Consider the following 72,089-nt stretch of genomic DNA (forward strand, 5'->3'; position numbering starts at 1 on the left):
AATTTTAGTTGTTTATTTTGCCATTTTACATATGTGTTAACAAATAACGTTTTTGAATGATTGTTTTAGTAAAACTTACATCATCAAAACGAAAAACCAGATTAACCGGTTGTTCTATTCGAACGTAACCTCTATTTATCGTCTGCCTTTTTAAATTTTTTTATACGCAAAGTTCTTAACTCTTTTCAGCATATGGAAATTATTTCTTCAGTTATGTTCATTTATTGTAGTGAAAGTTTACCATTACCAGACTAATATTTTGGTAAATTTATGATGTGCGACTAATTACGTTCATTTTGTTACTTTTTCAGAATGCGTGAGTTTTCGAATTATAATATCTTTTTCCCTCCTTTTTTTCGAAAAACTAATACGTTTTGTACAGTTAAAAGTACACATTTTTTTTTTTTTTAATTTGTTTAAAATTCTTTAAATGAAAATCTACAGAACGAAGAAAGTTTGCTTTTAAATATTTTAGCTTGAAACTTAACTGAAAATAGATGAATTTTTACTAAAGGAAGGCAATTATTAGTATTTAATAAGTCTTGATAATTTCGTTTTACGTAATCAACTAAGTAATATGTGCCATTATATGTAAAGAGCTGACTGTTATTGTGCAAAAATATTTTGCATATAGTCTATCAGATGTAATTCGGTTTAACGTGAGCACAGATTATAGTAGGTAATGCATATATTTTTATCTTTTGTGCTAATAGAAAATACTCATAATTTTTATCATTGACAACTATAATTAACGATAATGAAATTTTTGCCAAAAATATGTTTTACTGGTGTTTTGCAAATCCTGCATTACACGCATTTATTTAATCCTTAACGCGTTGGAAACTGATGGCAGAGTATTACAAAAACATCAACTGGAGCTTTCTTTCATTTTTTAAGTAGCCCGATGCAATTAGTATCATAATAAAACTTGTTTTCCCTAGAAAATTTACACAGTTTAACTGATTTATAGCACCTTAAATTTCGACGTACCTGCACCAGTCACCACAAAATTAGCGACTTGAAACAAATGCACACATTATGACCTTAAATATTTCCTTCTTCTGTGTCTCGACAGTCCACGGTGGGTCTCTGTCTTCTCAGGAAGCCTTTTCCAGGTCAGCCTCCTTCCTGCTAATGTTCTCCAATTTTTAGTTCTCTAAACTAGGAGGTCTTTTTCTAGGCCATTAATCCATCGTATATTTGGCCTATGTTTTCTCCGTGGGCAACTGGTAAGGCTTTTAAGGACTAATATTTCAGTGAAGACTAAAATTTAGAAACAAAATGACAATGTTTGATCATTCTGACGACGATGTAAAGAGTTTTATGTGCGAATGTCGAATGCTATCAGGCGTATATATATTATTGACTTTCTTTCATGTAGCATCGAGCTACATGAACTTCTCACCTTACATACTTTTCTCCTTCAATTTTTTTTTCTTTTGCCACTTTAACAAGTGAAACGTCTTTATATAAACAGTAAACTCTCATTGAAGTGATAATTTACCGGCATTCAAAAGATATTGCTTATTATTTAACAATATTTCCCAATGTTTCCAAAGAAAAAAAAAGCGAATAATGTGTCGAACATAAATAAATAACCACCTCAACGCTTAGATCTCCTAAATTAAAGTAGGGCCTGTAACATTTACATCGCTTGAATGCCTTATTAGTTTCCGGAGTCTTCTCCTCAAAAGTCCCAACACAGCAAACACTCTACTTTCTCCCCCCATAGAATAAATACATACCATTTTAAACATTTCGTAATTGGAATGTACATATCTACCCTCATTTTTCAAGATGTGAAAGTGGCTAGGGCTCTTCTTAATTCACCACATTTAAATTTTTCTCATATTTTTCGCTACTTGGCATTGTTTTTCTCCATCTGGATCATCATCTGCATTTAATCCAGCGATTTGCCGTTACATAACGGGCACACGAGCAAACTCGGTTGTCCATTCTTTAATTTTATCATTATTTTTTCCTTCTCTTTCCGTTCGTTTTATGGACTCTCTCCCCAGACAATGGTCTCTCAATTAAGGAAATCACTGAAGCGAGCAATGAGCTGGACATGCCTTTTCTTTCGTTGCTTGTCCCATCGGAGGGAGTATTTCACAAATTTTGAGTCTTTCTTGTTGAGTTCCTTTTTATTGCGGAAAGTGAAACTGCTGTAGGAAAAATGCATGTAGTAGCTTCTTATCCAAAAAAAATTATGCACACATACTTACTCTATTAATGGAGAACAGAGAGCTTCTAGTCTTGTATTTTGAAACACTTCATTGTGTGAGTGTGTTCCATGCTTTAAAAATTCCGAAAAAGTGAATCGGCTAAGTTTTTCAAGCTGTATAAAACTATCTTTAACGTTTATGGATATATTTAGTCATTGGGCATTTATCTTCACAAAGATATAAAGTCATTCCTTTTTAAATAAAATAGCGACAAAACAACATTTTACAACATTTGCAGTTATGAGTCAGATGATTAAAACTTTAGCTCATGATTTCTTTTTGACAATTTTCACCGGGATTTTTTTTGGCTTAAAAAACTTTTATGTGTTTAAAATATAATCATTTATCATTTTCTCCTTTATAAACGTTCGCACCTCTTTAGCACGGAGACAAAAATCTATAGCAATTTATGTGCATTCTTGGCACTCGCAGATAACAAAGTGAAAAATCATAATTAAACAATCCTAACGAAATGACTTATTTCGAGTTTACGACATGAACTGCCCTTGACAACTTTGGATTCATCTTTATTGTTGTGTAAACGACTTTATTGTTTCTGTGGAAGTATTATGGCAGTCGTAATTAAACATTAGTTTTAACACGTTCACTGCCCTTGGCCAAACAGAAACAACCACCGATAGCCACGAAGGGGCCGAAAATTTAACAAAATAAGTTCAAAGTACATATATTAGTAATTTCAATCTGAGGGGAAAAAAGTGGCAAGATTTCAATGTTTGAATATTTTGAAGGAAAGCTATCCCAGCTTGCCACAGATATTAGAGCAAAGTAATTGCTGAAGTTTCCAAGGTTTTTATTTTAACTAATATATGGAAATACACCTGGTACTCATGGGTGATGCTTAAGATCCAGAATGAAAACTTTTTAAAAAACCTGTTGGTGACGTTCATGGCAGTGAACGTGATATAAAAAAAACAAAAACTGTAGTAAAAGCTTTAAAATTAAATAACATTTCATATTTTTAAAAATATTATCAATATTCAATCCCAAAAGAAATGTCCCCTTGATTGAAGCCTCTATTGTAGTGAGTAAACTTGGATTGAGTGCTTAGACTAAGTAAATCAGGTGCGATGTGAAAAGATAAACGAAATGCAATGTTCAAATATTATCAAGTTCAGTACACTACTATCATTGAGTTTTCATGACACAATAAATAACTTCGAGTATTTATTGCATCATTCTGTTCGCATGCCAGGTGCGGCGGCTTGACCTGAATAAACCGGTGGCGCATCGCAGAGTATGATTAAAGATTCAATAATTGAAAATATCAATTTATTTATTTTTTTATTTCTGTCGCAATATATTTGTCGTATATTTATCATTAAAAATCACATCCCGATTTATTTTTTACATTCATCATGGAAAGTTTTACACAGCTACATTAAAAAAAAAGTGCGGCTTAATTCCCGTATTTACCCTATACTATTTGTAAATAATTTTAAATTCAATCAGATTGAACATCATGATTTTAAAAATAAAATCAAACAAATTCGCTTAATGATTGTAATACAAACATTAATTCACCTTTTCAAGATGACAAACATGTTATAAGAGAAACCAAGCTATGTATCATAAAGCTCATTTCTCAAACTTAAAAACAGTTCCCAAGAAAACCCTCTTAAAAATAAATAAAAAAAAGCTATGAAATCGCTAAACAGCAAGCTTTCCTCTAACTATTTATCTTTTCTCTGATCTTTATAAAAGAGGTATTCTTTCAAAGCGCGACACATCGTTAAGTGGGCTCTAATGTAAAGATTGACTCGAACAATTAAGCGAAGGAAAGTGCTACAGTTGCATAATTTGCCGTTCATTTGTCTGCCTCACAATCAATAGTGGAAAAAGTTTTCTTACGCCTATCATATTTAAGTGAAATTTGGGCCAAGGAAAGAAAAGGAAACGTGCCGAGTATAACCATGCAGGCTTTTTAAAAGATATTGGTCGATAGGGTGGTTTATGTCGGCCAATCCATTTTTCAGCTTTTATGAGTTGCTTAGCGTTACCCAGAACTGAGTTCTTCAAGCAAACATTTTATTTTTTATAGGTTTGTGCTCCTTTCCGTAAGAGAGGAACTAAATGTTAAGGGATAAGTCATGTTTTGGAAAGATAAAAATGCTCACACCTGCTGTCTCGTCTATTAAAGTATCGATCTAATAAAGTACTTTGTTTTCAGGTTTTGCTGGGTTCAAGATAATTTTTACTGTAAGAAACGAAACTATCAAATCAACTTTTAAAAGCTTTTGAAAATCTATTTAAGGCTATATTTCTATATATTGAGCCTTAGAATGCTGTGGTCGAAAAAACATTTAGCACCGTCAAAAAAGGGTAAAGCCTTGATTGATAGATTTAATGAGTTGGACTCAAATTCCAAAAAAAAAGAGGTTAAATCGAAACATGAGGTGAATAGTAAAACTTTCTTACCACACTAGTGGGCAATTTTGGAAACTAAACTATTATTGAGTGAAGACTAGGTAACATATATAAACGATTCTAAGAGTTCTGTGCATTTCCTAACAATTATGAAGGTGTTATCATTGCTTGAAAAATACACCGAACAAAAAGTTGCTTTTTAAAGTTGAGTGCGAAGCTACAAGTACGAAGTAACTGGTTTCAACTAGTTTTATTTGTCATGTTGAAGGTTACTAAAAACATCTACTTATGAATCTCCCTCTGCCAGGTTTTTTACGTTTTTCCATCGTCATTAGTATTGTGCTGTGGGGTAAATGGAAGCAACTATATTTCATCCTTCCTATTTTTGGAAGTAAAAATTTTGGCTGAAAGCAGTACTTTTCTATGTATTTTACATGAACTGAGCATATAATTTAGTTCTTTGCATAATTTTTCCTTCTGAATTTTAAATGATTTTTGTTTACTTTTGGAGGATTTAGTTGGTCGCATTACCCCTACGGGCGACATATTGAGAACTGTTGAAGAACTTCTTAAGATCTACACTGATTCTGTATAATGCGATTATCTACATGCATCAACCTCTTGGGGGGGGGGAGGGGATTAATGAGACGATGACGCCATCTACCCCTAGTCTCTGAGGTAAAAGGAAACATGTTTTAATTCTCTAACAAACAGTCATAAATTCAGATGTTTTATACTTAGTCTCAGAGAGTGTTTTCTCAGACACGATGCACAAAATTTTATCCCTGCTCATCCAAAATAAAGGGAACTGAAAATGAAGCATTGAAAGTTATATTTCAATAAACCCCAACCGACCCTACTTCAAAACCGATTAAAAATAAGAGATTCCCGGTTGCTAAAATTAAGTATTGTCGAAACAAATTTTCTTGTGAAACATATTAGCGAAAAATTCAATAGTGAGGAGACAATAATTGTTGGGACGCATACTTTGACTATCGCTAAGTTTTTGATGGTAGTGTTCCTGGTTTTCTTTTATTTCATACGAAGACGCTATTGAGCCAATTCGAATGAATTAGGGTGAAAAGATCTGAGTGCATACTACATCAGGTCTTACTGCAAAAGAGTGGAATAATCAGTAAATCTGAAGGTTTCCCTCTACTCAGAGGGCCGAGGTTTAAATCCAGGCTTAACCATAGATATACTGATAGGTATTATACTTCCTCCAATCATTTCTTTGTGATTTGAATCCGACTTAAAGCTGTAGATCTTCCATCAGTCAATGGGGATACCTGGTTATCATCTTCTTTGACCAAACATAAGTACACAAAAAGATCGATCATTTCAGCTACAAGCGGCGAACTAAGTGTAAAGTCAAGATTTTTTTTTTTTTTTTAAATTAATATTGTTTGTTGAATTTTGAAAATTTGAAACAGCATTAAACCCTACTGAGAAAATTTTATTTAATTGTTTATTTATTTTTCATCTCGCTTAAACGAGAAAACTGCCTAGGACAAACGCTACCACACAAAACTTCCGACAAATTTTTTAGCAGAAAAATGTTTTGATTGACCTGATTCCGTTAAGTTCAATTTTGAATCGTATTTTTTTTTCTTCGAATTGCGATTAAGAACGGTATTTAAACTTTTTTACTTTTAACCTAGTAGGAGAATGTGGGGCAAAGTGAAATGGTTAAGATCACTTACATTTTTCAAAATGAACAAGTTGGAAATGTGTTTTGAAAATTACGGTACATAAAGAAAGAGATCTATATTTTATAATAAAACTTGCACTGTAACATTATTTTTTATTTTTGACACTAAATTTGTACCTTTAAAAAAAGGTGGAAAATTTTCCCTTTTTTTTCATGGGGCAAAGTGAAAAATAAAATATTTTTATAATGACATATTTTCTATTCTATTGGTAAAGATATTTTTGATAGAATAAATGAGTAAATAAAAAAATGAAAGAAGAAATGAAAATAAATTGAAACAATAAAAGAATAAATAAATATATAAATAAGTTATTACTTAAGAAAATTAAATGAATGAGTAAAATAGCGAATGAAGAAGAAAATAAGTGAATGAATGACTAAATAGGGACTTTTTAAATGAAAGAATGTGAAAGAAACAACTTATCAATTAATACGTAAATGATTTTATAAAAGATTGAATAAGTAAATGAAATCGACTGTATTTCCCTTTGCCCCGCATGCAGTTGATTAACTGTACAAAGCATTAGGAATACAAATAAGCTTAATATTAAGCAGTTAAATACTGAACCGTGTATTATTAGGTCTATTTTAATATTTAAAGTTTTAATAACAATAACTATATCACTTAGTAATAACAAAAATAATTTTTGACTTACAACAAAATATTACAATATGAGTATCAATTTTTGAAAATTGCTTGTATTATCATATTCTTTGAATTTCAGAGGTAATGTTTTCTTGATTGGAACAGACTACTTGTGTTACTACTAGAGATGTAAAATTTCCAGAAATTTTGATGTGGTGGGAAAAAAACTGGTTTTTTACAGTTTTGTTTTCTGGAAAAATTGGAAAAAATTATTTTATTTATGAATAAAAATACGATTTCTTAATAGCTCTGTTTTTCTTGGAACATATAAACAGGTAAGCATTGAAAAACATAAGCAATCCAGACATCTTAATTTTTTTCCGCTTGACAGAAATACACATAAAGGTTAGTTAAATTGTAAAAAAAAACATTCTTTTTGTTTTGTAATTGAGAGCTTTCTTGGTCAAACACCAGAAATAAATCAAATCGTTATCCAACTAATAATATTGGGTAAGGTGTGTCTGATCATATCTATTAAATTTTCTATTTTAGATTGCCTTTGAAACTTGAAATAATAATAGTAATTATCGACTTGACTTTCAAACATAGATGGACATTGTTTTAAAGAAAATTAAGCATGATTTCCCTTCCTTGCAATGTAACTTTAATCTCCAAAAATGAAAATTAACGGGTTTTGATTTTTTTTCCAACCAATCGAAGTCTAAATACTGGTAAGTAAATTTATACGTAATTAAAAAAAAAAAGAAAAAAAATCTGTGTTTTTTCAAAACTTTTTATTTCAGTTAAAGTTTTGTTCAGTGTTATGTAAAAGTTAGTTAAGTTTCGTTCAATGCTATGTAAATGTTAATAATAAAGTACATTCAAAGTAATAAGAACTAGTATTGTGTTTAAAGTATGTTTGAGATAAAATTACCAAATACATTTTTTTGTTGTCTAAACAAACTTGGATTTCTGCATGTATGGGGGGGAAAACTCTTTAAGTGGCTACAATTGTTCCACTAAATCAAACAAACGTTCCCTGAGGCTATACTAAATCCTTGAGAATAAAGGTAAGTTTAAGTCAAATTTTTGATGAATTGAAATGACTTATGTATTGATTACTAAGGAATTCTAAACTTCAAACAAGTTTTATATAATTTTAGCAACGGCAACCCGTGCCAACTTGCGCATGAAAGTGTGAACTGACACTGTACTGGATCGAATTAAAAATAAATCTTTCTGGAAGTTTTAAACTTCGTGTTGATAAAACGTTGCCTCCATATGTACCATAAAAATATTTATTCAAATAAAAAAATATTTAGATGTTCAGTAGGAGGCCTAAAATTTGTAATTTTCTTCAAAAGATTGTTTTTTTTCCTTTACGTAAATTTTTTTAATGTAAGGTAAATTTTAAGAAGCTATCAAGCTTAAAAATATAAATAGTAGAATCGATAATTAGCGTTAAATAGCAATTTTTGTTCTCTTGCTATATTTAAGTCTCCCACATAGTGCTCAAATATGGATTTTTTTTTCAATTTTTAAGTTAGATTTTACATTTTATATAATTTATATTTTTTATTATTGATTTGCAAATGTTGATTTGAAAATGTGTTCGCTAATAACTTTTAAACTTGATATTTTTTTTAAATATATTTCTAATTATTTGACAAATAAATCGAAAAAAATCACTTTTTTTTTGAAGAAAATTATAAATTTTAAGCCTTTTTTTGAACGCCTAAATATTTTTTTAATTTGGATAAATATTTTTGTGGGGCTATAGGGGCAACGTTTTATCAACATGAAATTTCACTTTTAAATATTTTTTTTATTTTTATTCGACCTAATACACAGGGCTAGTTTACACTTTCAAGCGCAAAGTCGGCACGGGTTGCTGTTGTTTAAATTACATGAAACTTTTTTGAGCAATCACGATTGCTTATTGCTTTCATTTGACTGTCCTTGACGTTACGGTTCCTTTTTCAGCTTGGACCAGGGCTGCAGCACCACCGTCCAACGGCGGCGGTGCGGCTGGTCCTGAGCACTGTCCACCGGAATCCACTTTTGCTGGGCTGTGGCGTCCATGTCCTACACACACATGCTCATATACACTCCCCTACGTGCGCACGCCTTTACACACATACACACGCCTACGTGCACACACGTAAGCCTACACGCACAACTATACACACGTAACCACCCAGGAGGAGGGACATGCTTGGGGGGGGAGCCGTTTCTAGAAACAATAACTCTAATCAGTAGTGTCTTGTAGCAACTCGTGATTGCGAAAAACATAATTTGAATTCAAAGTTTCGGAATTCAAATTAGAATTAATTGGGGGAAGTAGGTCACAGATTTTTTTTACAATTGTTTTGACCTAAAAGGGAAAATATAAGAGATGGGTTTGCGAGTTGATGAACTGACTTTCGTTTAAGTATTATATGTTTTCTGATCTATATGCAAATTATACTAGAATGCAACAACTTGCAAACTAATTCAAAGATAGACCGTATTTTAACATATAAGGAGGTAGTGAGGGCTGAAGAAAACAGCATCATAATTTAAGTTTGAGAAATTTCTCATTTTTTGCTGAAATTTTCAATTAAAACTTTCTGAAAAATTGAAAAAATTCAAATTTTCAATTTTTTTAAATCGGAAATAAACTTCTTCGAAAACAAACGTTTTTGTCCGTTTTTTTTTCGGAAATCTTCAGTTTTTTTTCGGACTGTTTTCATCTCTAGTTACTACATAGTTAAAATATTACTAGGCGGGTGGTGCTAAAAGCAGAGTAAATATTTAAACATTTAACTTTGCCCCCCTATTTCACTTTGCCTGATATTCCTCTAGTACTAAATTCCAAAGAATCATGAAGTACATACATACTTAAAACACATCATTCTGAGTATATTTTGCATTCATGTTCCATGGCTGGGATAATGAACGATCGAATTTTAAGTTTACTTTATCGAACATTATTGGATTTGATAGCAATTTTATGTGAGGATGCTTTTTCTTTATCTCGGTATGTATACTCGTTAAAAAATATTTTTAACGAGCTACTACTTACGACTTTCAATGTACCTCATTTAAAGGAATTCAGGTTGAGAGTCTAGCTGTTCAACTGCTTTCTAGGTCACTGTATCGTAAAGTTCATATTTTGAAAGCAAACAATTTCCAAATTTACTGATTCAATTAAATATTTGACACGGAGTGCAATGTAAAGAGAAATTCCTTTCACTTGTTCGAACGTTTCTTTTCATTTTTTTTTAACTCGAGAGTAGCGTTTAAATTAGCAGTTAGCACGCAAAAGCGCGTAAGCAAGTTGATGCTTTAAAAAATCGGGAGAAAGAAATCTTTCTTTCCTTTTTTTAGTATACCAAGTGACATTAATTAAAAACAATACATAATATTTAAGTTACAAAATTAGAAAACCATATTTAGTGTCCTAAATCCCATCTTTGAAAAATATATATGCACTTAGAAAACTGCATGGAGCGTATGGTGGCAACAGCGGATTAGGTTGGAATTGGAATATCCTTCTCTAGACGTAGCATCTAAGAGCAACTACGTGATGGTACAAAAGTTTGGAAGATAAGAATTAAACCGTTTATTTCAAAACCCAATCATGCAACAAACTCTAAAATTTAGGAAAAGCATTTTTACCTTCGCATTAAAAATTTTCGATGAGGATTACAATGTTTTAAACTAAAAGGGACACATAATTAGATAGATTTCTTTCAATAAACGATGTTTTAATCATCATTAAATGATTAAATATTAATTAATTAGCAATTTTGTCGTTTGACTGGTTTTGGAAATAAACGATTCAACTCCGTGCGTGACAGAATTACATTTCTGACGAAAAATAAAAGTTCAAGTGATTACAATCACATTGTTTTCATTGAATTTCTCTCCTCCCCCCTTTATTTGAATTTCATATTTAACAATTAAAATATCAAAAACAAAACGGAAAAAAAATATTGTTTTATTTCAGTTTTTGCTTTGTGACGGAATGGTATTTTTATCAACTAAGCTTTTCGACGTCTTGGTACAAAACGAAATTTGTATGAATTTTGTATACATTCAGTCTTATAAGTAATGAGTGCTTTCAAAATGCAGAAGTAACAATAAGAAAATTAATTTGAATATTTTCTCCCGCATTTGATTAAAATTATTAAATTTGACTAAATTTATAAATTTTTAATAAAATTAACTACTATTATCTGAATTCCTTTTCCGGGTTTTGGGAGGGGCGAAGATCTCATTTGTCTCTTCCTTATTTACGCACTTGCAGGATATCAAAAACAGTTATTAAGCAACAATTACTTGTAAATTTGAATTTCGACTGTTTAATAGTCATTTGTTGTATGATCTAAATACGCATTGCACAAGTAACCATTCGTAATCGGTGCGGAAATTTTAGTAGTTTCCATTACTCAAAAAATCCCATTGGCATGCCTAGTTATGAACCTCTAGCTCATTTTTTTAAATCGTTGTGCACTTTTTTTTTGAAAACAAAGTAATTTTACATTCAACTTCGTTTAGTTTTTTAAAATATAATTACAGCTATAATGGCGATACTTAGTTCTAAGCTAAGGATGTCAGTATAAACTTGTGTAAAGAACTATGATCAAACCCCTCGGCGGGGGAGGGGGAGAATTTCGGCACATATTTACCACAGGGAAAATTTGGTTGCACAAGCGAATACCAATGACTTTTTTTATATATATATATCAATCATGCTTATATAATATTTGCTAAGGTTTACTTATTTATATGTCTCTTTTTTTCTTTTATACGTATGTTTCGATGCTATTTTGTGCATAATCGGTATGTTTCTGGCTGATTATTATTATTATTCTTACTTTTTCACTGAATCATATATTATAATAAAATTTGCTTTTAGGTTTTAACAAGCAATTACTTTTTTTTCTTTTCCTTTTAAATTCTAAACTTTGGTAACTTTTTATAGCATATTGGTTTCAAAATATTTTCCCTTCTTGTACTTTACTTTTTGCCGTTGGAAATTAAAAAAAAAAAATTCTACATAATCTATAAAATAAAAACTGAAAGATAATGTTAATAATATCTCTGAAAACATATACATATTTTCCAAGAAATACAGAGTTTTTATTTCTCGCTGACTATTCTTGGTAAGAAGTTCCATACCGAAAACGCTGGCTACTTTGGCCCTAGGATACTTCTTTGGCCAAAACGTAGAAAAAGATACAACGTCCTCTGTCAGCCTTTAGGGATCAATTTTTTAAACATATTTTGACATATTCTACTAGAGAGCATCCCCAAGCACTTAATTATGTATACCAAGCAGCTCTATAGCTCTGCTCAAGAAGCAACACTAGTGTGGGTCTAAGTTCCTTGTGCTAACATGTGCCTTTATAACCTCTCAAACTTCCCAATGTAAAAGTAGTTCTCCATCAGCTGAGAGCTTTAAGTATCTATTTACGAACACTACTTAATACTCTATGCCGTAGTATAGTTGTATGCTTCTCATTTCTGTTTCTTTTTTTTATTATTATTATTTTTTTTAATATTGACAATGACAACATATATCTTAACCTAAACATTACGACCTACTTTGGTCCAGCAACTTGCAAAAATCCGCCAGAAAGATTTGGAAAAGTAAAGATAGCTAAAATTAGGAATCTAAACATTAAAAACACAAGAAAAAACCTGGAGTTCTCAGCAACGGATAAAGAGAGCGATTACAGACTCAATTCATCAGATCTCAGTTACATGGCTTTCATTATGGAAGATCAAGAGGAATTAAAAGTTGCAAGAGGTTTAGAAAAAGGTTTCCCAGTTGCATTTACTTCTTACAAATATTGTTAAATTTTTTGGAAAGTTTGCGGAATTTTATTATTGCAGAATGGAATGAGCTCAGGTATCAAAGATAGCTGTTCATGCGAGAGAAGAAGGAGTGAATGTTAAGAGCATGTAACGCACCAAAAAGTTTTGGAAGTGACTGAAAATGTAGGATCCTTTGTTTTACGAATGGTGTTACCACCAAAACTGATGAAAAGATGACTGTTCGTCGTCGTTAATTTCTGAGACAACAACTAGGTATGCACAGCTAGAGGTGGGCAATGTATTTCTTTTTAATGATGAGTTCATCAGAGGACCGTTCATTCTTTTGATTCGTTCATTTAATTCGTTCATTTGAACGACGTCGTTCATTTAAAAAGTTACTAGTGATCTCTCTGCACGAAATACTCACGTACATTCGAAATGTTTCATTAGATCAGCAATATTCTTTGAAGGAGAAATAACTAAAAGAAAAATAATTATGAAGGGAAAATAACTAAAGGAAAAATAATTATTTAGGAAAAATAACTAAAATCATCTAAAAGTAGGTAAATATGGCCATGAAAAATGAATCAAAAAACTTTATTCAGGTTTAGATGCATAAAGCAATTCAATTTCATTTTGTAAGATATTTCGCAGTTTTCGAATGTTTGAGCTTTTTTTCATTCCAAAAATCGTAAATTCCATTTCAGCACGTCGCAAAATTAAGTAATGAAATTTTACTATATAAAAAAATAAACTGTTTGTTACGGTAGAAAATTTGCAAAATTGAACTTACGGGAAATAGTGCACTAATTCTAAATAGAAATATCATATCTCCAAGAATGGTCACATGTGAAAAAAAAATTAATCTGTACTTTAGATTATATTTTTTTAAAAATGTAAATCACGAAATAAATAACAGAGAGAACTACAGAAAAGAAAAAAATGAAACACGCTACAATATTAAACACGAGAATAAAAAAATGTTTATTAAAACTATGTACCTCAAATAACATAAACTTAACAAAAGTATTATGGTGATAAAACGTCTTCTTTTACATAAAAACTGGCGTAAGTTATCAAAACTGACCTTTTTTGACCCCAAAACAAACATCTGCCAACCATGACATCTACTCAAAAGAAAGAGGTGCGGTCTTTCAATTTTTTTTTTTCAGCTACACTACTGTATAGCTGGAAAAATAGTGATTACCAATAGGTATAACGAAAAAAGTAACAACAAATAAATTGGTAGCTCAGCCGGAGTACCGGATAATTTAATTTAAAAAAAAGACTCACCTAGATATTAGGAAGCTTCAAAATTATTCCACAGTACCAATGGGAACATTGAAGAAACACACACAGAACACCTTTTTAAATGGGAGGAAAATAGACCGTAATATATTCCTTATTTAAAACCTCTGGATAATGGAAATGGAATGTAAAACTAAGCGACTTGGAAATCGCCGAGCAAGTTAAAAATAAAGTCAAATCAATATAGATGGTAGTTGGTAGGAGGATGTTTAGAAGACAAAAGGATCACCAGAAAAGTGATAAAAGGTACTTTTAAAAATTTCTTTTCAGTTGCTTTTAGAAATTTTCGCGACAGGAAGTGTGAGAAGGACCAAACAAGTTACACAAAACATTACTAATGAATACATGGAAAAATTTCAAATGAAGAACTGCAAAAGTTAAAGAAAAATAATGAATAAAGCAGAAAAAAAAAGTTTCGAACGGAATATGTTGTACTGCACTGAGAAAAAATAAATTTGAGGTTGATTAATGAGTTAAAAATTTAAAGATGAATGCATTTCAAAAAAAAAAAAAATGCGATTTTGTCACAAGTGCATCAATGCAAGGTTCCAAAAGAATGGTCGTTCATTTTGTGGGTGAACGAGCGGATCCGTTCAGTTTAAGGATTCGTTCTTTTTGACACGTTCGTTCATAAACGACACATTCGTAATACGCACATATTTAAAATAAAATCCTTAAATCAGATATGTGTGACTCAAACTTCTTGCAAAATGTATTTTTCTTTCAAATAAACACTTTTCTCTATGAGCACACTTCTTTCTTTGGCTCTAGTTGGATGACAGCTTAGTTTAGTCTGCAATGTTAGTTTAGAATACAATGATTTTGAATCGAGAAAACCACTTTGGGTCAAAGTAACAAAAACACAAGGGTAACATTGGCCCAAATAAAAAACTATAATAAAGGGTAAAAATACTTGGAAATAAACTGATCACTGTTCAAAAACTAAATTAAGAGAACTCTAGATGTGTAAAACAAGTTACCAAAGCTTGGAAATATGAGTAATTACAAAATTATAGAGAAAATAATGCGAACAGTTTCAAAATCTGGTCCAAAGTAGCCCGTGTTTACGGTACTAAAATGGCGGTAATGAAAGCTATTGAAAGAAATTAGAAAAGAAAAAATGCATTTTTAAGGTTTAAAAAGTCTGCAAAAAAACTGGAGAAAAACATTAATACTAACTTTGAAAAAAGCCTCAATATCTTTTAAAAAATAACAGATCCTAATATGACAATTATAAAAGTTTGGATTCTAATATTATTTAATTCTTGGAAAATTGAAATAGCAGACTACTTCTTAAGAAAAATTAAGGAAAATACTGTTGTAACTTTTGAAAGTAAATTTGTAACATAATTAAACCATCGAATCAATTATCTCAGTACATAGAAAGTCTTGAAATTTGGCATTCTTAGATAATTAATTGATCTCTTTAAGGAAAACATTCTGGACATATATTTGGACTTGATTTGTTCATAATATGTTTTAAAATTTATCCCTTGAGGACTGAAGTTGAAAATTGATGTTTGGTGTGTGTGTGTTTTTTTTTTTTTTAAGTTACTGTATATTTTTCAAATAACTTTTTTTGTTATAAATTTTATTTGTATTCGATAATTTATAACATTAACTTGAACTTATGTGTTTACCAACAGCCCTAAAAGGGTTAAAGACACACTTGTTGATAAGTTCTATTTTTGAACAGTTACCATCACATATTGAATAACAATAAATAAGAGACTTACTTACTCAATATGTATTGAATTAACATGTTGAATAAGTAAACAATCATTGTCGGCACAAATAAAAATTGTTTTTAATTGAAAGATGTTCTTTTGCAACTTACAGTGATTTTTTTTTAAAAAAAAAGGAAAATAAGAGGGACGTGATTGACATTTTTTTAAAATCTAAAAGCAATTTCAAATCCCTTAAAAATATTGCGAGCAAAAATAATTGGAAAGTTTTTAGGAAAGCAGTCAAGATGAAAACTCTAGTGTCACATCCCTATAATATTCAATTGAAAGCGAAAATTAGCAAATCAGTAGAAAAAATAAAGTAATAAAATAATTTGAGGAAAAAAATAAATGAAGAAAAATATTATAGCAGGAAATATTTTTAATCACTTCTCTTCGCCTGTGTTGATAGCAAAACTGAGTCGTAAAAACACTCTTTACCAACTTGAACTTTTCCATTTTCTCAACAAATCGGAAACAGAGATTAAAAACAAGTTTCGAAACTTCACTTAAACTTTAATTGGTGAAACTGTTGCGTAGAATGAAAAACAAACGGTAACTTCCGTTCATGCTTGAGAGAATTTTAACTGTTTCTTTATTTTCACGAAGTCTTTTTTTTTAGTGTCATAGAATGAATGTCTAATTACATAAGCAAAGCTGACTTTGAAACTATAGAGTAATGATTGGGTTTTGAAAATATTCGTTTTTTTTTTTTTTTTTGTTTTTAATGTATTTATTTCATTTTGTCTCGTCACTTGACTTTATGCAGTAAAATTTTATTTTCTAATAAACTAGTAAGGGGATGTGGGGCAAAGTGAAATGGTTAAGATGACTGAGTTTTCTCAAAATGAACAAAACGGAATTTTGTTTTGAAAATTACAGTAAATGAAGAAAAATCATTGTATTTTATAGTAAAACTTGCGTTGAAACAGTATTTTTTATTTTTGGCCGTAAATTTGAGTCTTCCGAAAATGTTCACTCTTTTTTTCCATGGGGCAAAGTGAAAAATAAAATATTTTTCTAATGAAATATTTTCCATTCGATTATAAAACATATTGTTGATCAAAAGAATCAGTAAATAAAAAGTTGAATAAATAATTGGAAATATAATGAAACAATAAACGAATAATTTAATGAATAAATCAGTTAATATATGAAGAAAAACAAATGAGCGGGTAAAAGAATGAATGAATAAGGAAATAAATGAATGAATGAACAAATAAGTGAATTACTAAGTGAAGGAATATAAATGAATTAATTAATAAATGAAAACATAAGTGATTAATGTAAATGATTGAATGAGTAAATGAAATAAACTATTTCACTCTGCCCCATCCACTTTGCCCCGTACGTACTTGACTAATTTTATAATTTATTTAAAATACAAAAAAGCTTAATATTAACTAAATTAACACTGCATTTATTATTGGGATTTTTCAATAAATATTTAAAATATTAATAACAATAACTATCATTTTAAAGTAACAAGACTAATTTTTGACTTGCAACAAAATATTACAATATAAGTATGATTTTTTTTTTAATTGCCAGTATTTCCAAAAGTTTTAATCTTTGACCGTACCGTATGTTTTTCCTGACTGGAATGGACTACATATGGTACTACATAGTTAAAATAGTACCAGACAGGTGGATTTATAAGCAGATTAAATATTTCACCATTTCACTTTACCCCGATATTTCACTTTGCCTCATGTTCCCATACATTGTTCACACTAAAAGCTCAGTTTGATAATCGTTTGAAAACGCTTTTAAGATTTTATGAATGTTTTTCTCAATGGAAAAGAACAACCAACCTCATGACCCAATACGCCCTTAGGACTAGCTGAGCTGTTTTCTCCCCAGAAATTGGGTTTTTAAGAATAAATTACAGTTGCAATAAAAAAAAAACTTTACAACGGTAACAACAGTTACACCGATTTCTTACAACGGTACATGTGATATTGCTCAGTGAAATTCCAAACATTAAAATTAATAAATATGTAGATAAAGGAATTTACATTAGAGTCCCAATTTTCCGAGTTAATGTGGACCATGACGAACTCGGATAACCGAAAAACTCGGTTAAAGCGACGAGTATAAAAAAGGAAAGAAAAAGAGAAGGTATAACTGCGATGAATTTAACAAGTATAAAATCCGTACGAGTACACAGCATTCAATTCATATTATAATAAAAAAGCTTACTTAAAAATATTTAAAGAGCATGCTCTAAGATAATTAAATAGTTTTACATTAAAAATCTTTGTTTTTTTATTTTTTGTAAATCAAAATATTTGATAGCTCGATTATAGCGGAAATTTGGAAAAAGGGGACTCTACTGCGTAAAAATTTTCAAAGGATATAACGTTTCTGCAATTTAAAAGCAGCACGGCTTTGACGGCATTAGGGATTCATTTACACAAATAGAAAAGTCGTTTCATGCAGTTGAGTATTAATACAGAATTTTTCATGCATACCTTTATCTTAAAAACATTTCTTTGAAACGATTTTAAATTAATTTTTCTTGTAAAAACAACTTATTAGTCAAAAAAAAAAATAAATAATAAATAAATAAATAAATAAATAATAAACAAGCGATAGACACAAAAAAAAAGTAACCGCCAGTTAAGAAATCAAATCTAACTACTGACGATGACTGACAGGCAATTATCTTTTAAACAGCGCCATGCATTCGAGCAATTATGTGTTCAGGCATCCATCAAGCGTGCCGGCTAAATGTTCCCTACTATGTTTTCCAAACAAAATAAGGTGTCTTCGTCAATTCAGATTTTAAAAATCTGTACATTCAGAACTGCGGAAGAAGATATGCGCACTTGAAATTAAATATCGGAAAACAGCAAGAAAGTTTTTATATTAAACTAGTGGTAACCGCACGGCTTCGCCCGTAGTAGAAAATGAAAATGTCATTTGGTTCACCTCTATATTTACAAATATTGGATGATGATTTTCTCGTCAATTTATTATATTCATTCGTTTGCCCATGTCACGGCTCCACGTTATGATAATTTCGTAATTTATCATGACGTGGAACCGTATACCATGTTGTGATAATTTGCTCGGTAAAATGTTCTTAAAATTGGAATAGAAAAAGAACAAAATCGAATTTTTGAAAAATCTCTTCGAGGTGCACATCCCCATGCTACAAGCTAACATTGTGCCAAATTTCATGAAAATCGGCCGAACGGTCTACGCGCTATGCGCGTCACAGTGATCCAGACAGAAATCCAGACAGTCTTTCAGCTCTATTATTAGTAGAGACTAATGCATAGTTGATAAAATAGATTCGTTGATCCTTAAACACCAAGAAGGATTATTGGCTGTTCCGTTTCCCCAAGTCCTTTTACCACATTTTCAATACCATTTTAATAAAGTGGGCAGTTAGCAATATACCGTTGCCAATTAAGCGGAAACATTTTATCCAAGGTAAACAGAGCTAGCCCCACCTAAAGAAGGTATGAAATGCTCGTTCTGTTATCAAGTACTTGGCGATTTATGAGCACTATGTTGATATCGAAATCTTATCGTCTATTGTTCAAAAATTTCCAGGCCAACTTGTTAGCAGTGAAGGTGACGGGTTGTGCTCTTACGCGTGGCTTACTTCTTAACTGGTCACATTTGTTGTGTTGATAAGCCTAAATGAGGAACGATAGAAAAAAACAAGTTTGTACATTTGCTTCTAGAAATTACATCTGTTTTATTTGGTGTTTCTACAAACTCTCGTATACTAACAGGCTGATGGTTTTTTGGTAGTTACATTTAACCGCCAATTGTAACCGTTTGCGAAATTTGATTATCCTAAGCAGTAATTATTGCTCGCATTTTCAATTCTTGTTGTAGGATAACTTTGAGAAAAAAGTTCATTCTAAGCACATCATTCGACTTTTTTGAACGTTTTTGATATAAAAATACCTCCAAGAATTATTAGTCTTCTGTGACAGAAAATAATGATGATCGGTTTTAAGTTAAAACAAAAAATAGACTTGCTGTTTCGCTATGCAAAGTAGACATGCGATTGATCGCAGTTAGAAATGTACACTGGCAAAATATCGTTTTAATTCATATCTAATTCAGTGTAATTATCAAATTGTAACGCAATATTATTGCAGAAAGATAAGTTTCCTCTTTTTTTTTGTCGCATATCCCATAATACATAAAAATGTAACAAAAGAAAATTTTTTTTTTTTTTTTTTTTTCAATTTTAAGGAAACGTCCTGAAAACACTAATTATTTTCAAAAAATTTCGTAGTAAATTATTTTCATTTCCTCTAATTGTTTCGGAGATAAATTTCTGTTTCTCATCATGCAAACATTATGGATGAATTCTTTAAAGAACAAGGAGGGTATTAACTGTATGCAATGGCAATCATCCTTAACTACGGAGTTGAACGTTATTGAATATGTACGGAGTCTTATGTAAAGAAATAAATTTGTGTTTGTTAAAACTTATAGCGTGTCAAGTTGAAATTCCTAGTATGCCAAGTTTGGTCTAATTAGTCAATACTTTTCACGGTATTCGAGTTAAGTTAAAATGCTAGCAATATATTCATGACTCATAATTTTAAAATAAATACGTTTATTTACATATGTACAAAATAGATAATGATTAACATATTTATCAGAATAGTTCAGTCGCGGCAAGAGTGACTGCCAAAAGTGCTAAGATAGCATCAAGATAACAGCGTCGATTGAGTCAAGTCAAATCAATTCAAGAAAAACTAAAACGGCATTCAGCCAATTTAAAGGACGCACGCAACGTCATTGGATCACGTGATGAAGTTACATTGAAATACTTCAACTTCCAGCTTAACTGAAACGAGAAAAATACATGCAAATTATAATTGTTAATATAAATATTTAACAGTGTTCAAAAGTAAAAGAAAGTATTACAACGTTAAATTACACAAATTAGCATAGAGTTGCAGACACGTGTTATGGAGCTACAAGGAACTCTTGTCAATGCAAAAAAGGTGAGCTTACTGATTAAAAGATATCAAAGAAAAGCTAACCTTTTTGTCGATCATCCTTTCTTGTAACCAAGAAACTCAAATTTTTGTGACTTTATGATGGATTTTTTTCTTTTTCTTTTTTCTTTTTTTACGAATACAGAGAATATGTTTTTCCTATAAACTGATTCCAAACTTTGTGCGCGATTTCAAAAATAGCCAAATTTTTGACTACCAGATGAGCAGACTGCCCGATAGACTAAACCTTCTTATGCAGGCTTTCTCAATTACAAGATTAAGCTGTTTATCGCTTAAATATTTGATGACATTCCAAGTGTCGTACACTTCCTCCCAATAGCTCTAAAAACGCCCTTGACTCGTAAAGCCTATTTTATAGCGCGCTGGTTACTTAAGTCGAATCTATTTTAAATGGATTAGAATAACAATCCCAATTCGTATTGTTGTGAATGATTAACTTAGAAATAATGACACTGAATGTGATAAGTCTTATTTATTTAGGAATTTAATCATCTTGGCTTTGAATATGTTTAAGATCTTATAAGTATCTTCAGTGAGCTTATTCTTTTGTTTCGTGAAATAATTATTCAGTAGCTGATAAAGCGCGTTAATTATGGTGTAAAAATATGCAAATATTTTTTTTAACTTTATTAACCGTGTGTTGTTGATTGAATACGTTTCTGGTCATTTTATTTCGGTCACAAATATCCGCCATTTTGTGAATGGAAAACTTATAGTATTCAATGACAATGAATGACGTTGTGTGCTGAGTAGGAGAAACAAAAAGTAAAACTCAAGTGAAGTAAAAAGTAAAGCGGAAATGCCGAAAGGCGAAAACTTCGAAACTGAAAAGGCAAAAAGAATCAATGAAAAAAAATAACAATTATTAATGCAAAACATTTTCCAGGAACTTAATTTTGAATGGCAAGTAAACGGCAGTATCTACAAGCTTTCCATTTTTCTTCTTCTTCTTCTTCTTCTTTTTTATTTACATTTTTAGCATCTATCTTCCTTCAGTATTTTTGATACAAACATGCTCATTTAGTTTCTGCTGAAAATAAAGCATGAGATGAACTTCAAATTTGAAAATTTTCGTATATGCGTAGAGCAGCGTTTCCCAAAGTGTGTTCCGCGGAACCCTTGGCTTCCGCCGAAGTAGAGGAAGAGTTCCGCCGCGAATTAGCCGTTGCAAAAATTTATTTTCCACTGGTTTCAAGAAAAATGAAATAATCAATAGCAAGGATCTAAAATGTTGCTCCAGATTGAAGTAGTAGTCGTCACAGTGTTTTGCATCGCCATTACAGCATAAGCAAATTAATACCATCAGACTTGAGGAAGGTTCTTGATGAAGCTTCATAAATATAGTTTGTTTTGTCAAATCTCGTTTTCTCCGCAGTCAAGGCTATTTAGCAAGATTTGTGAAGACATGGGTAGGCAGTACAAATCACAACTTTTCCATATGAAATATGCTGGTTATCGAAAACAAAAGTTTTTAAAAGGTTGTATGAACTTCCAGATGAAATGAGTTTTTTAGCTGGAGCAAAAAGCATCAATATTTCTAGCTGTTTTCAATGTTTTGAAAGAGGAACCACAGCTGATAAATATTTTGCCGATTCTGTTGTGAACTAAATGAAGTGACTGTTTTCATTCAAAGTGAAACAGTAACCACATTTGTAGTGAGAGATAGAATAAAATCGTTAAAAAGAAAGCTGAATTTTTGTGTTCCCTGTCTAAAATGAACGACGTAATCTCTATGAAGAAAACGCAGTGCAACTACTACTTCGTGATACATTAAAAACCATTGCTGTTCATTTGAGAAACCTATGACACTGTCCATGCCCAAGTAGGAATCATAATTGCATCTACTAGAAACCAATTTTCTGATTCATTTTCACTCAAAAATGTCAGTTTGATGTTGAAAATGAATACAATTTTAGGGTTAAAAAAAAATATATCTCAAAAATTGTGCGGAAATGTGTAACAACTTATCAATGCAAAACAAGGTATGCGTTCACAAAAAAAAAAAAAAGAATTTTGACATTTTGATTTCAAATTATGTTTTTCGCAATCACAAGTGTGTGTATGTAGGCGTGTGTGTTTGTGTGTGGGGGTATGTGTGTTTGTGTGTGGGGTATGTGTGTTTGTGTGTGGGGTATGTGTGTTTGTGTGTAGGGGGTGTGTATGTGTGTGTATGTTTTTGTGTGTGTATGTGTAGGTGTCTGTATGTATGCGTGTGTGTATGTGTTTGTGTATAGGTGTATGTGTGTGTGTGCGTGTGTGTGTGTAGTTGTAAATGTATGCGCGTGTGTGTAGGACATTGATGCAACCTGGAGACGGCTATCGTAATAGGAGCAACATCGTGAGGAGCGGGTCGACGGTTATGGTGCGGAGGGTAGCGGTGGGAAAATAAAATGATAGGACGCCAAAAACAGTCAAGTGAAAGCAATAAGCAATCGTGATTGCATAAAAAAAATTGTTTTTGGATTCTGCTTCTGCTGTAGGTACTCAACATTCTGACACAAAGCAAAAACTTTACAGCTATTATTAGTTTTACAATGAATTATTTTCCTTCTTTTTATTAATGTAATTTGTAGCAGGACAGTAATAAAACTATTGCAACAATTCCATAAGAAAATGATGATTCCATAAATAGGTCTTATTTCAAATTGAAGGTTGTATTTTTTATTCATACTGCCTCATAATCTTTAAATGGTTAATTTTGGTACATAGTTAAAAAGTATGCTGCGGACACGGGCCCACCTCAGTAAAGCACTGCGTTCGTGGCTAAAGGCTCACGGGCTCGATACTCTGACAACGGTCGAGAATCCACCATGTGCGCTAATATGACTAGGGCACGTTAAATCAGTTGTGGTTGAAGTCTTCCAAGGTTCCATCCCAAATCAATGCCTCTGGGGATAGTGGGCTGGTGTCCCCCTGGTCAGGATTAAAAAAAAAAAAAAAGCTGTCTTTACGGCCCCTTAAAAATTGGTAAACCTTCCTCTATGATAAGCGCCAAAACCAAAACGAATTCACAAATTTTTCAGTTATGGTCCTCTTTTATTTCAGTTTTCGTTTGAATTCTTGTATTATTTTCCGAGATAGAAGTAGTAACACTTCACGAGAAAATCATTCTGTCGTGTCAACAGTTTGAAATGATTGGTGTCAAAAATTTGTTTGCATCTCTCCCATTGAGGTACATTATGTGTACCACTTTTCATACGAACAATTATGTTATTGTTTGACAGACAGCAGTCACAATAAAAGTGGAAATCGTTCGATTGAGTCAACCTCTGAAGAGATTAGTGTCAAAATTAATCATAACCAGCTCCCATTAAAATGCTCATGCATGCCAAGTCTCTTTTTATTCTATTTATTACGCTTTGAGCTAGATAGCCTTCAAAAAATACATGGTAAACAGAAACAAACAAACGGACAGATAGTTTCCAAAAATGGTTAAGGTTGGCAAAGAGCACCTTATAACATGTTAATCTTTCAAAATACGAAAATTCTCGCGCAATCAATAGTTTCTTCTACGCAGAAGAAAGTAACCGAATGATGATAATTTTTCATCTTTACTATTTGTCTCCTAGATTGTTAACATTTTGTCTTTTAGTCAGAAACAAAAATGGGGTTCCTTTAAGTAGAAGCAAATTACGAAGGGTTCCGTGGCCTAAAAATTTTGGGAACCGCTGGCGTAGGGGATTAAAAATTTATTTCTTCAAATAACTATAAAGCTTATAAAATCGATATTGAAATGAACGATTTTCTGGATTAATTATTTGATTTTATAAAATAACTGGATTCTTCTTCTGATACTTAGCTTCATGTTTTATTTATTTTTTACTTTTTAGCGTTTGTATGATTTTAAAACACTTGATTTAAAATTCTTTACAAAAAGTTCTTAATAATTTGAATTCATGAAAATGTTTCCCCTCTCAAATTCAGACCTTGAATTAGAAATTTTTATCATGTATCCCAATTTTGTGTTTGCAAAATATGAGAGTTCTGTTTAAAATTTATCGTTTTGACCGTCATTTTGTTTTGTTTAAAATTTATAATCTGTCATTAATGGACATGTTTATAGGAAATAGTTTAAAGAGTATTTTTATTTAGCTGGATTAGTGCATTTTCTATCGTCACAGCTATTTTGCCTTTTTTTTTTCAAATTTTTTTCCAACATTAAATTACGATAAAACGAGTCAATTATTGACACTTACTTTTTAAAACATGCGATCATTTAAATACATGAAATCATATATTTGTGACTGAAGATTATTAGTTAAGCTTAAGAAACTCTAATTGTTATTTTCTTTCAAAACGTAAACATTTAATTCCTACGATCATAGAAAAAAAAGTCCAATTTTCGTCAGTATTGAAAACAATTCTACCATAACATAACAAATTAATAGATTTTTAGAAATGTATCTAATAACATTTATTTTGGGGGCAGAAAATTCTCTTTAAAGAAAATGTGTACGGTATTGTTGGATCCAATTCTGTAATTTAACAAAATATATATATATATATATATATATATATATATATATATATATATATATATATATATATATATATATATATATATATAAGTGTACGTTTTTTTTTTTTGCAAACTTCACTTATTGGTTTATTTATTTACCTATTTGTTTTTGCATATTAAATAGCATCAATTGAATATTTTGAAAGTGATAATGATCTAGATAGAATAAAGCGTGCAACAATAAGATTGCGTTTCTGCCCAGAGGAGAAGCAGAAAACAAAATCTTTGTTTGGAAAACAAATTTATTGAATTTCGTGAGAAGCAGTTTTGTCGCTCTGCCTTGTAAATAAAATAACCAAATCAAAAACCAGTTCCAAGAAGCAAATAGCACTTCCACATCCATATTTAGATTTTCCACCAACCTTCATTAAGAATATTTCTGACCTTGAAAATTTCCCTTTCAACTTCGAAGAAGTCTTTTCCAATCTACGGAAGCACACAAGTGTGAAAGATCGTGACTGGAATTATTTTTTAAAAAAGCCAAGGAAACAATCAGTCGCCTTGGCGAGAAAAAAATCTTTTCCCTGAAACCATCACTTAAAGAACAAAATATAAAACTCGACTACGTGAAAGAAAAAAAAACAAATTCGAAACAAAGGACGCCTCGGGGTGGGGTCCCCAATATACCTGGCGGGAAATACTGAACTCTAACCCACCCACAAAAGGGACTTACACTTTCTAGCGGGTTCTAATTTAGAACATGCTGTGCCTTACGATATTTGGGCCACGCCACGGCATGGGGAGGGAGAGGAAGTAGCCTATATAATAGCTCCGCGTCCAAATCAAAACAAAACGTATTGTGCTCGGGTAGTGGTCAGTATCACTGGGAAAATTATTCCGTCAGTCTGAATTGTGTCCATCCGGAAACATGTTTGTTGAGGTGAGTAGGCTTTCTCTTCGGAAAGGATTTGGGAGTGGATATATACAAGGATCAGCGGGAAGGGATTGATAGAGGCAAATGTGATAACTTAACTTTGAGCCTTATGCTACTTTTCATTTTTATAAGTACATGATGTATTGAATATAACATGTATATTTAAACATGCTACATAGACAAGATTCTAATTATACCCCGACGTTAAAATTCCAGTATTGTGTGAAAATTTAAAAAATGAGTTGGTGTTATATTGGAGAGATAGACCTCAACCGTAGTACACTTTTTTAAAATTTGCAATAACACAAATACCGTTTTCGTATTGACATGCTCCAAACGTGGACTTTACTTTTTGTTGAATTTAAAGTATTTAAAAAACACTATCATAAAGGTACTTTTTTTTTAATGTATAAATATTGTAAATTAAAATGGTACTGAGTCACCATTCCTGATTACTGGAATGTATGTTTTTTTTCTAAGATAGTTGGTGCTTATTTTTTGAAGCAAAAAAATTGCTTTTCATATTATGACTAATTCCCGTACTTTAATACTATTAAGATATCTTAAACTTTAAAAAATGGTTTCGTTAAGATATATTCAGAGAATAAAACCAGGAAACGGCATCACAACCATTGAAACTATCTTTATTTTATTATTATTTTTTTAATTGTAAAACGCTTAATGTACATGAAATTTTTTTTTAACAATGTGGAATGTTGAGAAACATTAATATCACAAAAAATACTTGAAAAGATTCGGATTATAGTATCTATTTTTTTTTTCACGTTTCCACCAAAATAGTCATTTAATTTTTCATACTCCGTAAAAAGAAGTTCATGTAACTTTTCCATAAATATTTAAATTTTAAAAATCATGAAAAATACAGAAGAGTGCATAACTTTTATAACGATTCATTACTGATGAATTAAAAACTAAAAACATTGATTAGTTGTGTCAAAGTATGCAAATACAAACATCTAACTATGTAAATGCAAAATATTCGAAGCGAATTATAAAAATAATGTTTTTGTAATTAAGTATAAATGAAAGAAAATATTAAGAGAAATTCCTGCCAAAAAGCATCTGCTATAACAAAAGTTTGTAAGAAAAATGTCTCCATTACAAAAAGGTTTTGGTAACTTCAAGCGATCTTGAGAGAATTTTCTCATATAAACTGCTAATGATAAAACCGAAAGATCAGTCTCATATAACCAAGGAATCACCAACTCATTCTAAATTAAAGACGTTAACTTAACTGTTATAAAAAATTAATGGAGAGTTTTGATTCTTTGGGATTGTTACTTTTTCGCCTTTATTTATTTATTGATTTATTTTTTATTTATTGATTTATTTTATTTATTTATTTATTTATTTATTTATTTATTTTTTTTTTTTTGACGTTTTCCAATGAGTAGAAGCCTTTTAATTTGAGCAGATTTGCACTACTATGTTTTAAATGCAATGTGTTTAAAAAAACTGCTTAAAAATAGTTATGCGAACCGGTTGTACTACATTCATGTTGATAAATGTTTTATTAAAAATGCATAGTTTGAATGCGCACACCAGAAAAAAAATTTAAAGTTTGTGCTTTTATGCCCGTGTATTAAACATATTATCAATGAACTTGCACTGACGTGTCAAAAATGTGGTGCAATATTTGTGTACTGTAATTGTGTACTTGTAATTAATTAGTTCACTTATAAATTTTGAACTTTACTAATAGTTTTGCTATATCATGTGTTAGATAAATATGAACTCAAAATAATGTTTAGAAGCTTACACGAAACATAATTTAAGACGACAAAAATCATTTCTCATGCCAAATATTAATTTTAGTCTTAAAATTAATATAAATAAATAAATAAGTGAAAAGCTATCAGAAAATAAGAATTTTGCCCCGAGTTTTTATTTATTTATTTATTTATTCATTTTTGGTTTTAAAAAATAAAGAATTTAGTGAAAACTGGATCAAATTGGTTCAAGACGTGGAATTTTTTTCCCTTTAAGTATACAGAGTGTTTATATATTTTCTTTGCCATATGTGTCATTTCGATATAGTATTGAAATGTAACAACAACCGAATTTCTCTTTTAAAGATAATGTATTACAGGAATAATGATTATATTATTACTTATGGATACTACAAAAATATTATAATATCATTTATTAAAATTTTTACATAATTACATATTTATATAAAAAAAATACTACTGGTATTATTTGAGTGCATTTTAAAAAAATTTCTACATAAAATAAAGATAACTTTCCAAAAAAAAAAAGAAAGAAACAATTTGAATAACTAATTTGTTACACTGCGCAAACTATACTGTCAAAGCTTATTACGAATTTAAACACAATCTCTTACTTAAGTTTTTCTAAACATTGTCCTTGCAAAAAATAATGAATTTCAAAATGAAATTCCAGTTTCTTTTTACTAATAACTTTGAGAGGATTCAAATCATAATTTTAAAATGTATTTTTAATCAGGTTTTTTCCTTAGTAAAAGTCTGATATGCTATATCACATTTCAGTTTTTCCTACTTAACAAATCATTTACAAGAACACATTCAGAGGTTTTAAAACAGGGTCTAGATTAAGGCAAGGGATTATGGGACTCGGACGGACCAAAAAATACAAAAAAATGCGGGATGCCAAATCCTTGACTTAGGTTTTTAAAAGTTCATACTAAGTTCATATTTCATGGTACTAAGCTGTAAATATTAAATCAAGGCGAAAAAAATGCTCATTAAAATTTTAGTGTTTTTCTTAAAACCGAAAATCGCTACTGGCATAGCACGCACTTATTGTGTGAGTCAATTTAATTTTTATATTAAAAATACTTTTGATATTCTTATCCTATTGCAAACAGTTAACATGGGAGACATTTTATATTGTAATGTTTTGTTTTAAAATCACATATAACAATTCGAATTCTGTTATTGTTATTTGTATTATAATCTGTAATATATGTTGCAATGTAAGACGTATCTACATTTGAAAAGTTGCAGTATTATATTTTATAACCGTAGTCAGGTCCTGATTTTCTATGCAAGTAAACCTGTTTAAAAAATTTTTGTATTAAGGATGAATTTTGCATTTTAATAACCGTTTGTTGCATAATATTTTGGAAAAAAAAAATAACAAAATAAAAATGATATATAAATAAAGGAAATTAAAAAAAAAAAAATTGAGAGTAGCGGTATATGTTCCTATTCTCAAAACTTGATGTGGAGTTAACATCGTCTGCACAACAGCTTAAGCTTCGTGTTTTGAATTCTATTTTTAAAAAATCTTAAGTGAATAAATCAAGGTTTAAATTCTTAAATACTTAATGATTTGATTATTTTTATGTTTTATAATTTAGTATTATAATTATCCAAATATATGAATACATTTAAGTTTTTTACGAAAATATGAAAAAAATTTATTCATAATTAATTATGCTAAATTTTCCAATTCAACCCTTATTCCTTACTTGTTATAATGTAACTTTTCATAATTATCATAGTTAGGTTACTTTGTTTTTGGGAAGAAGAGGCGAGAACATTCTGAATTTCTAATTTTTTAAAAAGTTTTTCTATGTATATTAAATATATGAGCAATGATAATTTCTCAAATGCTTTTTGATCAGCGCCTTATTTACAGTATTTTAATTCACTAGCTCTCTTCTTTATGCCACTATTAGTAAAGCAAAGAAATACGTTCATAAACTATTAACAATCTGTTCACGCGTTAAATTAACGTGGGGCGAAAAATAAGTTTCAAATTACTATTTACATAACTGTATGAATACTTTTTTCAACAGTATATTTCATCAATATGAAATTGTTCGTATGATATAGTAAAGAATTCAATATCAAAAAACAAAAAAAACAATTTTGTGAATCTAACTGAAAGTTTATTTATTAACAAATCAGTTGGAAAACGTCGCATAACACCACAAAATCGTTTGATAAAATCGTTCTTATCCAAATGGTTTAAAATCTCTTATTTTCAAAAAGAAAAACATGACAGAATATTATGGCAGTTTTTTTTTTTTTTTTGTTTAAAAAAACAACCCCTCCCCGAAATTTTTAAAGTATTTTTTTAAAAGTTCTGAAACAAAGAAACGTTTTAGAACAATAGTGCTTATAAAATATAATGTTTTCTGTTTCTTAAGCAAATATCGTTACTTTTTCTTATCTTTAGGTTAATTCAAGTTAATAATTAATGTTTAGCAAGTTAACATAATGTGTATACAGCGAAAGATCACTTTTTCTCAATGCTACTTAGAATTCTGTTTTTTTTTTTTTTTGCTGTCATAGAAGTGTTTAAAAAATGTTAGTTTTTTTATGCAGCAACTGTGTAATTATTTTTACACATTTTCCACACAGAGAATGTCATACTTAAAAAAAAAGAATGCAATTTTTTTCAAATAAATTTTACTAATTTTTTTAAATAGATCAAATATACTGCTTTAGTTTACGTAAGCAAGGAAATAAAGCAGGGGAAAAACTGCACGTTACCAGCAGCGTATATTACTTTTCAAATATTGCACAGATAAAAAATAAGAGTGCCAAAAAAGCATGTAAAAATCAAAATAAAGTAATTTACTAAGTGCAAAATTCATGAATATATTCCCGTAATTTGAAATATCTACTAAACGAATCAGTTAAAAATAGCTTTTAAGATTTAAAATAAAAACGAAAAATGTATTAATTTCATAATTTATTAGTTTTATTTTTTACTTTATCAATAAAGTATAGTAACTACAGAGTGCTTATTTCAAACTTCAAGAAACTTATGTTTTTTTTTTCTTTCTCTTTCTTTTTTTTTTTTTTTTTTTTTTTGCAGGTGTTTGCAATTGCAATAATGGAATGTGTAAAAGAAGTTTTAAAAAATCCGTCAAAAGTTCCTTAGAATAGAACATTTTAGAGACATACATTTAATAGCTTGTAGAAACTGCAGGTGTTCCGTTTAATTAGCTACGCGGGGTACCAAAAGTTTGGGTGGATGATAGAAGTGAGTGAATACCGGAAAGGGGGGGGGGGTGGCGTCGATGCTGCAAAGGCAGTGTCAGTTGGTAGAAATATCCCCAATGCTTTGAAATAGAGTTTCTTGAGAAGATTGCCAAATATTGGCTATATCGCAAAGCTCACACTGGACTTGGTGTCTATTTTTTGGCGCCAAATTTTGAGAGATATCGCAAAGTAACCTCCAAATGGTTGATAACTTTTGATGTAATTTTCATTTGCATGTAGCATAATTACTTCACTTTAATGTTTAAATGATCTTGGCCGCGCCAAAACAAGTATAATTTCTAAAAGGTATTCTTAATAAATACCTGTCTTCCATTTTTCGTTGTGCTGTGAATCGTATACTTTACTCATCGTAAAACCTTAATCCATAAACGTTGGTATGAAGTACTGAATCCTCAATCGTGCTTTCAAGTATTTGAAACAGGTACGTATTAAATGAATTTAGATTCTTACAACTTATAATTTCGGTATTCAAAATGATTTTTCATACAACATTGCAAAACTTTATAAGTATATCGAATTATAAAACCTCGCTCTGCAAAAAAAAAGAGGCACACAGTGCTGGCCAAATTATTAGACTAAGACTGTTTTAAAAGCAATTTCTTTATTGATTACATAACTATAGACACATTAACGAACAGTGAAATAATTGTCTAACATTTGGTATGCATTCCCTTGTTCTTAATGAGCATTTTAAGTCTTTTTGCCATACTTTTCACAAGGTTTACACCACTTCTTAACTTTTTAAAAAAGAAGGTAAAAAAATGTTTATATTCACTATTATATACACTCACATACACATACTCACTAATTACCTAAAACTAACTTTAAATATAACAGAACACACTAATAAAAAGAACTAGTGAACTGTTTAAGCTGATTGAGGTTATGTTCCTGGTAGGTAGATAAACAAAAAACATAAACAAAGCAGACAGTGCTGCCACCTGCAAACATTAAATTATGCTAAAATAACGTAACAATCAGTGTTCAGTATGTACTGTACTTTAACAGTAAAATAAATAGTATTTTAGTACAAATAGTGTACAAAAAACAAAAAACTCTTTGGTCTAATAATTTGGCCAGCACTGTAGTAAATATATTAGTCACTAGCAACAACAGTGGCTCATCTTAAAATTATTGGGAAGAAAAAAAGTTAATTGTTGATTTTGAGTTTAAATTTAATTATGTTTATTGTCAGTTAATTTATAGAAAGCTTTGTTCATATTATTGATTAATAGTGACGCATAAACAATGTATAACCAATAGGGACAAATCATTAAAGCTACATGATTTAGAAGAATTTTAGCTAAGCACAACTGAGTTGCTTCCGAAATTTCAAAAGTATTTTTTCTGGAAGAGTATGCTTTAAAAAATAGGATTTAACATTTTTTTTAAATAAGTTGACAAAGTTTTATATATTTTAACAATTATTTTAATCGGTGCCCAGATTCAATTTCATTTTTTACGCTTCTGCATATGACACCACAAGTGATGAAATGCCATTCACTGATGCTAATAGCGCAAAGCACAATATTGAATTCGCTTCTTAATTATCATTATCTGGAAACGCGACAAAAAGCAAGCGTAAGCTTTCAACGCGCCAGTGGAGTAGCGCGCCAAAGTTCATCACTTGTGACGTCATAAAGATTACGTCTTTATTCAAAAATCGGATATTTTTAAAAATGAATTAAAAATTAAACGTTAGGAAAATAAAAGATTTTTCTCGTTCCCCCCCCCCCCTTTTTTTTGCTTAAACTATCAATTTCAGTGACTAAAAGTAGTATTTTTGACTGAAGGAAACAACCCCATTCGTTTAGACTACAAAAATCAACTAGCAAACTAGATGTGCACCATCGAAGACAAAACATAGATGTTTAAAATTGAAATATCGATAGTATTCAGATACGTCATCGAAAGAACAGGGATGCTTTGTAATATAGATTTTCTGAAGCGACAAATTTGGCGATTTTTTAAAAATATATATATATTTTAAATCTTGTTTCAATGTGGCCATTGTTGGTGATATTTAGAGAGTTAGAGAGATAATCTCATTAAAATTGCAATAATAGGGAAATAACATTAAATTGGTTGTAAAAGGAAGTCATGTGGTGCACACATCAGCTCGTTTCCTATATTATATTCAGTGTCTTTCAAAATTTAACCGTTTATTCGTTAAATGTCTTTCTAACAGGAAATTTATTGCTAATTCATTAATTAGCGGTTGCATTCAGACTGCAAATGTATTATTTATAACGGGAATTTTTCAGAAAATTATTTCTCAGTGGCATTTATTTATTTATTTATTTATTTTAATTTATTCATTTTGTTTGTTTAATTTTTTTATGGAAACATATAATAATTTCGTCTTTGATTTTTATTTTGCCTTTGTTGTTTCGATAGTTTAATATTTTTAATATTTAAACTGTCTACTGCTCATTCTCGTTGCTTTTATCGCATATCTATTTATACAAAACCTCCCTTTTTTAAATTGAAACAGGGGTTACTTGAAACGTTGAAGCACGTGACTGCAGTTTCCAGCAAATTTGTACCTTTTTTAAGCTGTTCTCTTTATTTTTATTTGTTACTTTTCAGTCACAAAGGCCTTTTTTTCAGTTCTTATAATCAGAGCAAATTTTTTGTAACGGTATTTTTGATTCCATTATAAAACATTGATGTTTCCAGAACATCAATTCAAATACTACACCGATATTAAAAGCATCGATGTCACACCTTTGAAATAAATGTAACCTCTGAAATATTTTGCGCGCATTGCAGCGCTTGAGAACAAACCAGTTAAAAGTAGTATTGCCTAAAACCTTGATTTTCTTCAATGCTGGTTCTGTTTATAGTTCACCGATAAATTTCTCTCTGTCTATCTCTCTCTTTTCAATAGTGAAAAATTTGATATTTCAGCGATTAAACAAGTTTTATTAAAAATTATTGCATCTATTTTCAATGATATATTTCTGACTTCGTAAAAATCATTGGTACTTCTAAATTGAATATCATGAGAAATTTTTATCAATTTTAAATCACTTTCTTCTCTAAATGGAACAAATTAGACGTTGTGTAAGGCTCTTTTCCTCTATTTATTGAGATTAAATCAAAGAGAGGAAAACAATTTATTTAAAGATATAATTCTTGTAATGAAAAAATAAGTTTAAATTATTCTACACTTCAACCCTTTTGTCTGCTTTACTTGGATCAATATCTAGTTCTCGCTTCATAAAATAAACAAAGTTTTATTTCATCTCTGAAGCAAATAATCAGTCGTATTTTTTTAATATTTGCGAAATTAAAAAAATCGAAATATAAGGTCCTAACCAGATGTATGTCTAGGCTTTTTTTCCTTTTCTCATTTTTTTTTTTTTTAATTTTCCTTCTTTTTCTAAGGTGACATATTTTAGAGAAGTGAAATGAACGAAAACACTGAAGGACATTTGATAAATGTCACAAAAACTATCTTGTCAAAAATGAATTGGGCGGTTTTTAGAAATGTGTTAACTCCGCGAATTTCAAAGTTTTGGCATCTGGTATCTAAAACATGAATCAACTATTGAGATGTAATCTTTCAAAATTCAATTTTTTTCGTGGCGCTAAACATGCCTGACTACATTTTTGAGGCAAATTTCTGGTTTTTAGTTATTGAAATAAATACTTTGTTCGGAGTTAATAATATTTCAGGTGGTAACGAATGTATGTGTAAATTATATTGTTATTCTATTCTGTACTAGCGGTACCCGCACGGCTTTGCTCGTAGTAGAAAATTAAAAGGTTATTTGGTTCCCCTGTATATTTACAAATTATGGATGATGAATTTCTCGCCAATTTGCTACGTTAATTCGCTCGTCCATGTTGAACTTCCACTTTAAGATAATTTGGTAATTTACTCGGTCATATTATGATAATTTGCTCTGTAAAATGTTCTTAAAATTGGAATAGAACAACAACAAAATCGAATTTTCGAAAAATCTCCCTAAGCCACGAATTAAGTTTACGCAAAATTTCATGAAAATCGGCCGAACGGTCTAGGCCCTATGCGCGTAACAGACAGTCATCCAGACTTTCCGCTTTATTATTAGTAAAGATAAAAGAGAATATAAAGATAATTAAGTTTTCTTCAAAAGAAAGTTCTCAATTTTAAAGAATTATTGCGTTTCTTTTTTAAATACATAATTATAAATTTGGAGGGAATCGGGACGGATAGGAAGCACAGCATTCATGCCAAAATAGAATGTTAAAAAATATTTTTAGCTTGTCCAATAGATGTAGCAGCTTTACTTCCTTACTGCTACATCAATAAACATCAATATACAAACTATAAATACTTTTTTGCATTTTACTTCGGCATAAATGCTGCTCTGTCCAGTTTCTTCCGAAGTTTCATTCCTCCAGATTCTCCCTTATAATGCAAGGCGAAAACGAAGTGACTAAAATTAAACATTTGAAGTACAAGTCTCAAAATCTAAAGTCCTATTGAATTTTATAAATCCGAATCTTATTATATGAAACGAAGGTGCGTCCCAATGGGAGGTCACGGGAGGTCACTGTGACTTTTCAAAAATGTCCTCATTCGGCAAATTTTGTCTGACGATTAGATGAAATAATCATTATTCGGAGAAATTTGGATTTCTATTCGGCAAAATTATTATCATTCGGCGAAATTTGGAATTCCATTTGAAAAAAATTACCATCATTCGGTAAAATTCGAAATTCCATTTGTCAATTCAGAATTCCATTAGGCAAAATTACCATCATTCGGTAACATTTGGAATTCCATTAGGCAAAATTATCATCATTCGGTAAAATTTAGATTTCCATTTGGCGAAATTATTATCAATCGGAAAAATTTGGTGTTCCATTCGGCAAATTTAGATCTTCCGCCTTCCCAAAAATTTAAACTCGGGACTTCCCTTTTGAAAAGTCTTTAAGTCCACGAGTCACCGAGGTAAAAAAAAATGTTGTAAAAATCATCGTAGTGAAACAATCTTACGGTCTTGTATTTATTATAGCAATCACCAGAGGCGTGGAATAAAGCTCTTCATTTTGTAAGTTATGTAAAGTGACCTACTTAAAATACCCAGACGTGAGGCACACGCATCTTTGCACACAACGTTTCTCCCCCACGTGTCTCCCACTTCCGCCATGATGTAAGAACTACAAAGTTGCGTGCGTCTAACATGAGCAAGAGTTCGATAACCCAGGCGCAATTAACTGGCGCAACATCCACAGCTAGCACGCTTCGAGGCCAATTATGCAGCCAAGACAATGAAGTTACATACTCAGCCAAGGCTAGAACAATGACATAAAACAGGAAAACACCCATATTCTGCTGGACAGTGTTCCATGAGAAAACCGCCATCTCCATCTTGTTGAAATATCTAATAAGTGCAAGATTGTCAAAATCATTTAGCCACTTTTCTTCCCCATTCCCATGTTTTTAATCACTATCCATAAGTGTTGATCAAGATTTTAGTTAGAGTCCCATTAGACAATAGTGTTCTTAATTGGAACACACACCGGATATTATTGTTGGTGTGATACGTGTCTAGTGATCCTCTAAAGGCTTGGAAATTTCCTGCTGAGGTTTATCTGATCCTACTACTAGAAGGATAATTAGGACAATCTTTTCTAATCATTTTATGTGGTATCTTTTTAGTAGAGCATTCTTTAAATCATTAACTGAAAAGGCTTTATTAAAGGTGTGGGAAAGTTTAAACGATATTGTCTAATGTTTCTTTTGTTTGCTTTCGAAGTGTGATTTCCGTTTTGAAACACACGGAAATTTAGTTATTAAGGTTTTGCATTCTGATTTATTATGTTGTTTTGTTAATAGATATTTTAGTAGCATGAAAGTAATGCAATTTGCACCCGATTTTTAAAGAAAATTAAAACAGTGGATTCTTACGCATGTACAATCTTCATTTCAAACATACTCAATAGTATAACTAAACTCTTTTTTTGTTTGAGAAATCAATAGCAAGTTACGTTCTAATTTTGACAGTTAATATTTCCACTTAATGTGTGGCCCAGTTTAGTTATTTTTCCTATGCTTTTATTTTATTATTATTGCTACCTTTTAAAATGTGACTAATTTTATATAATTAACTGTTTTGCACTAAAAATAATAATAACTGACAAAGTTCAGGAACATAGATTAAGTGAACCCTTAAGAAATCGAATCGTAAGCTTTAGTGTTATTTTGGTTCAGAACAGTTCATTGCAGGTGTTTCGTACATAGATTCAGTCCTAATAGTTAAAATTACAATTCTGAAAAAATTCTTTATCTGATAAAAATTGTAGCTCCTGATGTATACTTGGCAGTGTTTGAGATGCATTTTATCACCGCTAAATGTTCTAAGAAACCTACCACTGCTTTTAACTGGGCAAAAAAAAAAAAAAAAGTTTTTCACTAAAAGCCATTCTTTTGGGTTTTTTTTTTGTAAAAGTACTCTTTATTTCATACATACCTATGACTAGAAAACTACTTTTTTCACGTTTTGGCATCAATAGCGAGAAAGGTTTCATATTTAACAATTAAAATTTCAGCAAGGAAGCACTTCTTAATGCGTAGCACTATTCAGAAAGTAGTCCTACGGGTTTTTTTTTTGATAATGTTTAATACTTTTTGAAATGTGACTAATTTTATGACACTAATATCTTTGCACTGGAACAATACTGACTATAGATAATGTTACAAATGTAGAGGAAATACTGGTTTAGATTTTAAAAAAAGTTACTCTACATGAAGTTGACTTCCTTTTAAAGATACCATTCAGCAACTGTTGATTTTTTTTTAATTTAAATTTCTCATGTTTGAAAAGAATGATTTCCCAAAGCATGATGACTTATAGTTTGTGTTAATTATACTGCATTGAGTTTGGTTTTATAATAACTCAAGGGTTTTATTTTTGCTTAATTCATAAATATATTTAAATTATTTTATGCTTGGAAAAGATAAATTTGAACTCATTTGGAGCTTAAGACAATCGAGAGAGAGCGCGAGAGAGTCGTTTGCTGTTGAAAATTCTATGCCGACAAGTTGACATGCGGGAAAGTAGGTTCTTTTAGCTCTTTACGAACTTCTTGATAATTTGTTAAGTTTGTCCAAAAAAATTATGGTGTTACTTAGAGTAAATAAGCATAATATTTTAGCAGCCATTCAATTGATAAAACGTCTACGTTCGGCTTTTATTGGGTTCATTTTGCAGATAGTTAAAAAATATGCTGCATTAATTGAATACACAAATATTTGCAAAGAATTAAATGTATTGAGGTGTTCAGAATATTTGATCCAAGTTCATTTACGACAGTATCAAATGCAACAATCATACTAAGTCATTGTTTTATTCAGGAAGTTGCTTCTTTTATTCCTTTTTTTTAAACTTAATTTTAGTTGGTGTAGCCAAAATAGATACACGTCGGAAAAAGTACTAGCGAGTGTCAATAATTTTGTGACAGACTCTTACATTGGCATTCACTTCTGTTTTTATTCCATTATTACTTAATTTTATCCTTTAAATTACAGTTGAAAATTATCAACAAAAGTAACAAATCTGCCAAGATTTATTCATGTAGGGTAATGTGAGGCAAAATGATAAAATGTATTATTTACTCTGTTTTTAGGTAATTTGGTAATATTTTAACTATGTAGTAACACATGTAGTTTAGTCCAGTCAGAAAAATTCATCTCTGAAGATCAAAGCATATGATAAAACAAGCAATTTTCAAACACTAACACTCATATTGTAACTATTTAGCTAAAATTTTATTTTAGTTACTATAAAATAATAAAGTTCTAGATGTTATTTTAGTTACTATAAAATAACGAAGTTCTTGGAAGAATTTTAAACATTAAGAGAGATCTTCTAATATTCGGGGAAGTATTTATTTATTTAACATTAAACTTATTTTTATTTTGAATGTTTTTGTACTATTAGATAAGAGCAGATGGGGCAAAGTGGAATAGTTCATTTCTCTTACTTATTCAATAATTTATTAAATCACTTGCGTTTTTCTTTATTTATTTATTCATTTTCATTTATTCATTTAGTAGTTCACTTATTTATTCATTCATTCACATTAATTGACTGATTTATTTTTCTCATGCTATAATGAATTTGTTTATTCGCTAATTGTTTCATTATCTACTTCATTTATTAATCTTTCTTTTCTTTACTCATTCATTTGCTCGAAAATACTTTTAATAATCAAATATAAGATATTTGTTTTGAAAAATATTCCATTTTCACTTTTTCTCACAGAAAAAAAATAGTGGGATAATTGAGCTTTTTTACGAAAGCTTGCTACTAAAAATTTTTAAATAATGTTTCAATGCAAGTATTGTTGCAAAACACGTTATTCTCTCTGTGTGTACTGTAAATTTTAAAATAAATTTTCGATTTTATTCAAGTTGAAAAAGGTAAGTTATCCTCACTTACCTTTTTCAAAAAACTTAGCTGAAATTCTCCTACATATGAAGCTGGAAGCTTTTTTTTTTCCAATTTGGGTTCATTTATAAAATTAGTTCTGACCGACATTAAGGATGCATGCTTACCCTTCTGCATAAGGAGCTGTCCACAAAAGATCTCATGCTCTGAGGAGAAGGGGAGTTTAGGAAATTGTGATGACTTGTGACTAAAAGGATGGAGAGAACAACAAGAATTGTGACATCATGCATTTTTATAAGCATATATGTTAATGAGAAGTAGCGTGATAAGTGACAACAGGAGAAATGTGGCCAAAATCAGGGGTCAAAAATCTGAGGAAAAAAGTGCAATACCATTTATGGACAGTCCTTTAGGTAGTCATACTGAAATTAGAAAATTCATGCTTAATAAGCGTAAACGAAATATGTGTCATTAAAATCGGCTTCGTACTTAAATTAATTGATTACGGTCTTTTTGAAACTTTGCCTTTCTCTAGAGGTCCCAAATTCGTTGATAATGTTCTTATATTAGATAATAATAATAAATTGCTATTAGATAATAATAATAAATTGCTATTTTTCCTCATATTGTGTCCATTTTTAAACTAAGCCTACGATTTAAATTATGCATTCATTTTTAACAGTTGAACCAGATTTCAAAAATGAAGATATTAAAGTGCTTGTATTATGCAGCAGCAGAAAGCTGTTATTAAAAAGATTTACACGCGAGAAATATTTTCTACAAAATAGATGCGATTACTCACGCGTGCGTGTTAGTAGTTAATTTTTAAAAATTAGATATAAAAAAATAAATTTTGGTCATCCCTATTTATGTTTACAACAATTATGGTTGATTAAAAGCTCATTGTAACGCTGTGTATTCTTTTAGAAAAACAAAATTGCAAAATCTTGGAAATAATATTAAAATAAAATAATTTACGATTGTGAATTGTGATTCAAATGTAAATATTTCGTAATTTAATTAGTTAAGCCATTACGTTTATATTCAGTGGAAATAACTTATGCGAAGAGTGCAACAACGCCTTTGGTGTTGCTAATAACTCTTCGTCTTTTTTTTTTTTTCCTTTTTTTTTTTAAACTTATGTGATCAAGATTGTCAGTTGTGTTTTACTAAGGAATACTGTCATTGATTTAACATGAATTTCTACGGAATAACAGGGAACTAACTCTAGATTTAACGCTTCATTTTTTTCACGAAATGTGGTAACAAATTGCCTGTATATCGCCCAGTTTTCTCCATCTGACCGAAAATTTATGATGTCACTTCCGTTTGCATTCCCCCTAACTACTTCCACTTTATGTTCAAATATTACTTGTATTACCCCCCCCCCCCCTCCTCCCCTAAAAATAGCATAAAAAATCTCCAGTAGGTTTAATATTTATGATTTTTCCCCCTTTAACCTGTATATTTAATTTATTGACACAAAATACTAATTTGATACATCGGGAACGCTCGTAATTTTCTCAGTAATATAATGCTTTATTTAAGTTTCAACGTAATGTAGTTAACTTTATTATTTTTGTATTTTTCCTTTACAGGTGATATTTTTAAGTATTGGCTTAGCTCTTGTAGCTGCTGACGGCTATGGGTACTCTCCATCATACGGATACAAACCGGCATATTCACACCCAGAAGCTGTTTACGATTCTTATGTAAGTAATTATTGAACAGAATAATTGTATTATGTTAGTTATTATTATCATTATTTTCTTGGATATCGGGGTACAGTGCAAAACAGTATAAAATATGTTAAGAAAACAACTTTTCATACAAAATACTTCAGGTTAAGTTAACATTTTTGTCATTTTGAGTATATGGATGATTTGAGAAAATGGTAGTTACTGCAGTGACTTCATTGTTTATAATATGATTGATATTTAAATGTTAAGTAACTGGTAGCATTAACATTAATTAAAGCAAAAAATATACAATTCCGCGCTGATTTGAGCATAAAATGAGGGCAGATGTATCTGCTCGTAATAAAATATAAGAGACCTATTTACTGCAATATCATACTTTGGATTGACAAGAGTGATATCCAGTTTGGAGCAACAGAAATGCATTCTTTCTTTTTCTCCTTTTTAATTAGTTTATTTTTGGTTTCTTCTTGATAAATCTTAACATTCCTTTACTCTTTCTAAATTTCAATATTTTTTTTACATGATGAATGTTTTAGAGAATTTAGAAAAACTTTTGCTTAGATTAGGATAGGATTTTTATTCCACTGAAGGTAGAAAGATACACTACCGTACATACCGTACCATACAGCCAATGTATTCATCCAAACAAATCCCTTAATAAAAGGTTTTTTCAAAATGACATATTTTGCACTGAGTTTCTTCTGTGCTTTAACAAATTAACATAATTCATATAGTGCGTACGTACGTGCCCAACGTAAGTTTGAAATAACATATTATGATTTGTACAGCATAGAAAAAGTAAAATTCGTTATATATTAATATTTTTCGGAAAAGCAGAATCTTATCCTTATATCGCCCTAGAAAAACTTCTCAACGATATTATGTTGTAATGTAGTGTTGTGTGTTACTAGGGACTGCAATACCGGACCGAAAATTCAATACCGGTACTCTGTATTTTTAAAACGTTATACCGGAATACCGGTATTTATACCGGTATATTTAAAAAAAATTTCAAAAATACTTGAAAGCCTTTTTTTTTCTTTGTTGCTTTACAAAATACACACTTCACACTTCACAATTATGTACAAAATTTGTATTATTAATGAAATAAAAAAATCAACAGTAATATAATAATATAATGCATCGATTAAATTGTCTCTAAGCCTGGAATTCTTTTAGCGCTCAACTTTCCTATTACAATACACCTCCTCTAACTGTCTAGAATTCCTTCATCTTCAAATAATTCGGTACTTTTGTGTGTATGATTCTTTTGTATTGTGTGTATTATTATTATTATTATTAGTAGTAGTAGTATATAGTTAGCTGTAATTTATTTCCTGGAGACGATGTTTTTCCAATATTAACATCATTTTCTCTTGATCAGGAGAGATTTGTGTTTGTTTTTTATTAAGCCTTTGATTTGAAATTTGCGATCAAGTTGACTAATTTTGATTTTGTTGCTTCTCTTACTCATTTTCGCTTTCTTTTCAAAATTCTTTACAATTATAATAACTGAAACATCTGAAAATGTGTTTCAATTGATTATGCTTTACCTCTATGCAAATTTTGGAGACTTTCAAGGCATTATATAGTTTCTAAACATTATCTTGTCAAGTATAAAGTTCTGGACAACAAACCAATATTGGTGACTTAAAATTGCCATTTTTTTTGCTAACAAGAAAGAGTTATTGTCAAAAGTTAGTTGAGTTGAGACAAATAATTAAAAAATAAATCATAAAATATTACCGCAGTTGATGGTTAGAGCAAATTGTTCATTGGACAAATGCATTCGAAATTATTATCAAAATCAACTTTCACAAAAGGGAAAGTGAGTGATCAGGGCAACGGAAAAAATATGAACATGGTGCAAAAAAACGTACGAAAATGCGATCCCACAATCTAGTAATGACAATATCATTTTGCAATCATTCCGCTATTTTCGTTTAATGGTATTCTATTAGTTCTTGCTTTTAAAACCAAATTTTTACTTCAATAGATTGTTTTTGGTTCTGTTTCGTGGAAAAAGAAATCGACATTGAAAATGTAAATAGATATATAAATTATATTGAAAATTCTTTAACTGAAACTAATTATTATTTTTATCTAATACCAAACATACCGGTATTTCACTTCGACAAATACCGGTATAACGAAATTGCAAAATTGCTTGAAATACCGGTATTTGGTACATCAGTATTGCAATCACTATGTGTTACCTTATATTTTGAAAAAAGCTTAGGTTCCTCGCTACTTTTTCGGTGCAGACGAATTGAAATAAAATGAAAAAAAAAAGAGAGATGGAATCATCTAAAGAGCATATAGAGGACTCTTCTTTTTTCCAAGCATACTTTATAAGTCAAACAAACCATTATTTAGTTTTCAAATCCGCATTTATTTTTTGTCACTTTTAAAACCAACATCTTGAATAAAATCATAATTAGAAGTATTTAACGTTATATAGATAAGATATTTAATGTTATTTGCCTGTTTTCATCTACTGTGTTTTCTAAGTTGTTCCACTTTTTTACTGCTATCAAATAAACCTTTTACTGAATCTTGAATTATCAATAATAGAATATTTAGTTTCCTGCTTCAATTGTACAGTAAAACTTATAATATAAGTGATACAGTTATTGAAAAAAAATATTATTTTCTAGGCTAAACCTCAACCATACAGCTTTGGTTATGAGACCAAAGATGCCTATGGCAACAAACAGTTCAGACAAGAAGACAGTGACGCTAGCGGAGCCAAGAAAGGGTCTTACGGGTACACAGATGCTCATGGTGTCTACAGAACTGTCGAATACATAGCTGACAAACACGGTTTCCGAGCCTGGATCAAAACAAACGAGCCTGGTACAGCCAATCAAAATCCAGCTGACGTTGAGGTCAATGCAGTTGAATCTCCTGTTGTTCACCATGCACCAGCCTACAGTGCTCCAGTCCACTACACTGCACCAGTTCACCACAGTGCACCTGTTCATTATGACAGCTATGGCTCTGCTCCTGTAGCTTACAAGACACCAGTAGTGTACAAAGCACCCTCCGTTTACAAGGCTCCTGTCGTCTACAAAGCTCCAGTTGCTTACAAGGCACCAGTTTACACTGCTAGTTCACCCCAAATTTACAAATTGCCAGCTTATGGATACAAACCACATTACCGCAAATATGATGATATTTACTGAGCAAGAGATCAATTTGAAACAATTTGGGGAGGCTTGGTAGGATAAGATTTTCAACTAACTCATTAGTGTCTACACTAAGAGATTAGTTTCTTGGAAGCTGCGCCATATTTAGCTTTCGTTTCGCTGTTGTTTTGGGAGGGTTTTAGGGAAAAGATATGTTTTTTGCTCGGATATAATTGTTAACTTTCTATTTCTTTCTTGTTCCTTCCGTAAAAAAAAACTCCCAAAACTGTACATAATAAATATCGTCTAACAAAGTAGTATTTGATCGTGGAAGATCAAACTACGAATATAAGTGCAATTTTTTGAAAAATATACGCATAAATTTTATAATATCGCTTTAAATTTTACTATATGCTAATGTATTATTTTCTTATTCTCGAATATTGATACGAACATTAAGTTCAAATACAAATCCACGATAAACTTTAATGTTACGTCATGGTATTCATCATGACATGTGCCAACTTTTGAACAAACATTTTAAAAACTTGCTTAATATTTGTTGACAATACATTAAAACACCACACATTTATCACATACAAAATTATTTGATTTTTTAAATATCTGAGAAACTAAGGAGAGGGTAGTGTTTAAAGAAAATACGTGGATATTTCGCATCTTATTTAATAAATCATACCTGCATGTATTTATAAATATAGTTCATATGCGTGTTTTTCTTTATGTTTGATGAAGTGAACATTCTGAAAACATCGTTTTAGTTCAAGTGTACAAGCGTTCTTCAGTTCAGAACCGCTTCGTTGTACAGTTGAAATGAAGTTGGATTATACGTATCATATTTTTGCTCTGTGATTGTTGGGTTTCTTTTCCAAAAAATGTCTACATTATGATTGTGAAGCATAATAAAGCATTTTCCTTAGCTCGTTATTTCATTATTTCGAAACACTTCGAAAGTTTATAAATTAATAAGATAATCGTGCTTTTCTATTCATCCGACATTTCTAATTTGATTCCTAATTCTAAGTATACTTACTACAAACGTTTTCTAAAATATTGAGAAACGTCAAATGAACTCTATGGGCAATTTGCCGCTCATTTGTAGAAAAAATTATTAAAGTTTATTCATCGTGCATTAGGAAAAGAGCCCTGAAGCTGAAATACAAACACACACAAAACAAATAATGTCGAGTCCCGACTTACGCGAGGGATGCGTTCCAAGACTCCTCGCGTAAGTCGGGATTTCGCGTTGTGGAAAAATATGTGTATACAAATTTTTCAGAAGCATACCAAATTCTTTTAGACACTTATGAACGCTCTCAAACTGCTTTAAAGCATTCCTCAACTATACACTACAGTTTCTTACATAAAAAACTGAACTTTTACTGCATTTAAAAAAATAAAAAACTGTTTTATTCAAGACGAAATACTAGGATGCACAAAATGAATGATCAACGGAAGGGAAAGACATAAAATAAAACAACACGGTATGCACAGTATGTAGAATAATAAAATGTTGCAGTGTAATAGTACTGTATATTATATAGTAACATATTTATTAGTACGCATGCAAGATTCACTCATATTTATTGCCGCGCTACCGTCGACGTTTTGTGGTTGTTCAAGCATCTCGAGAACGTTAGCTCTCTCCCCCCCCCCCTTTTTTTAAATCAGAAACTTTTTTTTTCTTCCCATTTTCACAAAGTTTAGGTGAAGGTGCCACTAAGATACCATTATATTTCATCAACTTTAATATTTCAAATGAAAAAAATTAAATACATGAATGATGCTGAGTGACTAACAACGCGATGCGTAGACTAGTTTGATGTGTAAACTTTCGCTGTAAGTGATGCCTAAAGGGATGTAACAGTATTCACGAAATCAATATTTAGTGTCTAATAACGAAGCCGATACTTCCTTCTAAAAAATTCGTATTATAGACGAAAAATTCGCGTTAGCTCTAAAATTCGTAACACGTGAAAAATTCGCGTTATAGCCATTTCGCGTAAGTCGAATCGCGTTGTAGCGGGAGTCGACTGTATTAAATAAATAAATAAAGACTATAAAAAAAAAGCAGTTTCTAAAACTAATATCTTTAAATAAAGCGAATATTTAAGGAGTTACCAATTTTTTTAAAGTAATTTAGAAAGAGTTTTTCTTTCTTCTCAAGAAAAAACAATAATTGTAAATTAATTTAGAAAATTGACTATTTTTTGGAATATCTGTTTTGTTTTAAAAAGTCAGTTTTAGGAGCTGTTTTTGGGTCAAGCTTGCGAACACTTTACCGTACATTCTGACATAATGCCGTTAATATCAATATCAAAACTATATTTTAATGGGGGTGGTTTTGTTTCTTGCAACAAATACAATCCACGTAACATGCTAAGATTAACATTGAGGTTCAGAATTCTCTATGTGGATTCTAGGGGAGGGGGAGTGGGGACGGTCTTAAAACGCCCTCTCTCGTTGAGCTAAAATGATTGAAGTTAAAACATCTAAAGGTTAAAAAGTGATATCAGGAACTACTCTTCACTCGTTCCAAAATAAATTAGTAGCTCATTACCAGCCATAATTTTTGATTCCTCTGTTAAGTCTGAGGAATGAAAACTAATGTCAATTTTTAGCCAAGTTATTTACTCGAAAATTTTAGTTATTTTTAGATCATTTTGCTAGTAAAACTTTTAAATGTAATCTTGAAAAATTAAAAACAGAACGACATGCTCCTTGCAAAATTCCAAGTTTATTTACATTTTAGTTTTTACATAAATTACCAACAGTCATTGTCCCTGCGTTAATAACAATTATTTACACCAAGAAATACACATGATGATGACACCAAATTATGATGATGAGTGACTGTAGAAGATGAGAAAGGAATTCAAAATGTACATTTTGAATTTCATTGACGTAGCAAAACTGTTTTTGCTATTAAACCAAAAAACAGGTTGCTGTGAAAAAAACACCACCATTTATACTGAAGCGCATTTGCTTTTGCATCATCTAAAAACATTTAACTTGAAGCTATTTCACGATGGCACAATAAGTTTGCTTCTCACCAAAATGCTTTCATGAGGTTGTTGATATTTGGCACTTCATCAGTTCAAAATGATATCAGAAAGATTCTAATATCTTCAATTGAAAATAAAAAGGGAAACTAACATTTAAGTACAACGAAAAAATTCAAAATACAAAAAGAACACGTCGCATGTTTAAATTGCGTTTGGCTTTCACAAAAAAAAAAAAAAAAAAAGACTGCAGAACTAATCTCCTCAAAATTAGTTACGGTCATGCTTGGTACCAACATCTGCTCTTCTAACGAGATTATAAGAACATTCTATTTTTCATTTGTTTTCAAATAGTTCAATGTATCACCTCTGCAATTAAGAGTCTTAATTGATCTAATTCTAGAATTATTTTGTCAATTCCCAGATTTCGTCCAGCATTTGATCAGTCCCTACTTGTATTCTTTCTGATGAAGGTAAAGACCTTCTGCGATTGGTGGACGGCCGTAATCTCCTTCCAAATGCTGGCCGTCTTCGCAATTGGCGTAATCTCGCTGGTTTTTCTTCCCTAGATGGTTCTGCTGTTGGTGTTTCTTCCATCGAATTTGGATCCTCCATTGGAGGCTCCCGTGATCATTTTCTTCAGGCATCTGACTATCATCTTCTTCACTCTCGGGTTTATCGTCAACTGGAGGTGCCATCGTCGGTGGAGGAAGGGGGTACATGTAATCTGGTGAAGGAGTGTATTTTGGATAGTTTGGAGAAGGAGGATATTTCATTTCAGGTTTTACCGGAAATTTTGAAGGCATAGGAGGATAGTTTGGGGCAGGTGGATATGATGGAGGATAACTTGGATCAGGGTATTTTTCTTGTGGAGGATATTTTGGCTTTGGGTATTTAGCAGGAGGGGGATAACTTGGTGGAGGATATTTTGGCTGTGGGTATTGAGCAGGAGGAGGATAGCTTGGTGGCGGATATTTTGGCTGAGGGTATTTTGCAGGAGGTGGATATTTTGACTGTGGAAATTTAGGTGGAGGTGGATAACTTGGTGGAGGATACTTTGATTGTGGATATTTTGCAGGAGGCGGATAACTTGGCGGAGGATATTTTGGTTGCGGGTATTTAGCAGGAGGTGGATAACTTGGTGGAGGATATTTTGGTTGTGGGTATTTAGTAGGAGGTGGATAATTTGGTGGAGGATATTTTGGTTGTGGGTATTTAGCGGGAGGTGGATAACTTGGTGCGGGATATTTTGACTGTGGGTATTTAACAGAAGGTGGATAACTTGGTGGTGGATACTTTGATTGGGGATATTTGGCAGGGGGTGGGTAACTTGGTGGAGGATACTTTGATTGTGGGTATTTAGGAGGTGGGGGATAACTTGGCGGTGGATAACTATAATGAGGATAACTAGGGGGTGGATATTTCGATTGAGGATATTTTGGATAGTAAATTTGTGGGTAATTTGTTGTAGGGTAATAAGGTTCTGGATAAGAATACTTAGGTTCAGAATAACTTGGATATTTTTGTGTATATTGATGATGATAACCGTAAGAATATCCGTACGTAGGATAGGTCGGAGGATAATACTTCGAAGAAGGTGGATAAGCATAGGTCGGAGGATAATACTTCGGAGAAGGTGGATAAGGATAGGTCGGAGGATAATACTTCGGAGAAGGTGGATAGGGAGATGGTTCTGAATATGTTGGTTTTGGATAAGCAGGTGGCGGATAGCTTGGTGGATATTGTTTTGCTGCAGGATAAGTATGCGGAGGGGGAAGTACTGTCATCTCAGCACTTGCAGGGTTCTGATTTGCAGTTCCAGGTTCATTAGTTTTTACATTTGCTCTATACCCTGCTTTGTCTGCTGTATAGTAAACAGTACGATACACTCCATCAGCATTCGCGTATCCATACGATCCTTTGACTGTTCCATCATATGAATCTGTTGATTCATGGCGATGCTGTGTATTACCGTATCCATCATTGGAGTTGTATCCAAACTTGTAAGGTCTCTAAAATTAAAAAAAAGAAAGTAAGTGGCATACTCGTTATTGATAAAATAAAACTTTAGTTAACTTTGTCATTTTATACTACATAAATTTATTGATGGTTCTAAGTATTAATGTTAACACATAAATGAATCTTGATAGAATATATTTCAGGGAACAAATGCAAAAAAAAAAAAAAAAAATGTGTTTTATACTTGATCTTCAACAGTTAAACTTGGAATAGTTTCCTTGGAATAAATACAACTTATTTTAATATTTTATGCACATAAATCTGAATAAATACTTTTGTAAAGAAAATGACGTTTTTCCATCATTTCTGGAAAAAAAGGGGCTGAGGGGAGGGACAAAATATAGAAATTACTACTTCAAACTCATTTTAAAACACTTATAAATGTTTCACTATGAATCCTTAAAAACTATTTTCCACCAGGTTTCTTTGTTTTTTAACCGTTGTCAACAAAAGATTTAATAAAACAAAAACATTTCAAAATAGTTTTTATTTCTTTTATTTCTGCTTTGCTTTTTAAACCATTGCTAAGCACTAAAATGACTAGAGCAACAAAAAACAATGTATGAAAATAAAAGTTTATACATTAGTAATTGCTTGTATCAAAATTAAATCCTTTAGGGTTTTCTTGTTCTTTGAATTTACCTTTCCTCAACTCAGTGAGAGAACAAAGCAAAAGTGTTCTGCAAAGCAAAATAACCTTATGGTAGAATCCATGTCAATTCAACAAGGGGTGTAACATGATGGTCTCGGTTTTTTTTTTTAAATTTAACATATGTTAAAATTCATAAAAAAATAATGAATACGTTTTTTTTTTTTTTTTTTTTTCCCAAAAAAATTCTTGGGCCAAGATACAGGCCGCCAAAGATGGCGGTCCTGTCATGATTTCTTGCTTGGGATTTTCGTCAAAAATTTTAAATTCCATTATCTCAGGAATGGTAGAACATATTTTGTTGCGGTTTATTTCATTTAAAATAATAGTTTTTTTTGTTTAAAAACGTATGCAACATTTTGAAATATATGCTTCAGTTATTTTTCAGTCTTTTGAAAAATAAGTTTAAAATATTTTTTTTTGGTTTTCTCAAAAATGTCATTTTCAAATATTTTCATTTTTTTTATAGTTTATTAGTACCACTGAAAGCTACGTTCCCTGAAAAGGAGAGATTCCACTTTTTCGTTTAACAGATTTTAGAGACATTTGAAAAAATGAGGGTATTTACGGAACTCTTTACGTAATGGCAGGCCTGAAAATTCCAAAAGAAATTTCATAACAAGTGGCCAGAGAAGACTTTTAATTAAGTTATATAGCAAAATTTTCATTTTGAGTCCCCACTTAATCCAGAAGTTGTATTTTTTATGAAAACAAGGAACGCGGCCTCCAGCCAATTCGCTTCATTTCCACACGGAATCTTTCAGCGTAGTGCCGAAAGAATCGTTAAGCATATTTTTTTTTTTTCTTTTGCCAAATGGTTCTCATTAAATTCAATACCCTGGATAAAATGACGACTCAAAATGGAAGTTTCGCTATATGACTTAAAAGTATTCTCTGGCCATTTTTGCGAATTTTCTTTTTGAATTTTCAGGTCTGCCATTACATAAACAGTTTCTTAATAACCCTTATTTTTTCAAATGCCTTTGAAATCTGGTAAACGAAAAAGTAGCACTCTCTTTCAGGGAACGTAGTTTTCAGTAGTACTAACAAACTGTAAAAAAATGAAAATTTTTTAAATTTGCATTTTTGAGAAGAATTAAAAAAAAAATTGTTTTAAACTTTTTTTTTTTTCAAAAGACTGGAAAAAATATCAAAACATATATTTCAAAATGTTGCATATGTTTTTTAAACAAGAAAAATTATCCTTTTAAATAAAACAAACCGCAATAAAATATGTTCTACTGTTCCTGAGATAATGGACTTCAGAAACTTCGACGAAAATCCCAAGTGAGAAATCATGACAGGATCGCCATCTTTGGCGACCTGCATCTCGGCCCAGGATTTTTTTTTTGGGCAAAACAACAACAAAAAAAAAAAGAAACGTATTTTTTAATTTTTTATGAGTTTTAACATATGTTAAATTCAAAAAAATCCGAGACCATCATGTTACACCCCTTGTTGGATTGACATGGATTCTACCTTATATATTTTTATTGAAATCTTAGAAGTAGAAAACAATTTTAAGCAGTACACAATTTTTTCAAAAGTTAAAAAAGTTAAAGTGATCAAAACGTTTGACAGTGAGTTTGTTTCAAAATAATTGGACAATGTGTTAAGAATTAAATTGATGGCGGAGCATTTTAGAGTGGATGCCGGATATTCGAGCGTTCATCCAAAATGATGCTCCAACTGCAACCCTTGAAATGAAGGGCTCGAAACAAGAATGTGATAAGCCACCACAATGTGAATTTTCAGTAGGCCAATTTCCAACTTATGTAGATATTTTCAAAGGGATTATAAGTTCTATATTCTGCAATACTAAAACCAGATATGTTTTTCTCCAAATGCCACAATTCATTGTCATGTTTGTTTCAATTTTAGATATGATAAACAAAAATTTTAATGAAAAAGGAACACTTTGTGGCCTGTCACATTTCTGCCTTGAGCCCTTCAAATGTTTCAGTGAGAAGAAAAAATATTTTGGCTTGTTTTGATTGAAAAAAATTCTTAGTTTCCTCGGAAACTACGAATTAATAACTTCTTAACTACCGAGTTACCGCCCTTAAGCAGAACGATATGCAATCTACCGTGAGTCATGTTATGCCATCCAGAGACTTCAGTTTCTTCCTTGTTGTAAACTCATCAGTTTAAAATAGACGATGTGTATTTCCATATCACAACATCCTATTCTGATCGCAACTGAAACGTCGCGCGAATTCAGACTATTTAAGACTTTAATCTATTGTTATAGTTGTTTTCCGTCATCTTACTTTCGACGAGTTTCTACAAAGGAAATGCATAAGTTTAAATGTGGACTTTTTCGTAAAATCATTGCCAAAAACAGGACGGTTGCTAATTAAAAAAAAAATATTCACATCAGATATGAAATTTCCAATAGTGGAGACAAGATATAGAGAAACAACCTACGCCAATGTTTAGCTAACTTTAAGTTGGGGTTCATATTTCCCCATGTCAACAAGATCACATTCCAGGTTAGGTTTCTTGTCTTTGTTTAGCAATGCGAATCCTGATGTTGGTTTAGCTTTCTGTTAAACCTGTTTCCTTTTTAGCCTACTTTCCCAGTAAAAATCAGAGAAAGAAGAAAAAAGCATGAAAGAAGGCTTAATACATCTTAAAAATATCCCGAAAAACAAAAAAAAAGTCAAAAATAAATAAAATAGTTAGATAAATATTGAAAAATTAAAAATTGGAAAGTAGGGTATTGAGATGGGGAAAAATGTCTGTCGGTCTGTCTGTCGGTCTGTCTGTCTGTCGGTCTGTCTGTCGGTCTGTCTGTCTGTCGGTCTGTCTGTCGGTCTGTCTGTCGGTCTGTCTGTCTGTCGGTCTGTCTGTCCCCCCCTAATAACTTTTGAATGAATAGTCCGATTCGAACAAATTTTTTTTTGTTAGAAAGATCTCGGCGAGGACATCTCATTCCCATAATTCATTTTTTGATTTGAACAAGTTTTCGTTCAATTTTGAACAGTTCAAATCTCTTAACATTAGCGCCTAAGGGGAAACTGAAAGTCAATATAGATTCCGAACTTAAAGACGGATTTACTTCAAACAAATTTTGTTGGAAATAGCTCTTGACGACCTACTCCCGACTCCGACTCCGAGAATTTAGGGGCACCTGACACCGACTCTGACTCCTGTTCCCGACAATTAATCGGACTCCGACTCCCCGACTTCGACTCTGACTTCGTAGCCTTGGCAAACATTTATACACGGAGGACAAATGACTGACTCCGATTCTTGGATATTCGACTCCGACTCCGCTGCTGTGGTTTTAACTGTGAAATAATTATTGTTGATATGATTTGTTTTTATTTTCACGCTAAAGTTTTAATTTAGGTATTTAGTTTTCGGTGAATAAACTCGAAAAATATGCGCAGACGATTTTTTTTTTTTTTTTGACATTGAAAATTATTTCTTTAAGTTGACATTTTATTGTTTTGTTTTATTTTGGTAAGTGCATTAATTCGTTTAAAAAATTATTTTTGGCAACAGGGGAAAAAGAAACGATTTTTTTTTACATGATGTATTTATTTTAATAAACTTATTATTATTATTTTTTCGTTTTGAAAGCTGTTAAAAAATTTTTTTAATGGAAAGAAGTGTATTAGCTGCTTTGTTTAAAAGGTGCTGGTATTTTATTTGTTCGTTTTTTTTTTTTTTTTTTGAAGAAAAGTAAGGAATATTTTATTCCTAGAAATCAGCTTAAAATATTTAAAAAAATATGTTTGAAAAAATTTGCGATTTTAGCTATTTTTGAGAATATTGATCAGGTACTAGAAAGTAGTATGGGTATACGGGAAAGTAGGCTCGTCTGGTTCTAGACGGAACTTCTTGTTTTAATTTTCTGTCGTAGATCTAAATCTTAGTAAAATGAGTACGTAGATTTAAATCCTCATAAAAGTAGTTTATTACTATCTCATAAATTTAATGACGGAAATTTTAATTTAAAAGTCAAGCTTCTTTGTTTTGAAGCTTCATTGGATGATTTCCAGAAATTTTGAAATGTGTTCAAATTATTATTATTATTCACGAAATGAGTCATACAAAATAAAACGGGTAATAAATTGCTAATCACACACACAACTCCATACAATAGAAATCATTCTACTATTTTACGTTACTTACTCCTATTTTTCACACGAACTAGTTCAACTAAAAATGTTTGAACCCTCATAGATTTAATAGCCATTGATCGAGTAAAGCTCCTGACGTCATCAGCAATAAAACGCGCGCCAAGGAATGATAATTTGATAACAAGTTTTGGTAATGCTTAAAATGAAGGGAAAGGTTTTATTGTGACAAGGCAGTCCTGGATCCGGTAACTTAACTGTTTTACTGGTAGACTGTCATTTCAGTGGAAAGAAGAAACGAAAAGTGGTCAACAATAAACGCTTTCTACTGGAGTTTAGGATTAATCCACTGGAGTTAGGGTAAAATTTCAACATCAAAATATCACCAAACTGGCAATTACTTCGTTCAAATGTCAAAGCAATTTTCACCCGTCATATCTTGACGGGCGGTTTTCTAGTTGATAATATTTATCAAAAGTCCAACCGTCCTCGCAATAAGCACATTTTTAGGAAACTAAACCTTAATGTAGCATTGGAAGCGCTATCAAAAGATGATACAAACATTCTTAAAAACTCTATTTGTTGGGATTTTCTAGACTTTAATCAAAGCTTGCACGTACTAGTGTGCCTTGGCTATCTGCTTGTTTTATTGTAATATTCCTATTCATTGTGACAGCGACAAAAATTTCCGCAAAAACTTTCAGCGCACGACATTACATCTACATAATTTAATAAGTACACTCTCTTATTAACTCATCGGTCTTTTCAAATCCACGATTAAAGTTACCTTCACCCTTAATCTCGCTTTAAGCAACTCATACACAGTGCCTTTGATTAGAAACTTTTTAGGAGTGGGCCAATCAGTCAATAAATCTTTTAACTACTCTGCTCAACGTAATCAAGTGTTGAAAGATACAACAACTGAAGTTCTGGCTGAATTAAAACATCAAACCTTTGTGTCATCTTGCGCGACACGTTGAGTTTATAAACATGAAAGCATTATTCGATTCAAGGAGCTTTATCCAGCTATTACACTTGCTCTCGAACATTTAAAAATTTCTACCAATGCTGATACTGCAAATCGTGCTTTTCAATTATAATGCTCCATTAGGAGTAGTAAATTTATGTTACCATTATTTGTCACAGAAGAAGTTTTTGCTTGTACTTTGCCACTATGTCAAGATCTACAAGAGATCAACGCAGATCTTTTTGATGCGTGCGAATACGTAAATACAGTCATAGATGTTCTCAGTAATTTTCGTTCAAACGCAGATGATGAATTTAAAAGTTTATTTGAATCAGCTTCTTTAATGCTGATTCAAAATGGTAGAGCGATGAATTTTCCCAGGAGAACAAAGCAAATTCATAAAGATAGCATTCCTTTAACTTGTGAAGAACATTACAAAATAAATATGTATATATCATTTATAGACCACGTAAGGTCTCAGCTTTTTAAAGATTTACCAAACATAGGAATTTGATTACGTCACTCGAAAATCTAATTCCTAGCAAGTACTTCAGATGATCTCAGCGAAAGCATTGTGTTCTACTAAAAGTTGCTTCCTCAGGAAACTACATTTGGATCTGAATTTTTAATTTGGCAGTCAAAATGGAAAAGCATCAACGAGGAGGAACGACCGCGCTCGGCAATTAAATGCTTTTTCCGATGTAAAAATACTTTTTTTCCAAACATTAGCAAACTTCTACAAATTTTTTCAACTTTGGCAGTCTCAACTGCCACTCCTGAGAGACTTTTCTCGACTCTGAAGAGATTGAAAACGTACCTGTGGAATTCAACGGGAGAGACGAGATTAAGTAGTCTCGCATTGATGAGCATTTACAGAAAAATTCATCTCAGCATTGAAGAAATGATTGATTTATTTTCAAAACAGAAAGATAGCCCAATCATTTTGTAACCTTTTATTTATTTTTTCACAAGGTAGGCTTAAACCTGATTTATTTATAAATACATAAATTAAAGCAAGCAGAAAAAATCATGTATTGCAGTGAAATTTGTATTCCGTAGATATTGTTCATTATTACTAATTTTAGTGAGTCAAGTCTGGTTTTCAACAATGTACTACCTTCCGCAAAGCTCCACATGAAAGTTTTTAAACCCTCCCCAAAATTATTTTCTGGTTACGGCCCTGGTTTGATAAGACCAACCATCACGTGACCGATGACAATACAACTGAAAAGTAATTAGCGACTGCGTATCACAATTGAAAATCTTTTCTAAATTAAAAAATGTGTCCAAAACTTCAATAAAAAAGCACTATGTTCAGTAATATTCTTTCGGGAAAGATTTTTTTTGATAAAAGAGTAGAATTATCTTACCTTAGGATAGTTTGGATATTCAGGAGCAGCTCCAACGCCGAAATCTTTCCAAATCACAAGAAAGAGACAACATAAGATGTTAACCTAGATAAATACAATGTGATTAACTGATGTCAGAAAAAAAATAAGAATAAAATGCATTTTCATTTATTATGTAAAATCAAATAAAAGCGTGTTGTATCAATGAAAAATATTATATACTTATAAGTTTTTCTTTTTTTTTGAACGAGTGAATGTACATTTATTGCTTTATTGAAAAACAATGTGAGAAAATATTTCTGAGAAAACAAGAAAAAGAACGAGAAACTTAATCAATTTAAACAAAACTCAACTTAAATTAATTAAAACAGAAAAGTTCTTTTTTTTTAGGTTACAAAATATTTGTTTGTACTACGGTAAGTAGAACCAAGTGCATCTAATTGGTTATTGTTCAACCAAAAACACTTTTAGCACAATTTTTGAGCAGTTATAAAATAAAAATGAACATTTTAAATTTTGGTCATTCTAATGGAAAATGTAAAGAAGTAATAATATTTTATAGTGTGGAAAAAAAAAGTATGTTATCCTTAGATCGAGCTTTTAAACAACTTCAAAATGTTCACAAATTGATACAGTTTCTAGAATTACTCTACAGATTTTCAGCAAAATGCTTAACATTTCTGAGACTCTTAACTGTATTTGTTGAGATGTACAAAACAATTTTCAACACCACCAATAGTTTAAAGTCTTGCCCGTACGAATTCGATCAGAAGTAGTACTTCATAATGAAAAAAAAAAAAAAAAACATTGCTTGTGTACGTGCATTTGTCCTGTTCCGTTGTTTAATTTTTATTTTATTTATTTTTTTGCTTTAAAGCTTTTTGGAGATTTTTGAAGCATGCTGTAACGTTCCATGAAAAAAAAATGTAGTCAGTCTTACAGCGTGTTTTTGAGCCGCTTCTTTTTTGAATATTCATTTTCATTTTCTATCTTTGTTGTATTAATCGTATTTTGCTTGTTAATTGTTTAAATCCATTGTATTTTGCGAGAAATTTAGCCGTAGTAAAATTTTTATGCAACGCTTAAATGTTGAAAAAAAATTCAAAGTTGTTTTCGTTTTGTAAGCAATTAGAAACAAGGATAACGCTTTTCTTTCCAAAAAAAAAATGTTTATCACATTAAAATTAGTTTAATCTTTTGAAGGTCTCTAAATAAATAATTAGTTTTCTCCGTATTTTAAAGGTTCTACAGACGAGTTAATTAATTAATTAAATTGGTTTTAATTGTTTGATACTAAAGCTCATGTCATATATTTAAAGTGAAATATTTATTTTTTTTTTAAATACACGATTAATCCATTGCTACAGTTATTCAATTTAATTATTCATTGTATTTTTTTTCTTACAAATGAATTACATATTTTGAAACAATAATTGTCATATTCTCATCCTTATTAAGTTTCATTTAAATGTAGTTATTAAACCTTCCAGCGGAGCAAACATTTTAACACCAGAAGTTCTTGTAAATGAATGCATGTCTGATCATACACATGAATTTAGTTGGGTGAAACATTAAATCTTAATCTTAGGATGACTTGGAATAAGCGAACTTACTCCCAGATAAAATGCCATGTTTTCATTCTTGTAGTATAGCTTTTAGAATTAAATATAATAGAATGTTCTGCAATTCTCCAAAAATTGTAAGTCTCCATTTCAAAATTTCTTAGAAATAATCAATCGTTACAGCTAAAATACCCAATAAAGTAAATAAATATACGTATTAATAACAATCACAAAGACGTATTTAAAACTCGACGAGCTTAGTATAATTTCCTGATGTTGCAAGAATAAAAATCCGTAATCTTATTTGCTCAACGAAGCCAAATCTTAATCTTTTACTTTTTAGGGGTATAAAGCAAAGGAATGTAAGCAAAGCAAAGGAATATAAGCAAAGGAATATAAGTGCCAAAATTAAAATATTAGAGGTAATCAGTAGAAGTAGCAGAAGAATATGAGAATCTCTTCTCTGTCTTTGGCTAGAGATCGTAATTGCAGTTCTGGTAGCTGTTGCTATACATCATGATTTAGGAAAAAAAGTTCATGAAAGCCTACCTAGGATCTGAATTTTAAACGTGTTTTACTCAAAAGTTTATTATGTCCGTTCACATCCCTTTGCTTATTCCTGCCTCAAATGTAATTAAAAACTAATATTCATGGAGCAGGCATCAATACAGAATTTAAGCTCTCAAACTCGTTCATAAAGTTTAATATTATCAATTTTGTCAATAATCAAAATCAACAATTTTATTTGTCCAAGAAAGCGAAGCCTTAATCCTTTACTTTTAGTTTATAAATGTAATCAAAAATCAATAGCCGCAGAAACAGGCACCAATACAGAAATTATGCTCTCAAACTCGCTGAGAAAGTTTAATATTATCAATTGCGTGAATAAACAAAATCCACAATTTGATTTGCTCAACCGAGCAAAGTCTTAATCTTTTTATCTCTTATCATTTAAAATTCAATTAAAAAATTGCAAATATCAAAACTTCGTATCATTTCTAGAAAATACCCCAAGTCTACTGTGAATTACATTTTGAAAGTACCAAAAAACTTCTTACTTGCATAATGCCCATGGTCCCAAAAGCTCACAGGCCTTGAAGCCTGAGAAGTAAAAACTATTTACTCACTGTGAAACGTTATCCGACATTTATATTAAATCGTCTGCCCTACATAAATCGAGCCGAAGCCATGGGGGATCGAGAAGGAAAGCGAAGGTGGGAGGTAGGTGCTAATTAATCCTAATTAAGAGTGCTGGGTCAAACCGAAACAGCTTCGAATTATCAATTCTGACACAAATTCCATCTTCCAAGAGATACGTACGAACGGGGAAAGTTGTTTTTAGATACGTGGAATATGTGAAAGGTTGAGGGTTTTTTTAATGTATACACCTCGTAAAAAAATAAATAATACAAACCTTTTCTAAAAGTGAAGTTGAGAAAGTTTGCGTAACAACTACTTGTGAACTACGTTTATTGCGCATTTGTTGTTTGTTACGTGTTTAAGTATCTGATAATGCAATGGTGATGAAACTACTGCACAGACTTAGCTATGTTTCTTTCGCATGTTATTCGATCATATCCAGATATTGCAAGAATGCACATATCGGAAAACAAGGGAGAGGAGGGTTAATAAGCAGTTTATTGGAATTTATCGTTCACACTTTGCGTAGATACTATTAATTTGCTATATAGAGAATTCATTGAGTGTCGTTTTTTTTACGTTTACGCCCTTATTTTGATAGGCGTAATCAGTGCTCTCTGCGGAATTTTTTTTACGTTTTTACACAAAGATTTATTGATTGCCGCAAAATCAAAGAATGGCTTCAATATTTTTGCAATTTTTACGCACTTACTTCAACATCATTAATTTTTCAGAAGAAAAAAAAAAGAAACCCTAAAACCTGTACCTCATAGCCAGATTGATGTATGTCCGAAAATTGCGTTTTTTCGTTTATAAGTGCGTTGTATGTACGCGGTTATTCCGTATCGAGCCATGTAAACGTAGTTCTTTGGAAAAAATCCTTTTCAAATTTTTATTAGGGTTAAAAAAGCGCGCGTCCTATTTTTTTGCATGCGTCAGAAAAAAGTTTTCTTATCTCCCGTAAAATTACTTTAATGTGATTTACGTCCTTCTGGCTCTGAGATACAGAAGTTTCGCACGTGAACAAAATGTTCAAAACTTGTTCTTGACATTATCAACTCAAAAGTTCCTTTGAGCCTATATGTGCGCACATTCTTGCTCTTAAAGTTTGCTTGAATAAATTAGTTCTGCTTGATGAAATACAATATTAGAATTCAAAACTCTTTGAACACATTTACACATTTTGAAGAGTGCTGAATTTATTTTAACTTATTCTGGAAATGTCTTTCTGTGGGTGTGTCTGTCCATGTGAGATCGATGTTTTCTGGAGCTCTTGCTCAAAATTTATAGCATGAAAACGAACGAAATTCAGTTCACATACGAGCCCTTATATGAATTAGTGCTAATTAATTTTTGGCACCTATTCCTCCAATGGGGTGGATCAACCGAAAGTTTTCTTCGTTATTCATGACAGCTATATCTCGCTAAGTAATTGACGGATGCAGTCAAAGATTGGTCCATTATTGGACATCATGTGGTACAAATGCTGATTCAATTTTGGCGCCCATAACTCTTACGTCGAGAGGGGGAAAAGGGGGGAAATAATAGAAATTTTCTTAATTTTAGGTATGATTACTATATTGTAAGAAGAAGATCAAGTATTGGGACAAAATAATTCAAAGGGGGTCTGTACGCATTCCAAAATAAAGTGAAAGAATAAAGCTAACTATAATTTACTCAATTTTGAAGTCACCTGTAAATTTTTTCGACATTATCGCCGTATTTGAAATTTTAACTGCAGCTTTCATCCACATAACCTTATGAATCTGTATTTACAGTGTTAACAGACATAAAGTCAAAATATAAAGCAAGAAAAAATACTTTTTTCACAAGTTACATCCTAACATTCAAAAACTTGTCAAGTGCAAGCAGGGGTAATCCTCCGATTGATGATGGGAAACTGATTAGTATAACATGCTAACCTTACCCTGATCCTAGACTACATTAAATCTATTTGTATTTAGTGATTTGATTTGAGATGTTCTAATAAGAATATGTTCAAAGTTGAGTTATGTGTAGTAAGATTAAATTTTTCTTACAAAATTATCTGTATTTTATTTTAATAACTAGTTGCAAGTATCAGCTTTCCCAACTGGCAGCAGTTTCAAATTTTGATTGTACTTATGAACTGACTACTTATATTTGTATGATGGGGAGGAGGAGGGGGTGAGCTCATATTAGTGTTCAAAGGGGGGGGGGAGATGCAGAGACTGAAAGATTGAAAACCATTTTTCTTTTTACAATTTGAGACATTAAATGCTCCAAAATAAATAAATAAATAAATAAATACATAAAAATGCGTCATTGACGTTATTGTAGGTACATATTAAGATTGGAAAACTTGTTTATATCGTGGAAGGTAAACAACAGAACTAATTTTCTATGCCTAAGTTCCGAATGAAGTTACCTTCTTCTCCTGATAAATTGAGAGTCGTTTTAAGATGTAAAAAAAGAGCTACATTAGTTAAAGAGATTCTTCAAAAACTTGAAAGAAATGTTATAGACAATAATTGGTTTCTGAAAAAAAGATTTTATTACTGATATAACTTTGCTACCGATCTGCTAGTAAAGAAACTTTTAAAGTAACAACCATTTTAATGCTGAAAATTAACCAAAATGTTTTTTTTTTTTAGATTTCTAAAATTTCTAAAGTTTTATTTTAAAGTTCATGTTCTGTAAACTGGTGCTGTCATTGGTTTTGATATTATTGTGGATACTGTACCGTTTAATAATGCAGAAGTTTTTTTCTTAAAAACAGTATGTTTATTTTCTTAAATTATCATTATTATTTTAAGAAATTACATACTAGAACAAAGAAGTACGAGTGTTCAGTTAGTTTCCCTTATCTCATGAGCAAAATCATTTTATGAGTTTTCATCTTTTAGAGAAATATTTATACTATTTCTTAAAGTGTAAAAGCGTGTGTGATATGGAAACAATTTATTTTATTCAAAAGAAAATTTAGTTATTATCTTTTCTCGTTTGTTTATTTCGGTATTCCAGTTAATTTTTTGCCTACTGTTTTCATAGTACTTGCGGATGACGTAATTATGAAACATTCCGTTGATCAACCTAACATTACATTAAAATAGAAACAATATTGGACAATTGCACTTCAACCAAGATAAAAGTGTTTTAAGTTCCCTACTTTTAGCTCCCTTCATTTTAAGTCTTCTAACGTGGAAGCTTTTTTGATGTGTTTATTAAAGAAAAGAGTTATCTTAAACTACAGCACTTTATTGTAAAACGATAAATCTTTGAAAAAGAAAATTTCATTGTGTTTATATATTTTTTTCAGTTAGGATGTCATATTTTTCTACTTCGCTTTGTAGAATACGCAGAGGGGGATAAGAACTTACACATTGCCCCCCCCCCCTCCCCATCGAGTTTTTTGAGTGAAGAATTCAGAGGAAAATGAATTATATAATCATTAACTTTTCTAAACAAATAATTGCTAAAGTAACCTGGTACAACTAAGCGCCTGGATCGTAGTTTAAAAGTAGAGACATGGCCGCCATCTTGAGGTAGAACGCCGCATTTTTCCTATGTCTACTACAATCGAACTTGCTTGTAGCGAGCCCTGTTTTAACGAGAACTCGGATTTAGGGAGGAAATCAAAAATATTTGGTCGGTGCAATGTTAAATCTATTGGAAAAAACTCGCTTTTAACGAACAAACACCACTTAAAGCGAAAAATATTTTTTTAAATTATAAAATGTCTGTTGATTTCCTCATCAGAAAAGATTATTTCTATTTTTAGAAAAAATCCATTTGCATTTTGAATTCAACCGAAAGTTAGAGATATGACATAAGTCATGAGAACAAGTAATTAAACAGCTCTTTTTTTTTTCAAATTCGTAGAGGAACATTTAAAATTTATATATTTGTTGAACAGAATGTTATCATTTCCGATATATACTTCCGAGGATATTGTTTCCGAGATATACTTCCAGGATATACATGGCTTCTAAAGTACAGAAAAACTTCCAACTCTTTTGAAGCCACTGATGCAAATAACGATGTTTTTGGACCCCACGTTCCTCGAAAACAATAACAAGAAAGGGACAATAAAACATGGCAAATCAGATAATCAACTTCTTTGGAACGTACAGAAGACAAAAATAACAAAGCGAGCATGCATTAATTTTTATGATTTTCTTCGGGAATCCGTTCTTTACGAGCACTCGGTTATAACAAGCAAATATACCAGTCCCTACGCGCTCGCTATGTGTGAGTTCGACTGCATTATATGAAGTAGCTTGTTTTACTTCCTAATTGTGATTTCTATCCGACTCCATGTCGATCTACAGCCAAAAGCCCCATAATCAAGAAGCAAAATAAGCTACTTAAACATAGCAAACATACAGGCAGTTATCAAAATAATGGAAACACCTGTGAATAAAAGTGCCATTTTTGACTGTACTTCGTAAGTAATAAAGAATAAAACTATATGTCTGTTTTTTTTATAAGTAGCAATGTACATATTCAGGTAGTATATGGTGGCTCAATTGAAGCTCTGGAAGTCTTGAATTCTTTTTCAAGCACGTGAAATGTCGGACCTTTCAAATTTTAAAAGAGGCCGAATTGTTGGAGCACGTATAGCTGAAGCAAGTGTAACTGAAACATCTCAACTTTGAGGCATTTCCAGAGGTACAGTATCTAAAGTCATGACAGCATACGCACAGCACGGTAAGCCAAACTCGGTAAAGCAAAATAGTAGATGGAAAGAGAAGCTCAGTGAAAGAAACCGACAGGTACTGAAGCGGATTGTAATGTCTAAAAAACGAACAATAGCAACAAAAGTAACCACAGTACTCAATCACACATGTATTCACCAGTGTGAGTGATTACAGTCAGAAGGCACCGTTACTAACAGAACATTTACGACAGAGTAGCGATTCCCAACACCACATTTGTCTCGGTGTTTCTATTATTTTGATAACTACCTGTAGGAAGAAAGCAGCATTATCCCAAAATGGTGGAAGTATCGCTACTTATGCTACGATCTAGGGCTTCAAGTACAGCCATTTGCAACTAGAAAATAATTCACCTCGTGACATTGAACTGTAATAATGTACTCTGTAACGGTGCTCTGACGAATTTTGTTAATTCGGTCACTATTGAGCTTTGTCAACACCTTCATAAAGAAATACTTCCTTCCACAGAAGTCGCGGTGATTTTCACTTAAAAGCCATAATCTGCTGAGTATTCTACAAAGTGTTTTTTTTTTAATTGTTTCATACCAACTAAAGTCATTTTCAGTTTCTTCCACTAAAAATCTTTTAAAAATGCTTGAAAAAAAGGCATATCCAAAAGAGAATGAAGGAAGATCCTCTTTATAAATGCTCCTGCTTCACCAAATTAATTCCACGGATGAAATAAATCACTGAATATATCATTGGAGCATCATCTTTATGGAGCAACATGCGCGGCATGCATTTTCCTTGTTTAAGATGCCTTTCCTTCTCAATCTCAGTGCCAAGTAAAAGCAATGATTGATCCGACACAGACGAAAGGAAAGCGACAGCACCCGCCCGGCCCCAGGCCCAAATTAGAAAGAACTCGGAAGAAGGAAACCAGAGAAAAAAAAATGTGTCTAAGAATTCCTTATCTGAAATCAGGGGTAAGAAATCCAGGTTGATTGTTGCGTGACAGTTTCAATTGAAATCAAGGTTTTCGGATCTTGTTAATGAAAATAATTGTAGCGGACTTGCGCGGCGTCGATTCACAAGTTCGTAAAGGACTACCGGCAGTGACAAAACAAAAGGTTTAGTAATGTTCGCAAAACGGTCATTAGATAGGTTTTTTTGTCCGGAAATTAGGAGTGTTAGAGAGATAGTTGTGATTGATGTTTTTTGACAATCATATTGGGTGTAAAAAAGAAATAGTGACGACACACGGAAAAAGCAAGGACAAAAAAACTGTATACCTATTTTTTTTCCTTGAGAAAACAAATTACAAATTATGAAGGGCTCTTTGTTCCAGTTTTTAGAACAGCATACATAAAAGCGTTTTGTAATCTTCTGAAAGCAATGGAATTTTTGATAAAGATGAAGAAATGGTAAGAAGCGAATAGGATAAATGAAGATTTATTGCATTATGAAGAATACAATTAAATAACGAAACGAAAACCTTTGGTTTCTTCATAGCCAATGAAAGCAGTGATGCAATGGTTTTGAGAACTTTGCATTTCAGCAGTTATTTTTTGGAGAAATGTCATTGGCTCAAGAAGTTTAACTTCTAAGCATTCAGAAAAGATAATATTGACATGTAACAGTATAGCATCTGAGAGTAAAGAGACAAAATAGCATTTGTTCTTAAAAATGTACCTTCTAAGAGTAAAATCAAATAAGGGGCAGCATCTTAACTTATTTATGGCTTTGCTTCTTAGAGCCAATAAAAGGAAATATTACGTAAACTCGTCAAAAAAATAATAATAATTAAATAAAGGTCATTGAAACGGGATACCAAATGAGGCAGTGAGAAGGAAAGGGATGTAAGCGCCAAAATTATAAATTTGGAGATAATCAGTAAAAATGGAAGGTGAACCTCTCCTCTGTCTTGGGGCAAGAGATGATGCTAGTAACTCTGGTAGGTGCTGCTGAACGGTGTGTTTTAGAAAAACTTTTCAATAAAAGTCTACCTAGGATCTGAACTTTAAACGTGTTTTACTCAAAACTTGAAATGTCCATTTACATCCCTTTGCTTCTCATTGCCTTAAATGTTCCTTTCTGTTGAGCTAGCCATTCAAAGAGTTGATTTTACTTTCTAAAGGTTTTTGTTTTTGAGAGAGTTTCATGCTGCGCCTCTCCTGCTCTAGCCGTCCTGACGTCACGTTCTCTTATGCTTTGTAAAGATCAACTTTGTTAAATTTTTGCTGGTCGCTAGTGGCGAGTAGAAGCAAATGTATTAGTTACCAACCCCCCTCCCCTCCTTTTTCAAGAGTCTCGAGTTTTGAGTAATTCAAAAAAAGTAACTACAAACAATTTTGGTTTTTAAATTCATCTCATGCATTAAAATAAATGAGTCAACAGTTGAAAGTGTATTGAAAAATAAAAAGATAATAATCAATATTGATAGAACAAGATTCATTGTTGGTGAAGAAATGTAGGTAGGGTAACGTCGGGCAAAGTGAAAAAGTTAAAATGAATGAGCTTTTCCAAAATTAACAAATTAAAAATTTGTTTTGAAAATTAGAGTACATAAGGAAAGAACATTCTATTTTGTAATAAAACTTGCTTTGAAGCAGTATTTTTTTTTTTTTTTTTTTTTTTTTTGGCAATAAATTTTGGCGTTCAAAAAAAGTAGAAAATTTTCACCTTTTTTTTCATGGGGCAAAAATTATTTTTCAAATGTAATATTTTTATTTCGACCATGAAAAATATTTTTGAACAAATGAATCGGTAAATACACGGTAGGATGAATAAATGAAATGATAATAACGCAGTAAATTAAAGTAATTTATTTATGAGGAAAAATAAATGATTGAGTAAAAGAGTGAATGAACAAGAAAATCCGGGAATTCATGAATAAATAAGTGAGTACATCAGTCATTTAGGAAATGATTGAGTAAATAAACGAAATAAACTATTTCACTTTGCCCCGCATGTACTTGACTAATTTTACACAATATTTAAACTACAAATAAGCTCAATATTAACTAAATAAATACTGCACCGAACATTAGACTGTCTCAATTAATATTTACAATGATAATTACAAGAATTTTATCAATTTATAATTGCAAAAACTATTTTTGATTTGCAACAAAATATTACAATATGAGTATCAATTTTTGAAAACTGCCTGAATCATCATATGCTTTAAACTTCGGAGGTATTTTTTGCTGACTGGAATAAACTACATATGTTACTATATGGTTAAAATATCACTAGATAGGTGGCTCTAAAAGCAGAGCATATATTTCACCATTTTACTCTGACCCGCTATTTCACTTTGCCCCACATTCCCCTACAAGAAAATTTTAAATTTCGTTTTTTCTTTTTTTTCCCTTTTTTTAATTAACGAAATTATTTTTATATCTTATACGATCCAAAAATAATTTTTTGATTAATCTGAAAAAATAAACAATTGGGGACACAATTGAAATGCCTATGAAAACGACTCCGTGGATCCGAATTTTTCTCAGCGTCTGCAAAACCCTTTTTCATAAAATCGTACACTGACTTCGTCGAGTGACAAACAACCAAAGATTTTTTTTTTTTTGGTCTGAAAAATATTAAATAAAAAACAAAATATTTCTCAGGAAAACTTTAAAAAAGTGGAAAATTTTCACTTTTTTTTCAATGAGACAAAAAAAAAAAAAAAAAAAAAGGAAATATTTTTCGACTGAAATATTTTCTATTCTATTGGGAAAAATATTTTTGAAGAAAATAATGAGTAAATAAAAGGGTAATGAATAAATAAATAGATAATGAACCTATAAACTAATTAATTAATTTATTTATTAATTAATACATAAGGAAGGATAAATGAGTGAAGAAAATAAGTGAAAGAATTAATTAATGTATCAATGAATTATTAAATGGAGGAATGTAAATAAATTAGTTAATAAATGAATACGCAAATTATTTAATAAATTATTGAATGAGTAATTGAAATGAACTATTTCACTTTGCCCCGCATGCATCCTCTTTAATTATAAAAAATTGTATTGTAAAAATATTAAAAATACAAATAAGCTAAATATTAACTAAATAAATACTACACCGAATATTGGAAAGTCCTGATTAATATTTAAATTGTTAATAGCAAGAATTTTCTCATTTGATAGTATCAAAATAAGTTTTGACTTACAACAAAATATTACAACTTGAGTATTAATTTTTGAACATTGCTTGTATTATCAATTTTCAGAGGTATTTTATTCTTGACTAGAATAGACTACATGTATTACTAAAATATTACTAGGTAAATGGCGCTAAAAGCGCAGTAATATTTCACCATTTCACTTTACCCCACATTTCAAGCATTTTAAAACTATTCTCTGCAAAATCTGAAATTTGTAGCAGGTCTTAAAAATAGCTTTAAATAAAATTTATAAACGTGGCCCTTTTTTAATTCATTGCTGAAATTAGTGATTTTAACACGCAAGAGGAATTCCGACTGTTTTTGGCAATTTCATATTTCACAAAATTTCTTCACTTCAAATCGATATGATGCTGAACGAAAATCACGAGACAAAAAGTTTCAGGCAAAAAGGAGGCTCTTAGGCTATCGGAACTTCCGGGTACAGAAAAAACTCTAAGAACAATAGAAAACAGTAAGGAGCGAATACAATAGTTAGGTTACAAGAGAAGGCCTAAATTATGGGGAGGAGTGATTTTTTTTCCTTTCGAAATAAAATACAGAGTGCAATCTCTATCATTATGCAAGCATCGGAATTTCAAAAGACATTTGATTGTACAAACAGGCATACAATACCTTTGAAAAAAAAAATAATGAAAACAAAAGTAAAATAGGAAGAAAATGGAAAAGAAATATATTAAACTAAATCAATTTATTGCACGATTTTTATTTTACTTACTTTTAGAAACGATTTAGATTAGATTCAATTGAAGTTCCTTTCAAAAGTAAAACTGAAAATCAATAATTGTGCAAGAACTAACATTTATACATTTATTTTGTACTGAATAAAGGTAACATGACAATCCGAACAAAAAGAAAACAGGCAACTCGAAATGAATTCGCTTTCACAACTTTTTTCGCAGCTGGATATGCAGACAATTTACTTTTTAAATTGGCTTTATATTCCAAAATGAGGTACGAATGCTCAAATGCAGGAAAAATGCAGGTATCTTGAAAAACATTCGACACTTCGCATGGATCTTATAGAAACGAAAAAATTCAGTAAGCTTTTTCTAGGAAACATAGAAAAGTAAAGTTTACCTTTCAACAAACATTTATTTTTTAAATTTTACAATCAACCAATGAATTTATTGCTTTCATAACAATAATTTTTTATTTTATTTTATTTCATTTTAATTTTTTATTTATTTATTTTTTTGCTATCAAAACCATTTAAAAACGATAAATTGCTGAAAACTGACTACGCTTATTTTCCCCCTAATAATTACAGTACTTTCTTTAGTTCCATGAACCTGGGCACTTTCACACGCATTATCTATACTAATATTATAAAGAGAGAGGGAGGATTTTAGTATGTTTATATATTCGAGGTAATCACCAGAACCGCTGCACCTATTTGAAAAATTCCTTTACTATACGAAAGGTGCTTTCTTACTGAGTGACATAGGCTATACTTAGAAAAAATCCGATAAGGGTCATTTCACGTCAAGTCGCCTAATGCCATGTACCGTCATGTCTCAGATTTTGTCCATTACTTTTTTACGAACAGATATCTATGAGAAATGACAAAATTATTTTTTTTAGATTTTTTAAATAAAAATTACGCTTTGGAGAATTTTTTCAAAAATTCGAGTTTTGATCATTTTTTGGAGTCACCGTTTTGGCATGAATTCCGAAAATCTCTCTAATTTCTTTATTTTTCAACCAATTAAGCTGAATTTGGTATCAATTTCAAGCTAATATTTTTCTCTTTCAGTATGAACGACAGAAAGTATTCTATGAACAGTCGAAGAACGAACTCGTGCAAAAACAAAACAACTGCACAGCTTTTGTTTTATTAATTTGACATTACTAAGCTACGCATAATCAGAGGCCGACAAAAACTAAAATCTTAGGAGCCTTTTTTTTTTTTTTTTTTTTGAAGGCAGACAAATTATTTCTAGCAGTTTAGGAAAATTCAGTGTAATCTGATTGCTGAAAAGACCCTTCGATGGAACAGAAATTCCAACGCAAAAGTGATAAAAACATATCTGTTTTTAATTCGCTCAACGTAAGGATTGGATATGCAGCGATGTTTTTGGTTTTCAGAACACAAGACACTTCAAGAGTAAGATGTAGGTAAGACGGAAGTGAGTTGTTACAAATCTTTATAACATTTTTTTCAACAAGTAACTTTTGTGATTATGTTTGAAGTATGCTTTTTACTTTACTAAAACTGTTGTAAATCCGTAACATATTTTTTCAATGGGATTTCTTAGCATTCATTTCATTTGTAAAAAGTTAAATGCATTCACTTAGTGAGTAACAGCTTACCCCTCAGTGTATAGGGATGAGTTCAGCGATGTTGATGCGATGTGCCTTTACAGTTTAAGCAAGAACTGAAAATCAGTAACTGCGCAAGAACTGATATCTATGACCAGCGGCCAACTAAAAAAATGCCTTGGTTACTAGTTCTTTATTTTTTTCATTTCAAGAATCTTTCTGAAGTCATGTTACATTCAATTCTACTATAAGTTCATTAAGCTGAAAAAAAATTTCTCTGGCGCCTAAAATATTTTCCTAGCTCCTAAAATTTTAGAAAATTTTTCGGTCTCTGGGTACGTTATTACACTGACCTGAACAATGTAAATATTTACCGTTTTAAGTTATTAAAATACCTACTAATATAGCTACTTAATAGTATTAACGACTTCAACTAATAGTAATAACAATAAGTCTAGTATGTTCACATATTTAATGTGCATTTGCTATTATTTTGTGACGTTTATAGACAGTTAGAATTTTAAGTTCCTTTGTTGGAGATACTTTTTTCTATTAGTAAAAGACAGTTTTCTCATCAGTATTTGTTATTTTTCCAGTTCCAATTTCAGAGAATTTGTTGCCGGTGAATCTGCTAAATTTGCATCTGCCAAAGGTTTCTGCTTACGAATCACAACTTATCGCCAGACAGTTAGTATTTTAAGTTCCTTTGTTGGAGATACTTTTTTCTATTAGTAAAAGACAGTTTTCTCATCAGTATTTGTTATTTTTCCAGTTCCAATTTCAGAGAATTTGTTGCTGGTGAATCTGCTAAATTTGCATCTGCCAAAGGTTTCTGCTTACGAATCACAACTTTTCGCCAGTTTTGAGAAATATCTTAATTTTTGTAAAAGTTAACACTGCAACAACTTGCCTTAGGACAGCAGGATATATTGCACGACATGACTATATTTTGTATCTTTTTCCGCGTACGTGAACGTGGTATACTCGTAGCAAAGTTATGCAGAATTTTAAAATATGATATCACAAATTCGAAGAATATGCTTTAATCTACTAGTTCCAGATACAGTTACACATTAGAATTTATTTTGCAATATAAATATAGTTAGAGACATAGTCTCCGTGTCGCGTCGAGGTTTTTCTATGAGGTATGTAAAGGTGACGGGAGGAGTTCCCTCATTACACATACATACATATACAGCCACACTAACGCTCATTTGCAAATAAAAAACGTTGTGCGGAAGTCCTAAGTCTTCAGAACTAAATTTAGTAAAAAAATAATCTGAATTCTGTATGAAATTCTCACTTTAAATATCATACGGAAATTGAACTCCCGTGCACACATTAAGTCCTGATGCGGACATGAATATGTCTATGTATGATTTTTATATTTTATATGGGAGCAATAACCTCTCTTATTCTTCTTCCCATTTGCTTACGGTGCTGGATCTTCGACTTTGCTGAGCAACTAAGAGATTTCTCTAAATTATAAAACCACCACTATTATCCACCTTTCTTCAAAATTGTATTTCAACTTCAATGAAAAAAACCCCAGAATTTGGGTTTATTTGTTCCTTCCGGAATCTTTCTCCCGATACAAAGGCCCCGAGCTCCCCCCCCCCCCTATAGATCCGGGCATTGATTCCCTATGACTGTTCGCAGTTCTTCCTCCTTTATTTATTTCTGCTCAAAATTGAGAAAAAAAAAGAATCAAAGTCCTCAAATTCTCATTTGATGTGTCCAAGGAATTTTATAGCAATTGGGCATGGGGAATGATTAAAGTGCAGCGTATAGTATTTACTGCTCTAGAAAAAAAGTTGAGTCGAAAATAGTT

At 31.1% G+C, this 72,089-nt stretch overlaps 2 protein-coding genes across 2 annotated transcripts; one reads left to right on the forward strand and one right to left on the reverse strand.

Annotated features, from left to right (window-relative positions):
* Nucleotides 1-26,048: 26,048 nt before the first annotated feature.
* Nucleotides 26,049-45,293, forward strand: LOC129222610 (cuticle protein 16.8-like). Its single transcript, XM_054857138.1, has 3 exons — nucleotides 26,049-26,143; nucleotides 41,144-41,257; nucleotides 43,903-45,293. The coding sequence occupies exons 1-3, from the start codon at nucleotides 26,132-26,134 to the stop codon at nucleotides 44,428-44,430; spliced, it is 654 nt and encodes a 217-aa protein (XP_054713113.1). The 5' UTR covers nucleotides 26,049-26,131; the 3' UTR covers nucleotides 44,431-45,293.
* A 2,505-nt stretch (nucleotides 45,294-47,798) lies between these two features.
* On the reverse strand, nucleotides 47,799-59,100 carry LOC129216728 (adhesive plaque matrix protein-like). The gene is made up of 4 exons (XM_054850947.1): nucleotides 59,086-59,100; nucleotides 56,487-56,570; nucleotides 48,063-49,405; nucleotides 47,799-48,018 (listed from the first exon to the last, which is right to left on the reverse strand). The coding sequence occupies exons 1-4, from the start codon at nucleotides 59,098-59,100 to the stop codon at nucleotides 47,799-47,801; spliced, it is 1,662 nt and encodes a 553-aa protein (XP_054706922.1).
* Between the last annotated feature and the right edge of the window lie 12,989 nt (nucleotides 59,101-72,089).

The sequence above is a fragment of the Uloborus diversus genome, chromosome 1 (genome assembly GCF_026930045.1).
Source record: "Uloborus diversus isolate 005 chromosome 1, Udiv.v.3.1, whole genome shotgun sequence".
In the NCBI taxonomy this organism is placed as follows: domain Eukaryota; kingdom Metazoa; phylum Arthropoda; class Arachnida; order Araneae; family Uloboridae; genus Uloborus; species Uloborus diversus.

Coding starts and splice junctions, on each gene's coding strand:
- LOC129222610 (XM_054857138.1), top strand. Junction 41,258..43,902: donor AAGCTGTTTACGATTCTTAT/GTAAGTAATTAT, acceptor ATTATTTTCTAG/GCTAAACCTCAACCATACAG.
- LOC129216728 (XM_054850947.1), bottom strand. Junction 49,406..56,486: donor AATATCCAAACTATCCTAAG/GTAAGATAATTC, acceptor TTTTAATTTTAG/AGACCTTACAAGTTTGGATA. Junction 48,019..48,062: donor CCAGTTGACGATAAACCCGA/GAGTGAAGAAGA, acceptor AAAATGATCACG/GGAGCCTCCAATGGAGGATC.